We start from the raw sequence: 72,089 nt of genomic DNA, 5'->3' as shown, positions 1-72,089 counted from the left end.
AACATGTCCTATTCTTGTCCGCGCTTTGTGGACATGAATAGGCAGTTATATTAAAGGCTATCCGTGACGTTCTGCAAATTGCGGAATGCGCACGGACGACATCCGTGTTTTGCGGATCTGCGATTTGCGGACCGCAAAACACACAACGGTCGTGTGCATGTAGCCTAAGACCTTGTTCATATTTCCATGTGTGCTGTCCACATTTTCCATTAACAGCTCATTAACATGTGTGTCTGTTCACACATCAGTATTTTTTACTGACCTGGGCCATGCACTACTATGGTCCGTGGTGCAGACCAAACACACCCATTATAGTCTACGGGTCCGTGAAAAATCACTGACACAACATGGAAGCCATGTGTCAGTGTTTGCAATATATTTTAGGATAGCGGCTCACCCTCTGATTATGAAGGATATAATAGACACATTTCCACAAAATGAAGAATATATGTCAGGAGAGATTATGTAAAAGTTTAGATAGAACTGAATAGGAAATTATAAATAAATAGGTTAATAAAATCAGAAATAATACAAGAGGAGAACACAATAGAGAGGACATATAGAGTCACATGACGAGACAGAAGAGGGTGGACAAACACGAGAAAAATAAAATATTGATGTGAGATTTACGGTACCAGTTACGAATAGATTTGAGAAATTGTCAAATCACAATTTTTTAGACAAGACCCCTCTACATCACAATTCACGGAATCGACAAATGACACGACAGTCACCAGAACAAGATCACGGTCAACTGCCACCCATGAGACACCAGTACAATCTACCGGAAAACACGACACATCAACAATCATATACACGGAACACATATCAACACCCCACACCTTATCATATGCAGGACACATCACAGAGACATTAACCCAGGTACGAAACAGGACGAAAAAGACACCGAGAGGACAGAGAAAAAAGAGTCAATCACAGACGTTAGTTGAAGCAAAAATTGAGGACAACTCTATGGTTAATGCGAGCACAATCACGCTAACTGAAGCACAGGTGAAGTTATTAAACAAGGGATTGAAATCTGCACCCACAGCCACAGCCAGACCCACAGCCAGACTAAACACATTTGACACATATATAGGAGTGGAAAAATCCATCAGAAAACTTTGTCTAAAGAAATATTTTCAAAAAAATCTCAGTTTAACATGTAAACCGGAAAATCAACAATATAAACATACAACAGAGGACAAAAACGTACCCTCGACAGGAGATAGGGGAGGAAATAGCCACATTTCATAAATGTGTAGAAACTGACATTAGGAGAATGAAGGATGTATCAATAAGGAAGAATAATCTTACATCAAAAGAAATTCGAGCTATAAAACAACTACAGAAACAGGAAAACATAGCTATTCGGCCAGCTGATAAAGGGGGCGCTATTGTGATTCATGAGGCAGAACAATATGATTTGGAATGCAGGAGACAGTTATCCGATGAGTCCACATTTAGTTTCTTATAAGGGGACCCCACCAAAGAATTTAATGAAACACTTAAAATCTGGTATCTCCATGATAAATCTGCAGCGTGGGGGCCCCATGTGGCTTCTACACACTTTAAAAACAATCCTTCAGCGGGGCGAATAGATGCCGGATGACCGGGACGCTCCATGACCTTCCCAGGAGCTTCTGTCAGGAGCAGCAGTTCATTTCTGAGACGTCCGTATAGTGCGGGGGAATCCGAAGACCCTCCCCATCTCTGTGTACCACAGGATGTCCTCCTTCCTATCCATGAAATACATAGGCATGGGTCCACGCTAATTGTTTTCCCCTAGAGGAATGTTCACAAGCAGTGACTGGGAACTCGTGATGTTTTCCCTGACGAAGAGACCAGAGGCTGGTAGTTATGGTTTGAATCTTGATGAACTTCGCGACTCTTCCGGGCTCTAAGCAATCTTGAAGCTTTGTTTTCTCATTGTCTGTAGCTACTAGAGGTTCCCCCAGAAGTGTCTGGCTCGATGAGCAGCCAATACTGCACTTGTATCAATCTTAATAGGATTCGTCTCCAGGTGGAGAGAAAGTGTTTTTTGAAATGCTTTCTCCATCGCAACCACGTTTTCGAAAAACCAGAAGACTGGCCGATTCTCTCCTGTCTTAGGCAACACTTAATTTTTTAAATCAAATTCCTTAAATATTTATTATTAAATAGAACCAAAACTTGATTAAAATTATGAGAAACTAAACTTAAATTCGCCAATATATTAACCCAATCTTCGATGGAAATTCCCAGACAATCAATTTGCCAAGCCCTTATGTGCCAGAGAACGTGTATTATTAATTTGTGCAGAGCCGAAGTGGTCCTCCTTATGGTGCTGCCACCTCCACACTTTGTCATGGTGCCACTCTGTGGCCTCCTCATGCTGCTGCCACGCCCACAATCTCTTGTCGTTCTGATACTCTGTGGCCTCCTCATACTACTGACATCTCCCCAATCTCTTGTCGTCGTTCGACTTTATGGCCTCCTCATGCTGCTGCCACGTCCACAATCTCTCGTCATTGTGATACTCTGGCCTCCTCATGCCGCTGCCACCTCCACAATCTCTCGTTGTCTTGCGACTCTGTGGCCCCCTCATGCTGCTGCCACCTCCACAATCTCTCGTTGTCTTGCGACTCTGTGGTCCCCTCATGCTGCTGCCACCTCCACAATCTCTCATGCTGCTGTCATCTCCACAATGTCTTGTAGTCGTGCTAGTCTGTGGCCTCCTCATGCTGCTGCCACCTCCACAATCTCCTGTCGTCGTGCCACTCTGTAGCCTCCTCATGCTGCTGCCACGTCCACAATCTCTCGTCGTTCTGATACTCTGTGGCCTCCTCATACTGCTGACACCTCCACAATCTCTCGTCGTCATGCTACTCTGTGGCCTCCTCATGTTGCTGCCACCTCTACAATCTCTCGTCATTGTGCTACTCTGTGGCCTCCTCATGCTGCTGCCACCTCCACAATCTCTCGTAGTCGTGCCATTCTGTGGCCTCCTGATGCTGCTGATCTCCAGACTCTGTCATTGGGCTACTCTGTGGTCTCCTCATGTTGCTTCCACCTCACCACTATGTCATAGGTCCACTCTGTGGACTTCTAATGCTGTTTGCACCCTCCCCATTTGATGACTGGTCCACTATTTTGCTTTTCGGCCTGGCTGACATCATCATTTATTTGACCCTTCTTCTGATCTGTCAGAAGGAAGGAAAAATGAGACGCACAACGGATCCTGTCTGTGTAGCAGCTGTAAGGCCTGTACGGTCCCATCAGAATTGGCTTATGATTTGGTAGCCAAAAGCAGGAGTGGGAGCTAAACACAGAAGACATGCAAATATTCCATTCACGTGTCATCTCTGTTTTGGATCCACTCCTGTTTTTTTGGGCTTTAGCAATACTGATGGATTACTGACCAAATGCTGACCGAGTGAAGGCGGATGCTCCACAGACAGGATCCGTTTTTTGTGGGTTATTGTTCTGACGGATCAGAGGAAGGGCGAATTCATCTGTGACATCAACACAAACTTACTGCTGACCCCCTCTCCACTCTGTCGGGGGCTCTACTTGTATAAGCGTTTAATAGAACAGGTTCTGTAGACATCTATGTGGAGTCAGCTGACGATGGTGTAAAAGGAGTGCGCTTCTTCTTGGCGCTAACATCGACCTGTAAGACTGAGTTCACACTTGAGTTATTTGGTCAGTTTTGGCCCCGTGACTGCCCAAATAAGTGAAGTGTGCAGTGATTCTAGGAGCGACGCCTGTCATCTGCATGTCATACGGACTAACAGTATTATTTACTACCACAGCAGACTCCCTCTGAGTGTTACTGCAAGGCAAAGCGTTCTACACCACTATAAGGGCTCTCTGCAGCCAGGAAATAGCTGATTTGTAATGTAATTCGCCGCAAATAAATTCGGATCGAACCAAATTTTCCCCAAAAAATTCGGCGAACCGGCAAATCGAATTTTTTAAAAATTCACTCATCTCTAATCTCGGGCATAGGATCATTGACTTCCAATTGATCACAATACATTGACAGAATCTTACGACCAATAGTAAAAAATACCTTTGCATATATTAAAGACACCACACAGATCATAAAAACCATAGAACATTTAAAATATGAACCCCATTGGATTATGGGTACATTAGATGTTAACTCACTATATACGATAATAGATCATGATCAAGGGATAACTGCTATGAAAACCCAGCTAGAGGTGAGTGGTCAACTTCAAGTCGAACAGATTGATTATATTGCTGAGGGGGTACGGAATATTTTAACACATAATTATTTTTATTTTGGTGCAGAGTATTTCTTACAGATAAGAGGGACCGCTATGGGTACCAGATTTGCCCCCAGCTACGCAAATGTATTTATGGCACAGTGGGAACATTTATACATTGTGCCTAAGCTGGGGACAGATCTGGTACTATGGCGGAGATATATTGATGATATTATTTTCATATGGCAAGGATCAGAGATGGAGCTTGAATGTTTTTTGGAAGAAATAAATTAAAGTTCAAACAATTTGCCTTTTTCGGCAAATATTAGTAAACACCAGATTTAATTTTTAGACCTGCAAATTATGGTTCAGAATAGCAAATTAATTTGTAGTACTTACCATAAACCTGTGGCGAAGAACAGCTACATCCTATATTCAAGTTGCCACCAACCAAGATGGCTCTTGAAAATACCAATGGGACAGTTCCGTAGGATAAAACTGAACTGTACGAATAGCCAGAAATTTGAAGAATTAAGAGAACAATTTATAAACAAAGAATACCCACCTGAGGTTGTAAATGTATCTCTCGCTAAGGTGAGGAATATGGATAGACAGATTTTTTTTTTAAATGATACGGCTGATAAAGGAGAGGAAGTGAAGGATGAGGATATAAGAATCATCCTACCCTTCAATACACAGTACAAAAAATTAGAAAACAGTATAAAAAGACATTGGCATTATATTTTGAAGGATAAGGTCATTGGTTCGTGAATTAATAATACCCCCAAGATAACCTATACAAAAGCCCCAAATCTAGGCCTAAAAATCGCTCCATCTATCAAGGAGAATAAAGAAGGAGAACATTCTATACATAACCTGTTGAAAGGTTTTTACAAATGCAGGAAATGTAATAATTGCAAAAACGCTATCTTTAAAAAAAAAAAAACAATTAAAAGTTAGTTCCACACAGAATTCCTTCTCTTATGATATAAAATAATTTTTAACATGTAGTACAACTGATGTGATTTACATTATTGAATGCCCCTGTAAGAAACAATATATAGGGAGGACCAAAAGGATGTTGAAGAAAAGAATATCTGAACACATTACAAACATAAGAAATGGCTGAGAAACTATTTCACAATCAAGATCCGAGAGGTTTAACGTTTGCCGCCTTTGAGAAGGTTACTAAACATTGGAGGGGGGGAAATCACATCGTTAGGATGTCTCGGCGGGAATCAAGAAGAATTTTAGATTTTTGTACACTCTTACCTGGTGGGTTAAATGCAGAATTAGAACTGTAGAACGGGGGTGGGTGCCCTTCGCTGGCGGGAAATCGGAGTCAGGCTGTTTTACCAGCACTCCGATCTCCTCTTGGCGGGAGGCCCCCACCCCACACGCTTTGAATTTCTGATGAATATGTAAGAAGAAACCTTAAAAAATTCACAAAATACCTGTAGAAAAAAAATCTGTAAAATAAATATAGAGACATAAAGCAAAGAAGGTATAAATACTGTATATGAACAATAGAACTTTCATATAAATATAGAATTGAATGATATAGATAAAACTAAATATATGGATTAAGACCCGTATAGAAATATCCCATAGTTTTAGAATTTTTTTTATTTTTGACTATTTATACACATTTTTTTATTTTTTATTTAAATTTTTTATTTTATACATTTAACATATGTTATAACTATTGAATAAGAGAAATTTTAAATACATATTCAATGGGAGGCAATCATACTAAAAAAAACGCATCGACAGTTAAAAAACCGCATGGAAAATTCATCAAAATCGCTATGTGTTTTTCAGAATTGTAATATAACAGAGGACAACGCGTGAGAAATACCGTAGATGGCATAATGTGGAACTCTGAAGTCACTAAGGCTACTTTCACACTTGCGACAGAGGATTCCGGCAGGCAGTTCCGACAATCTGGACGCAAACTGATCCGCATTTTTGTGGACAGCATACGGCCTAAGGGTACATTCACGCGTCCGTAAGTGTTCTGCGGATCCGCAAATTGGAGATCTGCAAAACACTGACACTGGCAATGTGCATTGCGCAATTTGCGGACCGCACTTCGCCGGCACTATAATAGAAAATGCCTAATCTTGTCCGCAATTGCGCACAAGAATAGAACATGTTCTATTTTATTGCGTAAATGGAAGCACGGATGCGGAAGTGCAGATCCGCAAATGCGGATGCGGACAGCACATTCCGGCCCCATTGAAAATGAATGGGTCTGCACCCGTTCCGCAAAATTGCGGGACGGATGCGGGCCCATTTTGCGGACGTGTGAATGGACCCTAAAAGATATCCCTTAAAATGAAAATAAATAAAATTATTAAAGTTAAGCAAAAAGCATAGATGTGGTCGGCAATAACAAGTGCTCGGCGGCACTAAATCAGGTGCTCGGCGGCACCAAATCAGAACCCATATGTCCTACCACAATCCGGGGGTTCCAGTGCACATCGATGAATCCCGGAGGGAAAGCAAAAACCATCCATCCCTGGGCTAGATGATGATGATGTGGTATTGAAGGACAGGGGGGGGCAAAGAACTGTCCCTGATATTGCCCTACAGGGGGGGCTATTCTGGCCCTGATAGCCTTACCACAGACCACCCGCCCTGATAAGAGCGACCCCGTCCGGAACCTTACCCTATATAAAAATGGCCCTGGTAAGCCCCTAGCCCGAGGCCCCTGACTTCCAGGTGATCACTATATAGATCTATGTGTTTGTGACTCATTATAAAAGTATATTATAAGTATATCGCACCCCTCTGTGTATCACACCTATCGATAGCGCACCTATACCAGTCCTTAAAAGGACTTTTGTGGCCCTATTAGCCAGCGTTTGGTGTCCCTAACAGCCTGTCCCTGCTCCACACAGCAACCTCTCCCTAAACTGGCAAAACACTGAATGTAAAATGGCGGCCAGATCGGGTTTATTTATAAGGTAGGGGGTGTGTCCATGTGCTGAAACGTCTCCATTGGCTGTCCTGTACCACCTGATGGATGTGTCAGGGGTCAAAGTTCTTCACAATGTAAAAGAATATGGCGGGCGTGAATTTCTCCATATGTTCGCATGTTTGGCGAATCGCGAACACGCAAAGTTTGCCGCGAAACGACCTCCGGGCGAACCGCAAGGCCATCTCTAACTACTACCATTCGTTGTCTGTCATATATGTAGTAAACCAATTAACCAAGCCAAGTTCTTCTAGCTACCATACAATCCGTTATAATCAACAATATAACTGACAGACAACGTACCATTATTGCCCAATACCGTCTCAATTTTCTTTTAATATTTAGTTTTATTATTTTTGGGGTTTTATGCTCTTTTTGTTGGGGGTTTATATATATTTTAATGGAGCTGTATGTACTAGAGATGTGAATAACTTGGAGATCACATGTTCACAATCACAAGTACAGAAGAAGTCTCAGGATAATCCTAAGTGAAGTGTTATTTATAATGTGTCCGTGTTCGGTCTGTTTGTCACTGACCACTAATAGGAGATGCTTTGGAAATGAGTTTCCAGCTGTGATGTGTCCATGGAATACGGACGGCACACGGAGGACAAAAAGGAAACATGGACTCATTTTTTTCACAGACATTAAATGGACACAGAAATGTATAAAAGGCCTCGGACAGGACAGTAAGTGCAGCTCTGTATGTGATTGCAGAAACATAATATCACAGCAGAATTGGAATTCTATAAAACACAACAGAAGGCTAGGATTGTGAATGCTGATTTGGTAGTGACTGGAGTATAAAGCCTCATGCAGACGTCAGTGTTTCACGGACGTGTGCTTTACGTGTTCTCCACGGACGGCACACGTCCCTATTTATTTTAATGTGTGTATTCACACATCAGTGTTTCAGCCCGATCCGTGGGTCCGTTTTTTTTAACCACGGATGCATGCTCTATTTTGTCCGTGTTGACTGATCCATCACGCCCATTATAGTCTGTGGGTCCGTGAAAACCACGGATGCCATCCGTGTTGCATCCATGTTTCACGGATCATTAACAAGAGATTCTTTGAAAATTATTTTTCAGCTGTTAAGTGTTAGTGAAACACGGGTGCAACACGGACAGCAAAAAACGGACCCAAGGACCCAACACGGATCTGTCACGGGAGAAAACGCGGATTGAGCACGGTCCGTGTTACCACTGATCCAAAACTGACACGGACGTCTGCATGAGGCATAAGAGAGGATGGAAGAGCAGGATTGTAAATGCAGCTCTTTGGAATGTGTCCGGATCTGTTCAGGAAAAAACGGAAGGTTTTGCGCACAAGTTTTTTCTGCAATTGCATTTAGTGTTTCAGTTTTTTCCTCGCGGGTGCAATCAGTTATGATGCGTTTTTCACGACTTTCAAGACTTACAAACAACATCTCCTAGCAACCATCAGTGAAAAACGCTTTGCATCCAGGTTAGGCTACATGCACACGGGCGTTAGGGCTCCGTGCCCGTGCTGCGGACCACAGATTGCGGTCCGCAATTGACGGGCACAGACCGTGGGGCAAACCGCATGAGGATCGCGGACCAATTCACTTGAGTGGGGTCCGCGATCCGCATCCGACGGTGCATGCGCTACTTTTTTGCGGTGTGGAGGCTCGGCCAGAAACACCACGGAAGCACTCGGTCGGGTGCACGCAGCCTTACATCCAGGTTACACACGGATACAATGTGTTTTTCACTGAAGCATCATTAACTTCTATGGGACCAGAGCGGTGTGAAAAACTCAGAATATAGCCTCACGCACACGACCGTTGTGTGTTTTGCGGTCCGTAATTTGTGGAACGGCCCGGACAAACGGACAAGAATAGGTTATATTTTTTTTGCGGACCACGGAACGGAGCAACGCATCTTTCGTGGCCCCATTGAAGTGAATGGGTCCGTACCCGAGCCGCCAATACTGCGGCTCGGATGCGGACCCAAACAACGGCCGTGTGCATGAGGCCTATAGAACATGCTACAATTCTCACGTAACGCAGAACTGATGCGTGAAAACACCAATGCCGGCTCATTAACCCTCGCACTGCCGCGGTCAGAGCTGACCATGGCACGTGCGGGATCCTGACAGGTGCGGGGTGGTCATATTTGGTATTATCGCGTCCATAACAACCTTCTCTATAAAAATACCACATGATCTAACCTGTCAGATGAACACTGTAAATAACAAAAAATAAAAACTTTGCCAAAACAGCTATTTCTTGTTACCTTGCCTCAAAAATCATATGTACCCTAAAATAGTACCAACAAAACTGCCACCCTATCCCGTAGTTTCCAAAATGGGGTCATTTTTATGGAGTTTTTACTCTGGGGGTGCATCAGGGGGGCTTCAAATGGGACATGGCAGCTTAAAATTATCCCGTTGAAATCTGCCTTCCAAAAACCATACAGCGTTCCTTTCCTTCTGCGCCCTGCCGTGTGCCCGTACAGCAGTTTACGACCACATATGGGGTGTTTCTGTAAACTACAGAATCAGGGTAGTAAATATTGAGTTTTGTTTGGCTGTTAACCCTTGCTTTGTTAGCAGAAAAAAAATGGATTAAAATGGAAAATCTGCCAAAAAAGGGAAATTCTGAAATCTTATCTACATTTTCCTTTAATTCTTGTGGAACACCTAAAGGGTTAACCAAGTTTGTAAAATCAGTTTTGAATACCTTGAGGGGTGTAGTTTCTAGAATGTGGTCATTTTTGGTTGGTTTCTATTATGTAAGCCTCACAAAGTGACTTCAGACCTGAACTGGTCCTTAAAAAGTGGGTTTTGGAAATTTTCTGAAAAATTTCCAGATTTGCTTCTAAACTTCTAAGCCTTGTAACATCCCCAAAAAATTAAATGTAATTTACAAAATGATCCAAACATGAAGTAGACATATGGGGAATGTTTTAGGAGGTGTCACTATTTGCTTTAGAAGCAGAGAAATTGAAATTTGGAGATTTTCTAATTTTTCAAAATTTTTGGTAAATTTTGTATTTTTTTATAAATAAAAAAGAAATATTTTGACTCAAATTTACCAGTGTCATGAAGTACAATATGTGACGAGAAAACAATCTCAGAATGGCCTGGATAAGTTTTAAAGTTATCACCACATAAAGGGACACTGGTCAGATTTGCTAAAATATGGCCGGGTCCTTAAGGTGAAAAATGGTTGGGTCCTGAAGGGGTTAATGCAATTGCAATATAAAACATTACGAAACAGAAGAATTTGGAACTGCAGCTCTGGATGTGAATATTCTGTAAGGCATGACAGAAGGCTAGCATTGTGAATGCTGCTCTGGAAGGGACTGGGGTATAAGATGATGACATGATACGTAAGCTGAAGGGTTAACAGAATGCGCGTCCTGTTTCTAGTTTTAGAGCTAATTACTGGCTGCCAAGTGCTAATTATATTCTGCTGAGGACTCGCTGCTCTGGTGGTGACAGGAGAACTAAATATAAATGAACCGATTGCCACGTTTCATGCTGCGGTTTCTTCCCTGGAGATCTGGTATTTTTCGTGGTGTTATCCGGCGGCCACCGAGCGATGACTCCAGGAGGCAGATGAAGGGTCCTCAAGTGACCGCTCAGGAGGTGGCGCGATATGTCTTATTATAGACCTCATTATAACGCCCTCTTAACCCTTTAAAGGCCCAGTCTAAATAAAACTTAAAGGAGTTTTCCCATCTTATATCGCTGATGCTGACTGGTCTGGGGGTCTGACCTCTGGGACCCCCACAATCTATGTTTCTGCACAAAGTAGGGGACTTCCGCACAAGCCCGAGCGAGCGCCATTGTGCAGGGAAAAAGTAGAAGGGGACAGAGTTAAATCAGGGAAGCATCCGGTGGGGTCCCAGAGGTCGGCCATCACTAATCCTGGCAATATACTATCCTGATATAACATGGGAATGCCCCTTTAATGCTTATATAATGAGACGCTCTGAAACTTTCTATTTTCTGATATAATTTGTCTTTGAATTCCTGATTATTTTCAATATCTCTGCTTGCAGTGAGTAAATAAGAACATCCTTCATTACATCCAGACTGATCTAATACTTACTACAGCTGAGGGTTTGTTACAATTGTATCCAGTCTCAGCAGCCCGGACTCCAGACTGATACATTTTACCTGCAGTGACACATTGTAGCAAACGAAGTCATGCTTTGCTGAAGGATGAATTTCCTTGATTGCAGAGTTGATTTGCTGGAGACGGGTCCGCAGCCTCCATTATGTGCGATGTCCTAAAGCAATGAAGTTGTAGTAAGTGTGCATGCTGGGAGTTGTAGTTTTGTAACAGCCAGAGAGCCACGGGTTGGAGACCATTGTCCTCTGGTACACCAGCTGTTCTGGAACTACAACTCCCAGAATCCTCCATTCACTTCTAGGGGAGTTACAAGAATAGCTGAGTAAGTGTGCATGCTGGGAGTTGTAGTTTCACAAGCTGCTGGAGTGCCAAAGGTTGCTGATTCCTGTCCTAAGGTAAGGCTACATGCACACGACCGTATGTGTTTTGCAGTCCGCAAAAAAAAACAGATGACATCCGTATGCCATTTTTTTGCGGATTTATTGTAAAAATGCCTAAAACGGACAAGAATAGGACATGTTCTATTTTTTTTGCGGGACTACAGAACGGACATACTGATGGGGACAGCACACATTTTTTGCGGACCCATTGAATTGAATGGGTCCGCATCCTATCCGCAAAAGAACGGAACGGACACGGAAACAAACAACGTTGGTCTGCATGTAGCCTAATTCACACTACAGCAAAACATCAACAAAGCAAGAAAATCACAGATTCTCATACACAGGAACGTATTTTCTTTCCGTGTCTGTTCCATTTTTTTTGCGGACCGTATACGGAACCATTCACATCAATGGGTCCGCAAAAAAAAAACTAAAGTTACTCTGTGTGCATTCCGTTTCCATATCTCCGTTCCGCAAAAAAATAGAACATGTGCTATTTTTGTCCACATTACGGAGAAGGATAGGATGTTCTATTAGGGGCCGGCTGTTCTGTTCCGCAAAATACCTACGATCGTGTGCCTGAGGCCTCAAGATGAGGACGGGATTGAGAGGACTGTAGCGGCACCTCAGCTGTGTGAGCAGGACTACATAAGGATGGCATATGATATGTAGGTAAACAAACAAGGTTTCCATGCACAGGCAGCAAGCAGAGATCTTGAACCTGTAGGATACCGGGGTCGTACCTGTACGGCCTGCAGGATTTGACTTCAGTTTCAGCGCCGTACAGGTACGGCACGCTGATCGGGCGGATGCAGGAGCTGCGCCCTCCCAATCAGTGGCCGGGTCCTGGCTGTTCCTGACAGCTGAGCCCCTGCTGTATATGCTGGCATCAGTGAATGCGACAATTCCGGCATATTAACCCTTTGTATGCCACAGTCAGCGCTGACCGCAGCATGCACAGGGTACAGGCTTCCTCCCCGTCCCCATCGGGTCCCCGTGCTACGGTGACGGGCAGCCGATGGCTGAGGAGGCAGCCCAATACCTCCAATAGGCATCACGGCTAGCCTTCTATAGAAGCCTGTGAGATTCAGCCCCCTGACTGGGTCTCATAGGAGCTCAGTCAGTGTAAAAGCTGGCAGGCAATGCATTACAGGGCTCAGACCCCCAAAAGTTGAAGTCCCAGAGTGGGACAGAAATAAAAAGAAAAAAAAAAGTTTTTTTTTCATAATAAAAAGTATCATAAAGACATATAAAAGTGGAAAAAAATAAAAACAGACATATTATTAAGTATCACCGTATCCGTAAAGATCGCTGTATAGAAATATATCATGATCCACCCCGTCAGGTGAACGCCGCAAAGAAAGAAATGTGAAAAAACAGCCATTTTTTAGTTACCTTGCCTCACAAAAAGTGTAATACTGTACCAAGTGATCAAAAAGTCGTGTTTACCCCAAAATGGTACCAATCAAACCACCCCCTCATCCCGAAAAAAGCAAGCCACTTCATAAGACAATCGCCTGAAAAAGAAAAGTATTGTGTAAATACTGAAATAAATGTAAAGAAGAACATATTAGGTATCGCCACGTCTGTAACGACCTTCTCTATAAAAAAAATAGCACAACCTCTTTAACCTCTCAGGTGAATGATGTAAGAACAGCCATTTTTGGTTACTTTGTCTCACAAAAAATGTAATATAGAGCGGTCAAAAATCATATGTACTCCCAAATAGTATCAATAAAACTGTTACCTTATCCTGTAGTTTCCAAAATAGGTCACTTTTTGGGAGTTTCTACTGTAGGGGTGCATCAGGGGGTCTTCAAATGCAACATGGCAGCTTAAAATTATCCCAGCGAAATCCGCCCTCCAAAAACCATGTGGCGCTTTTTCCCTTCTGAGCCCTGCCGTGTGCCCGCACAGCAGTTTACCACCACATGTGGGGTGTTTCTGTAAACTGCAGAATCAGGGTAATAAATATTGAGTTTTGTTTGGCTGTTAACCCTTGCTTGGTTACAGGAAAAATGTTGCTTGCTTGGTACTGAAGTTTTTTTTTCAGAAGGCTGTAAAACTTTTCATTATGGAATGACTTAAAGGGGTTTTCCGAGATATTTCTACTGAAGACCTATCCTCTGGTTAGTTCATCAGTATCTGATCAGTGGGGGTCCACCACCCGGGACCCCCCGCCGATCAGCTGTTTGAGAAGGCACTGGCGCTCGCAGTAACCCTGCAGTCTTCTCCAGCTTTTCCTAAGCCGTGTGATGTCACCTTCATCTGTCACATTGCCTAGGAGCAGCTCAGGCCCATAGAAGTGAACAGGGCTGAGCTGCGTTACCAAGCACGGCCACTATACAATGCAGGGCGCTGTGCTTGGTGAGATGAGAGAAAGCCATGGCGCTCAAAGGAGCAGCGGTGCCTTCTCAAGCAGCTGATCGTCAGGGGTCCTGGGTGTCGGACCCCCACTGATCAGATACTGATGACCTTACTAGAGGATAGGTCATCAGTAAAAATATCTCAGAAAAAAACTTTAATCTAGGGCTTATTCACTAAAAGAAAAATCTACATTTTTAATAACTGTTTCATTGCTCATCATTTGCAAGATATCTGCTTGCTGTCAGTGAATGAGGGTGCCCTTGTTTCTATTCACAGGCAGCTGAGAAGTTGATACAATTGTATCCAGTGTAGACAATTCCCTGTGACCTGCACTCCAGACTGCTACACTGTAGCAAACTAGCAGAAAGGCCTGTGTTTAGCTCATGGAACATTGTATAGACTGGATACGATTGTAACAAATCCTCAGCTGAGAGCAGGACCAACTTTTTGCAGGTTTACTGGCTATGAATGAAAACAAGGTTGTTCTTATTCACTGAAAGCAAGCAAACTTGTCGAATACATTTTACTGGAAAGAGGAATCAAACCCAAACAAAGGTTCCATCTGGAAATCTATAAATTGTCATTGAGTTGTTACTGGGAATGTCATGTGACTTTGTGTCTCCTTGTACAGTGTTCATTGATGTCAGAGTCAAATATCAAAGTCAGGTGTCAGAGTCAGGGTCAGGTGTCAGGTCTCAGAGTCAGAGTCAGGTGTCAGAGTCAGAGTCAGGGTCAAGAGTCAGAGTCAGAGTCAGGGTCAAGAGTCAGAGTCAGAGTCAGGGTCAAGTGTCAGGGTCAGGTGTCAAGGTCAGGAGTCAGAGTCAGAGTCAGGGTCAAGAGTCAGAGTCAGGGTCAAGTGTCAGGGTCAGGTGTCAGAGTCAGTTGTTAGGGTCAGGTGTCAGAGTCAGGTGTCACACTGGCATTATTCTGATACTTGACTATGATATCTGACCATGTCCTAAAATGAACACTGTATCCTTGGAATCCATGACAACTTCTGGTCCCGGAGAGAACCTGAAACGCGGTGCAGCCTCAGTGCCTTCATATGAAGGGGAAAGTCACTTAACAGACCCAACCAAAGTCATCTGCCGTGCGATCAGCCAGAACTGTCCACCTATCAGCGCACCTTCCACTTTCATCCCACCAGCGGGGAAGGGGTGCTCCAGCGTCTGGGGTTTTGGGGGCTGTGACAGGATGACAGGCGGCTCAGGTCTCTGCAGTTTTTCTTTAGTAATTAGGTAATGAAACTTTCACAAGTTGTCTATGACGCCTTTATTACCAGCTGGTCGCTTTGTTCAGGTCTTTTTGCCTCAGAACTTTCCTTCCGATCTCTGTGTGAGAATCCTCCATTACCTATATTATTAATGTTCTAATTATTCCGGACAATCACTCGGCTCGGAGATCACCTGTCATCGTACATCGCCCAGCGACGCGCCTTCTGCTTCTTTGTTCGCTTGTGTAATAGTAAATTAATGATATGACTTTAAAATATCTTCATTAACTCTTTGGAGGTCATTTATTAAAGGGGTTATTCGACACTAAGAAATGCTCCCCCATATGCCGGGCCCCTCACACTGATTCTACTTACCTGGCTCCCCGCGCTGCCGCTGCTGCTTCTCCCCGTGCACAGATGAAAACATCCGGTGTCAGGGGGGGCAGCCAATGGCGGGGACTAGCCTCCCTAGTGTCCCCCGCAATACTAGAGAGGCTCATCCCCGTCACCGCCTGCCATTGGTGGTGTGGGGACCAGGAGCGGCGCGGGGAGTGGGGTGCCAGGTAGGTAGAATCAGTGCGAGGGGCCCGGCATATGGGGGAGCATTTCTTAGTGTCGGATAACCCCTCCAAGAAGCCTACGCCAGTTTTTCCGTAAAAAAAAAAGTTGCAAGACAAAATTCTGTTGCACCTGCATTTTTACGCCATTCTCGCCACTTGCAGAGCCGGGCCAGGACATCTGCCCCAGCACAATTATTAATATTTACACCTGAAAACAAGAGGAGTGAAAACTACTTCTGTAAAGGTCAGGGGGCTATCAGTCAGGGGGGCTATCAGTCAGGGGGCTATCAGTCGGGGGCTATCAGTCGGGGGCATCAGTTAGGGCGCTGTCAGAGGGCTATCAGGGGGGGCTATCAGCCAAGGGCTATACGTCAAGGGTAGTTTCAGTCGGGGGGGCTATCAGTCAGTGGGGTATCAGTCAGGGTGCTCTCAGGGGGCTATCAGTTGAGGGGTATTAGTTGAGGGCTGTCTGTCAGCCCCTGATTGATAGCTCCCCGACTGACAGCCAGCCCTCAACTAATATCCCTCACCTGATAGCCACCTGACTGATACCCCACTGACTGATAGCCCCCCCGACTGATACTACCCTTGACTTATAGCCCTCGGCTGAGAGCCCCCTAACTGATAGCCCCCTCCTGATATCCCCCCAACTGATAGCCCCCTGAATGATAGCCCCTAGTCAGGGCTATCAGTCGGGGAGCTGTCGGGGGCTATCAGTCAGAGGGCTAACTGTCAGGGGACTAAATGTCAGGGGCTAATAGTCGGAGGACTATCAGTCAGAGAGCTAACTGTCAGGGGACTAAATGTCGGAGGACTATCAGTCAGGGGGCTATTATTCGGGGCTATCAGTCGATTTCCCTCCAGGTGCACGGACTGCTGGAGGTGCGCCATAAAATAGATGCTTCCTCTGGGAGCGCAGGGGTTGTCAAACACTCTCTTTGATAAACATCTCTAGACTTTGATAAATGACCCCCTTTATGTCCTGACAAAGAAAACATGAAACTCCCACGCCCCAAAAATAGACCTTCCTCTGAAATTTCTTCTTAGTTGTGTCTGTTCCCAGAAAAGTTGAGTGACAGCAAATAAACCTATAGATGATACACAGGGAAAACAGCCAGTTTATTCCATAGCTCCAGAATATATATCCTCTAACCTCCTGCAATATAATTCAGAGCTGCACTCACTGGGGGTCATTTATCAAAACCGTCATTTTTTTGTACATTTTACACCAAAATTGTAGCCAGAAGATGCACCTAATTTATGACAGGGAGTGTGCCTACTGGAAAATCTACACCAGCCATAGTTTTTTGGCAACTTTTACCTTTTTCCTGGTGTAAAATTTATAAATTTGCACGGGCGGATAAAAGTCACTAAAAAGGGGTCGTGTGACAATCTGACGTCAAGAAGAAGTGTAACTGACCCCCACTGTGTACATACATTACATTACTTATCCTGTAGTGATCCTGAGTTACATCCTGTATTATACTCCAGAGCTGCACTCACTATTCTGCTGCTGCAGTCACTGTGTACATACATTACTTATCCTGTACTGATCCTGAGTTACATCCTGTATTTTACTCCAGAGCTGCACTCACTATTCTGCTGGTGGAGTCACTGTGTACATACATTACTTATCCTGTACTGATCCTGAGTTACATCCTGTATTATACTCCAGAGCTGCACTCACTATTCTGCTGGTGCAGTCACTGTGTACATACATTACTTATCCTGTACTGATCCTGAGTTACATCCTGTATTATACTCCAGAGCTGCACTCACTATTCTGCTGGTGCAGTCACTGTGTACATACATTACTTATCCTGTACTGATCCTGAGTTACATCCTGTATTATACTCCAGAGCTGTACTCACTATTCTGCTGGTACAGTCACTGTGTACATACATTACTTATCCTGTACTGATCCTGAGTTACATCCTGTATTATACTCCAGAGCTGTACTACTTATCCTGTACTGATCCTGGGTTACATCCTATATTATACTCCAGAGCTGCACTCACTATTCTGCTGGTGCAGTCACTGTGTACATACATTACTTATCCTGTACTGATCCTGAGTTACATCCTGTATTATACTCCAGAGCTGCACTCACTATTCTGCTGGTGCAGTCACCGTGTACATACATTACATTACTTATCCTGTACTGATCCTGAGTTACATCCTGTATTATACTCCAGAGCTGCACTCACTATTCTGCTGGTGCAGTCACTGTGTACATACATTACTTATCCTGTACTGATCCTGAGTTACATCCTGTATTATACTCCAGAGCTGCACTCACTATTCTGCTGGTGCAGTCACTGTGTACATACATTACTTATCCTGTACTGATCCTGAGTTACATCCTGTATTATACTCCAGAGCTGCACTCACTATTCTGCTGGTGCAGTCACTGTGTACATACATTACTTATCCTGTACTGATCCTGAGTTTTACATCAAGACACGGAGGCGAGTATTGCTTACTCCTTCTTTACTTCCACCAATAGCAGCAAAGGAGAAATTAACATAATCAAAACAACAATGGATCCTCCCCTAACAGATCCTATAATAAGCAGTGTCCTCTTTATATCTCCCTCTTTCTTTGCTGCTCCACCAAAGCTAATTGATCTATATGTTCAATTATGTGATTTTAGATTGGGAAGCAATTATGTATTTGCATGGTATTTTATTACTTGCCTAGTATATATAGACTTTTCTGCCTGTAACAGGGTCTCCCACTTGTTCCCTCATTTGTGGAGTTTTTATCGCTGTATTACTGTATTCCCATACACCTATTGCGGCCTTCATATGGGGGCCGTCCCCCCCCTCCCTCTCTTTCCCCTCTGCTTTGTTTCATCGGCGATTTATCCCCTGAATTGTTTCCTCTTTGGGGTGTTTTGCCTTGACCCCCCTCCTCTCCCACTACCTTAGTCGCCGCTCCGATTCCTTCCCTCTGGTCCCCGGCGGCAGAGGTTCTCGGCGGCATATTTCTGTAACTTCCCGCGGCTCCGAGATCTCGCGAGATCTCGGCGGCCATCTTGGGAGCTCCCGCCCGTCCTATCGCGGGATTTGGGAGCGCTCACCAGTGCCTTGCTACTCTCAAGCGGCTCCGGATCGGCTCCTGCTATAGTGCGGCGCTTGGGGTGATTAACCCCTGTTTAGGTTAGCTTCTGCCTCAATTTAGGCACCTTTAGATTAGGTTCCCCCATTGGTTACCCTGCATTTAGATTTTAGCTATATAATAAACTAAACCATGTCCTCAGACCGCTCTCCCTCTGGGCCTAATCCACCCCCACCCACAGGGGACCCCAGCCTGTCAGTCATGAGTTCACAGGCCCTGGAGCTACAACGCTCAGTGTCTAGTGCCATTGTAGAGGCCATGGGATCCATGTCCTCAATGATCTCTCAGACCATATCTCAGGCCTTATCGGCCCATGCTCCTGGCCCCTCTAATCTAATGCCTACACCCACTATCCCGCAGCCTACCATTGAACCTCCTGCCCAGGAGACTTTGACTGGTGTGATCCAAGCCACCCATGATAGCGCGCTTAGTTCGCGCAAAAGAGCCTTACCGCGCCAGGCAGAAAGGGCGCGAACGTGGAAATGTGCTAGAGCACAAACTGATGATATAGATTCTGATAATGAATCGGACATGGAGGCTTATGCGGAGGCAAGTGACCACTCTGAAGGAGTGTTAGAGATGGAACCTGAGTTTCCAAGCACCTCAGGCCCTAGGCCTTCCACATCTGGGTCCGTGGGCGCATCCACCTCTGCCCCTAACACGGCATCTGCCCTGGTGGATCCTTCTGGCAACCCACTATTTGACCCTGATGCCCTCCACCACCCTAGGTCGGCGGAGTGGATGCCGGTAGCTCATGTGAGCGACTACCTGGAGCATTGGGTGCGTCGTCCTCTCAGCAAAGAGGCGCGCAGCAAGCTCCGTGCAGAATGCCCTAGGCCATTGATCCCCAACAAGGTCTGTGAGACGCCATCTGTGGATCAAAAGATGACGCAGTTTTTGGCAAAAACCGGCTGGAATCCCCGTAAAGGGCTGGATTCCGCTATAAAGAGTTGTCAGGACAAGCTCCTCGACATTTTTGGCCCCCTCGCCAAAATCTTTGAAATGGCCGAATCGGCCAGAGTGGACGGCTCTCCGATTGATCCGGAGGAGCTTACTGGCTGGATACAAAGAGCCATTTGCATTGCGGGCAGCACCAATTCCTCCCTGTCCATTGAAAGGCGTAAAGCCATTCTTTTTAAGATTGACCCAAAATTGGCCAACCTGGCACTCACTGAGACAGGGAAGGATGCCCAGGGTCAGCTGTTCGGGGATTCCTTCATTAAGGACCTCAGCAGGTACGTTGGAGCATTTACCGCATTGGACAAGGCCCAGTCCTCCATGAAAAGGGTATTTCAGGGACGGGTCTCCACTAGGGCCGGCAGTAGTAGGGGCCGTCTGTCCGGCCGCTCCAGTTATCAAGCCCGCAGCTCGGGCAGAGGCTCCTTCAACCAGAGGCCTCCTTTCCAGGACCAAAGGAATCCTCCCTCGTTCTTCCCGGCCAGAGGCGGCCAATGGCGTTCCAGGTCGGTTAGAGGAAATCCGAACTACAGAAAATCTTTCGGTAAGTCTTTCCCCAGTGGGGACTTCTTTCACTCCTTGTGTAGGGGGCAGACTCCGTCTATGTTCCCACGTTTGGTCCAGCATCACATCAGATCCATGGGTGCTGAACACTGTGCAGGGGTTCCACATAGAACTTACGAGTTCGCCAGATCTCATCCCTTCTCCCCCTCCCCTGGCACTACCGGACAGGGAGCTAGTGGACGTAGAACTTTTTTTCCCTCTTGCACAAGGATGCAATAGAAAGGGCCCCTCCTACCCAAAGGGGCGTTCTCAGCCACATTTTTCTAGTTCAGAAAAAAGGGGGACAATTTCGTCCGGTCATAAATCTCCGGGCACTGAACTCTGTGGTGCGCTACCGCCACTTCAAGATGGAGGGGATTCACCTCCTTCGGGACTTGCTGATTCCGGGGGACTGGATGGTGAAGCTGGACCTCAAGGATGCCTATCTGACGGTCCCGTTTGCCTCCTCCTCCAGGGATCTTCTGCGCTTCCTGTGGAAGGGCGAAGTGTGGCGCTTCACTTGCCTACCGTTCGGTCTTTCCTCAGCGCCTTGGTGCTTCACCAAGTTACTGCGCCCAGTCATGGCCTGGCTTCGGAGCCGTGGGGTTCGTCTTGTCATTTACCTGGACGACATCCTCATTATGCACCAATGTCAGTCGTCTCTGCTGCAACATCTCCAGTGGACCTCGGATCTTCTGACGGGTCTGGGTTTTCTACTCAATCTCGAGAAATCCTGCCTCACACCGGCTCGACGTATGGAGTTTCTGGGCTTCACGGTGGACTCTGTCGCGGAATCTCTCAGCCTCCCTGCAGAGAAATTGAGGACGATACGCAAGGAGTTGAGACATGCTCTCTCAACTCCCTCTATATCCCTACGCCACCTGGCTCGCATCATTGGGTTACTTGCCTCCTCTATCCAGGCAGTCTTTCCCGCTCCGCTCCATTATCGGGCTTTACAGCGCCTGAAGATCGCCCACCTCCGTGCCGGGGCCTCGTTTGCAGACACTGTGATTCTGGATCGAGAAGCTCAGGAGGAACTTCGTTGGTGGTTGAGCAATTTGGAAGCCTGGAACGGCAGAGCAATCTTCGGATTCCAACCGGAATTCACGGTAGAGTCGGACGCGAGTCTCCAAGGATGGGGTGCCCACTGCGAGGGTATCTCCACTGGGGGTCGATGGTCGGAGTCAGAGACCCATCTGCACATCAACGCTCTGGAACTTCTAGCGGGTTCGTTTGCCATCAGGAGTTTCACCAAGGGCATAGCTCATGCATGCATCCGTCTACGCATGGACAATGTGTCGGCGGTCCGATACGTCAATCACCTAGGCGGCACTCAATCGGCCACCTTAGCCCGACTGGCGAAGGAGTTCTGGTCCTACTGTCTGTCCAGGGACATCATGATTCAAGCGGAGTACCTGCCGGGTCTTCACAACTACAAAGCGGATCGGAGTTCCCGATGCTTCACGGACGGCAGCGACTGGAGGCTGAATCTGGAAATGTTCTCCACAATCTCGGACATCTGGGGTCCTTGCTCCATAGACCTTTTTGCTTCCCGGCTCAATACTCACCTGTCCAGGTTCTTCAGCTGGCGGCCGGACCCGGAGGCAGAAGCGGTGGATGCGTTTCTACAGGACTGGTCCTCAGGCCTACATTACGCGTTTCCACCGTTTGCCATGATTCCGAGGATGTTGCTACAGACTCGGCGTCAGATGGCGGAACTGGTGGTGGTGATCCCCTTCTGGGGATCTCAAGCCTGGTACCCGATCCTCCTAGAACTCCTGGTCGATGTACCTCTCCTACTCCCGACGCGGACGGATCTCCTCCAGGACCCTCTGGGTGCCCCACATCCCCTGCTGGTCGAAGGCTCCCTTCAACTTCTTGCGTGCCGAATTTCAGGACTCCAGGAGAGGTCGAGGGAATTTCGGAGGCAACTAGACGCCTCCTGGACAACGCTTGGGCTCCCGGCACCCGAAAATCTTACCGGGCAGCTTGGGGATCTTGGGTTAGCTGGTGCATGGAACGGGACCTGGATCCCGTTTCGGCATCTGTAACCCATTTGTTGCAATTCCTGACTTCTCTCTTTGAGGCAGGGAAAGCTTATCGGACCATCAATTTGTTCCGTTCTGCGATTTCCTCGACTCATCAGGGATTTGATGGCGTTCCTGCTGGTCAACACCCTTTAGTGTCTCGACTTTTACGTGGCTCACGCTTGTCTCGGCCTCCTCGGCCACGTTTCACCACTACGTGGGATGTTTCCCTGGTCCTTTCTTTCCTCTCTTCCTGGCCCGACAACGCGGCTCTTTCCCTCCGTCAACTGTCAGCCAAGTTGCTGACCCTTTTTTGCCTGATTTCCTGTAAGAGGATTTCTGATGTCAGGGCTCTGGATCACGATGCCAGATCCTTTACTCCCGAGGGTGTTACTTTTAACATCACGCGGCGCACCAAGACCAATATTCGGTCTGTGTCCTATCCCAGTTTTCCGTCTTCCCCGGCACTCTGTCCTGTAGCTTGTCTACGGGAATATGAGTTGCGCACTCGTGCTCACCGGTCTGCGGACGCTCCGCAGCTTTTCCTCTCTATTCGCCATCCCTTTGGTCCGGTTACCAGTCCCACTTTGGCGCGTTGGATGAAGTGGGTCATGTCCCTTTCTGGGATTGATACGACGATCTTTACCGCTCACTCGGCCAGGGGCGCGGCTGCTACTGCCCTGGCGGTTTCGGGGGCTCGTTTGGAGGACATTCTGCGTCTGGCTGACTGGTCTAGGGCCACGACGTTCACAGAGTTTTATTTCCGTCCTCCCCCTCATGTGTTTTCATCTATTATTGAGCAGCTTTGAACTTGCAATACGAAGCCTCCGTGTCTTGATGTAAAACTTAATGATTTTCCTATTTCATGACGTAAAGTCATAGTTTTATTAAAGACACGGAGGCGAGTATTGCCCGCCCTAGGTTTCTCCTGCCCACCCTATTATTATTACTGTTATGGTATTATTATTGACTATTACGCTGTATCTGTTGTTATTTATGTTATTTTACCGTTGAGGTTTGTTATGGTTCTATTTCAGCGACCTTTTTAATGTACGACCGTTATAGGGTCGAGATTGCGTATTTTTACCCATGTGTTTACACTGGCTATATTATTTATTCTGTTTCAGGTTGAAAACTCCTTGGCAGATGGAATTCCAAGTTGTTCCAGGTTTCCTGAGATGTTAGCCATGTTGGCTTGAGTTCTTCAGTTGGAGGGACAAGAATGGTCGGTGTCGGAGCCAGTTCCAGTTCGGTTCGTTTTCAGTTAGGGTTTGACGGTTGGTGTCGTGGATTCAAAGAAAGAGGAAGATATAAAGAGGACACTGCTTATTATAGGATCTGTTAGGGGAGGATCCATTGTTGTTTTGATTATGTTAATTTCTCCTTTGCTGCTATTGGTGGAAGTAAAGAAGGAGTAAGCAATACTCGCCTCCGTGTCTTTAATAAAACTATGACTTTACGTCATGAAATAGGAAAATCATTAAGTTACATCCTGTATTATACTCCAGAGCTGCACTCACTATTCTGCTGGTGCAGTCACTGTGTACATTACATTACTTATCCTGTACTGATCCTGAGTTACATCCTGTATTATACTCCAGAGCTGCACTCACTATTCTGCTGGTGCAGTCACTGTGTACATACATTACTTATCCTGTACTGATCCTGAGTTACATCCATCCTGTATTATACTCAAGAGCTGCACTCACTATTCTGCTGGTGCAATCACTGTGTACATACATTACTTATCCTGTACTGATCCTGGATTACATCCTATATTATACTCCAGAGCTGCACTCACTATTCTGCTGGTGCAGTCACTGTGTACATACATTACTTATCCTGTACTGATCCTGGGTTACATCCTATATTATACTCCAGAGCTGCACTCACTATTCTGCTGGTGCAGTCACTGTGTACATACATTACTTATCCTGTACTGATCCTGAGTTACATCCTGTATTATACTCCAGAGCTGCACTCACTATTCTGCTGGTGCAGTCACCGTGTACATACATTACATTACTTATCCTGTACTGATCCTGAGTTACATCCTGTATTATACTCCAGAGCTGCACTCACTATTCTGCTGGTGCAGTCACTGTGTACATACATTACTTATCCTGTACTGATCCTGAGTTACATCCTGTATTATACTCCAGAGCTGCACTCACTATTCTGCTGGTGCAGTCACTGTGTACATACATTACTTATCCTGTACTGATCCTGAGTTACATCCTGTATTATACTCCAGAGCTGCACTCACTATTCTGCTGGTGAAGTCACTGTGTACATTACATTACTTATCCTGTACTGATCCTGAGTTACATCCTGTATTATACTCCAGAGCTGCACTCACTATTCTGCTGGTGCAGTCACCGTGTACATACATTACTTATCCTGTACTGATCCTGAGTTACATCCATCCTGTATTATACTCCAGAGCTGCACTCACTATTCTGCTGGTGCAGTCACTGTGTACATACATTACTTATCCTGTACTGATCCTGAGTTACATCCTGTATTATACTCCAGAGCTGCACTCACTATTCTGCTGGTGCAGTCACTGTGTACATACATTACTTATCCTGTACTGATCCTGAGTTACATCCTGTATAATACTCCAGAGCTGCACTCACTATTCTGCTGGAGCAGTCACTGTGTACATACATTACTTATCCTGTACTGATCCTGAGTTACATCCTGTATTATACTCCAGAGCTGCACTCACTATTCTGCTGGTGCAGTCACTGTGTACATACATTACTTATCCTGTACTGATCCTGAGTTACATCCTATATTATACTCCAGAGCTGCACTCACTATTCTGCTGGTGCAGTCACTGTGTACATACATTACTTATCCTATACTGATCCTGAGTTACATCCTGTATTATACTCCAGAGCTGCACTCACTATTCTGCTGGTGCAGTCACCGTGTACATACATTATTTATCCTGTACTGATCCTGAGTTTTACAGCAAGACACGGAGGCTCCTATTGCTATCTCCTTCTTTACTGTCCACCAATAGCAGCAAAGAAAAATTTACATAACATGACGTAACCATAGTAACATCACCCTCCCCTCACAGTCCATATAACAGACGGCTCCTCCTATAGATCCTCCTCTTTCTTTGCTGCTGCCACCAAGATAAGTACTCATTTTGGCAGCTCCTGTGTCTATATTTTGCATTATATTTTGTTTTGCTGTTATTTGTCACCTGCTGTTAGTTCACGCTTCTGCTAGCGTTTATCTTACTGCGCTTTGCTTGGGACTAGTTCCCTGCACCCATTACTTGGCTGTTTTCATTTTCCTTATGCTTTTAGGTCCTCTTTGCCTCCCCATAGGTTCTGCTTCTTGCGGTCTGTGTCTGTACCCCATTAGAGTGTTTATTGCAGGTTTTTTCCGTCTTACCCCATCGGCGCTGCGGTTTCCCGCGCTCACCTCAGTCTTCCCTATGGCCGCGTGATCTCGCGAGATCCTGGCGGCCATATTGGTACTCCTTAGGCCGTCTCCTGTTTGTTCTCGCGGGATTTCGGCGGCCATTTTTTTTTTTTTCTTCTGCGTTCTTCCCGCCGGGTCTCGCGGGACCTCGACGGCACTTCCTGTTTCTCCGCTTCTGTCCTGCGATCCAGTCGCCTGTATCGGCGCTCCTGCATATCGGGTGACTAACCCTGTTTTTCCTTCCCTACTCCGCTTGCCCTGGCATTATTGTAGCTACCCGATTTATTAGGCCTCATATATTCCTCACCTTAGCTCAGTGTAGCCATTATCTAGCATCCGGTATATATAGATATAGGGATAGTTTCTTATTACCTATCATGCCTCTATCCGATCCTACCCCTGAGGCCTCTGCACCTTTATCCCCTGTGAGGGATGCCCATATTGGAGTTGACACTCAGGCAGTAGCGCTGCAGCGCTCTGTCTCGGCCGCAATCACTGCTGCAATGGACTCCATATTTTACTCCAGAGCTGCACTCACTATTCTGCTGGTGGAGTCACTGTGTACATACATTACTTATCCTGTACTGATCCTGAGTTACATCCTGTATTATACTCCAGAGCTGCACTCACTATTCTGCTGGTGCAGTCACTGTGTACATACATTACTTATCCTGTACTGATCCTGAGTTACATCCTGTATTATACTCCAGAGCTGCACTCACTATTCTGCTGGTGCAGTCACTGTGTACATACATTACTTATCCTGTACTGATCCTGAGTTACATCCTGTATTATACTCCAGAGCTGTACTCACTATTCTGCTGGTACAGTCACTGTGTACATACATTACTTATCCTGTACTGATCCTGAGTTACATCCTGTAATTTACTCCAGAGCTGTACTCACTATTCTGCTGGTGCAGTCACTGTGTACATGCATTACTTATCCTGTACTGATCCTAAGTTACATCCTGTATTATACTCCAGAGCTGCACTCACTATTCTGCTGGTGCAGTCACTGTACATACATTACTTATCCTGTACTGATCCTGAGTTACATCCTGTATTATACTCCAGAGCTGCGCTCACTATTCTGCTGGTGCAGTCACTGTGTACATTACATTACTTATCCTGTACTGATCCTGAGTTACATCCTGTATTATTCTCCAGAGCTGCACTCACTATTCTGCTGGTGCAGTCACTGTGTACATACATTACTTATCCTGTACTGATCCTGAGTTACATCCTGTATTATACCCCACAGCTGCACTCACTATTCTGCTGGTGCAGTCACTGTACATACATTACTTATCCTGTACTGATCCTGAGTTACATCCTGTATTATACTCCAGAGCTGCGCTCACTATTCTGCTGGTGCAGTCACTGTGTACATTACATTACTTATCCTGTACTGATCCTGAGTTACATCCTGTATTATTCTCCAGAGCTGCACTCACTATTCTGCTGGTGCAGTCACTGTGTACATACATTACTTATCCTGTACTGATCCTGAGTTACATCCTGTATTATACTCCAGAGCTGCGCTCACTATTCTGCTGGTGCAGTCACTGTGTACATACATTACATTACTTATCCTGTACTGATCCTGAGTTACATCCTGTATTATACTCCAGAGCTGCACTCACTATTCTGCTGGTGCAGTCACTGTGTACATACATTACTTATCCTGTACTGATCCTGAGTTACATCCTGTATTATACCCCACAGCTGCACTCACTATTCTGCTGGTGCAGTCACCGTGTACATACATTACTTATCCTGTACTGCTCCTGAGTTACATCCTGTGTTATACTCCAGAGCTGCGCTCACTATTCTGCTGGTGCAGTCACTGTGTACATTACATTACTTATCCTGTACTGATCCTGAGTTACATCCTGTATTATACTCCAGAGCTGCACTCACTATTCTGCTGGTGCAGTCACTGTGTACATACATTACTTATCCTGTACTGATCCCGAGTTACATCCTGTGTTATACTCCAGAGCTGCGCTCACTATTCTGCTGGTGCAGTCACTGTGTACATACATTACATTACTTATCCTGTACTGATCCTGAGTTACATCCTGTATTATACTCCAGAGCTGCACTCACTATTCTGCTGGTGCAGTCACTGTGTACATACATTACTTATCCTGTACTGATCCTGAGTTACATCCTGTATTATACTCCAGAGCTGCACTCACTATTCTGCTGGTGCAGTCACTGTGTACATTACATTACTTAACCTGTACTGATCCCGAGTTACATCCTGTATTATACTCCAGAGCTGCAGTCACTATTCTGCTGGTGCAGTCACTGTGTACATACATTACTTATCCTGTACTGATCCTGAGTTACATCCTGTATTATACTCCAGAGCTGCACTCACTATTCTGCTGGTGCAGTCACTGTGTACATACATTACTTATCCTGTACTGATCCTGGGTTACATCCTATATTATACTCCAGAGCTGCACTCACTATTCTGCTGGTGCAGTCACTGTGTACATACATTACTTATCCTGTACTGATCCTGAGTTACATCCTGTATTATACTCCAGAGCTGCACTCACTATTCTGCTGGTGCAGTCACCGTGTACATACATTACATTACTTATCCTGTACTGATCCTGAGTTACATCCTGTATTATACTCCAGAGCTGCACTCACTATTCTGCTGGTGCAGTCACTGTGTACATACATTACTTATCCTGTACTGATCCTGAGTTACATCCTGTATTATACTCCAGAGCTGCACTCACTATTCTGCTGGTGCAGTCACTGTGTACATACATTACTTATCCTGTACTGATCCTGAGTTACATCCTGTATTATACTCCAGAGCTGCACTCACTATTCTGCTGGTGAAGTCACTGTGTACATTACATTACTTATCCTGTACTGATCCTGAGTTACATCCTGTATTATACTCCAGAGCTGCACTCACTATTCTGCTGGTGCAGTCACCGTGTACATACATTACTTATCCTGTACTGATCCTGAGTTACATCCATCCTGTATTATACTCCAGAGCTGCACTCACTATTCTGCTGGTGCAGTCACTGTGTACATACATTACTTATCCTGTACTGATCCTGAGTTACATCCTGTATTATACTCCAGAGCTGCACTCACTATTCTGCTGGTGCAGTCACTGTGTACATACATTACTTATCCTGTACTGATCCTGAGTTACATCCTGTATAATACTCCAGAGCTGCACTCACTATTCTGCTGGTGCAGTCACCGTGTACATACATTACATTACTTATCCTGTACTGATCCTGAGTTACATCCTGTATTATACTCCAGAGCTGCACTCACTATTCTGCTGGTGCAGTCACTGTGTACATACATTACTTATCCTGTACTGATCCTGAGTTACATCCTGTATTATACTCCAGAGCTGCACTCACTATTCTGCTGGTGCAGTCACTGTGTACATACATTACTTATCCTGTACTGATCCTGAGTTACATCCTGTATTATACTCCAGAGCTGCACTCACTATTCTGCTGGTGAAGTCACTGTGTACATTACATTACTTATCCTGTACTGATCCTGAGTTACATCCTGTATTATACTCCAGAGCTGCACTCACTATTCTGCTGGTGCAGTCACCGTGTACATACATTACTTATCCTGTACTGATCCTGAGTTACATCCATCCTGTATTATACTCCAGAGCTGCACTCACTATTCTGCTGGTGCAGTCACTGTGTACATACATTACTTATCCTGTACTGATCCTGAGTTACATCCTGTATTATACTCCAGAGCTGCACTCACTATTCTGCTGGTGCAGTCACTGTGTACATACATTACTTATCCTGTACTGATCCTGAGTTACATCCTGTATAATACTCCAGAGCTGCACTCACTATTCTGCTGGAGCAGTCACTGTGTACATACATTACTTATCCTGTACTGATCCTGAGTTACATCCTGTATTATACTCCAGAGCTGCACTCACTATTCTGCTTTTGCAGTCACTGTGTACATACATTACTTATCCTGTACTGATCCTGAGTTACATCCTATATTATACTCCAGAGCTGCACTCACTATTCTGCTGGTGCAGTCACTGTGTACATACATTACTTATCCTGTACTGATCCTGAGTTACATCCTGTATTATACTCCAGAGCTGCACTCACTATTCTGCTGGTGCAGTCACTGTGTACATACATTACTTATCCTGTACTGATCCTGAGTTACATCCTGTATTATACTCCAGAGCTGCACTCACTATTCTGCTGGTGAAGTCACTGTGTACATTACATTACTTATCCTGTACTGATCCTGAGTTACATCCTGTATTATACTCCAGAGCTGCACTCACTATTCTGCTGGTGCAGTCACCGTGTACATACATTACTTATCCTGTACTGATCCTGAGTTACATCCATCCTGTATTATACTCCAGAGCTGCACTCACTATTCTGCTGGTGCAGTCACTGTGTACATACATTACTTATCCTGTACTGATCCTGAGTTACATCCTGTATTATACTCCAGAGCTGCACTCACTATTCTGCTGGTGCAGTCACTGTGTACATACATTACTTATCCTGTACTGATCCTGAGTTACATCCTGTATAATACTCCAGAGCTGCACTCACTATTCTGCTGGAGCAGTCACTGTGTACATACATTACTTATCCTGTACTGATCCTGAGTTACATCCTGTATTATACTCCAGAGCTGCACTCACTATTCTGCTTTTGCAGTCACTGTGTACATACATTACTTATCCTGTACTGATCCTGAGTTACATCCTATATTATACTCCAGAGCTGCACTCACTATTCTGCTGGTGCAGTCACTGTGTACATACATTACTTATCCTGTACTGATCCTGAGTTACATCCTGTATTATACTCCAGAGCTGCACTCACTATTCTGCTGGTGCAGTCACCGTGTACATACATTACTTATCCTGTACTGATCCTGAGTTACATCCTGTATTATACTCCAGAGCTGCACTCACTATTCTGCTGGTGCAGTCACTGTGTACATACATTATTTATCCTGTACTGATCCTGAGTTTTACAGCAAGACACGGAGGCTCCTATTGCTATCTCCTTCTTTACTGTCCACCAATAGCAGCAAAGAAAAATTTACAAAACATGACGTAACCATAGTAACATCACCCTCCCCTCACAGTCCATATAACAGACGGCTCCTCCTATAGATCCTCCTCTTTCTTTGCTGCTGCCACCAAGATAAGTACTCATTTTGGCAGCTCCTGTGTCTATATTTTGCATTATATTTTGTTTTGCTGTTATTTGTCACCTGCTGTTAGTTCACGCTTCTGTTAGCGTTTATCTTACTGCGCTTTGCTTGGGACTAGTTCCCTGCACCCATTACTTGGCTGTTTTCATTTTCCTTATGCTTTTAGGTCCTCTTTGCCTCCCCATAGGTTCTGCTTCTTGCGGTCTGTGTCTGTACCCCATTAGAGTGTTTATTGCAGGTTTTTTCCGTCTTACCCCATCGGCGCTGCGGTTTCCCGCGCTCACCTCAGTCTTCCCTATGGCCTCGTGATCTCGTGAGATCCTGGCGGCCATATTGGTACTCCTTAGGCCGTCTCCTGTTTGTTCTCGCGGGATTTCGGCGGCCATTTTTTTTTTTTTTCTTCTGCGTTCTTCCCGCCGGGTCTCGCGGGACCTCGACGGCACTTCCTGTTTCTCCGCTTCTGTCCTGCGATCCAGTCGCCTGTATCGGCGCTCCTGCATATCGGGTGACTAACCCTGTTTTTCCTTCCCTACTCCGCTTGCCCTGGCATTATTGTAGCTACCCGATTTATTAGGCCTCATATATTCCTCACCTTAGCTCAGTGTAGCCATTATCTAGCATCCGGTATATATAGATATAGGGATAGTTTCTTATTACCTATCATGCCTCTATCCGATCCTACCCCTGAGGCCTCTGCACCTTTATCCCCTGTGAGGGATGCCCATATTGGAGTTGACACTCAGGCAGTAGCGCTGCAGCGCTCTGTCTCGGCCGCAATCACTGCTGCAATGGACTCCATGTCCTCTGTGCTGTCTCAGACGATAGCACAGGCACTGGCTGGCCACCCTGTTTCAGGGTCTGTGCAGCCTGCGGTCCCCACAGCTCAGCAACCTCCTATGAATAGTCCTGTGTGACAGGAACAATTGACTGGTGCGCCTCCGGCCACCCTTGAACACGCGCATAGATCGCGTAAGAGAGCCTTTCCGCGCCAGGCAGAACGGGCGCGGCCTTGGAAATGCGCTAGAGCGCAACAATTGAGCGATTCTGACGCCGAGATTGGGTCAGATGAGGAGGCCTTTGCTGATGTAAATGCTGATTCTGAGGAAGAAACGCATGCGGGGCCCAGTTCCCCCCTCTGCCCCACTCCTTAAGTGAAGGATTCCTCTGCTAGGGCCACTCCGGCTTCCTCCCTTGTTGACCATTTGGGAGAGCCCATGTTTGACCCTAACGCCCTCCACCATCCCAGATCGGCGGAGTGGCTGCCGACGGACCATGTTGGTAAATACCTGGAACATTGGGTCCGCCGCCCCCTTAGCAAGGAGGCGAGAAATAAGATGAAGGCGGAATGCCCTAGGCCCATTGTGCCTAATAAGGTATGTGACACCCCTGTGGTAGATCCCAAGGTCACACAATTCCTCGCCAAGTCCAGCTGGAATCCCCGTAAGGGGTTAGACTCAGCTCTGCGTAGCTGTCAGGACAAGCTCCTAGATGTCTTTGGTCCTCTGGCCAAGTTGTTTGAGATGGCTGAGAATGCCAGATCTGAGGGGTCCCCTATTGACCCAGAGGAAATGAGAGGCTGGATACAACGAGCAATTTGCATCGCTGGTAACGCAAATTCCTCTCTAGCAATTGAGAGAAGAAAGGCAATTCTATTCAAAATAGACCCGAAACTGGCCAACCTGGCCCTGACTGAATCAGGCGCAGATGCTCAGGGGCATCTCTTTGGCGACTCCTTTATTAAGGATTTGAGTCGGTTCGTAGGAGCATTCACTGCCCTAGATAAGGCCCAATCTTCTATTAGGAGAGTGTTCCATGGACGGGTCTCCACCAGGGCCGGCAGTATTAGGGGCCGTCTGTCCGGCCGTTCCAATTTTCAAGCCCGCAACGCGGGCAGAGGCTCCTTTCATCAACGCCCCGCATTCCAGGAACAGAGGTTTCCATCCCCGTTCTTCCCTGCCAGAGGTGGACAATGGCGTGGCAGACCCTACAGAGGAAATCAGTCCTCACGACGACATTTCGGTAAGTCCTCCCCCGATGGGGGCTTCTTTGGATCATTGCATAGGGGGCAGACTCCTGCATTTTTCCCCTGCTTGGGCGGCAATAACATCTGACCCTTGGATTTTATCCACTATAGAAGGCTTCCACGTGGAACTCGTGGGTTCACCAGACCAGATTCCACCCCCTCCCACCTCCCTGCTGTCTCGCCCCGACGCCTCGCTGGTAGACCTAGAACTCACTTCCCTCTACCACAAGCGGGCGATCGAGAGGGCACCACCAGGCATGACGGGTGTCATCAGCTCTATCTTTCTGGTCCAGAAGAAAGGGGGTCAGATGCGCCCTGTCATCAATTTGCGGGCTCTGAATGCGATTGTCCGCTATCGCCACTTCAAAATGAAGGGCATCCATCTAGTCCGAGATCTCCTTATGCCGAGCGATTGGTTTGTAAAACTAGACCTCAAGGACGCTTATTTAACAGTACCTGTGTCCGCCCCATCCAGGGACTTGCTGCGTTTCCTGTGGAGGGGAGAGATCTGGAGGTTCTCTTGCCTCCCTTTCGGTCTTTCCTCAGCACCGTGGTGCTTCACGAAACTAATGCGACCAGTGGTGGCCTGGCTCCGCAGTCGTGGAGTCCGCCTCATAATATACCTGGACGACATTCTTGTCATGCACCAGTCAGCCTCGACTCTGCTGATACATCTCCGCTGGACGACGAACCTTCTATCCCGTCTAGGTTTTCTCGTCAACCACGAGAAGTCGTGCTTGGAACCATCGCAGAGGATGGAGTTTTTGGGTTTTACCGTGGATTCGGTGTCCGAATCCCTCTCTCTACCCGCAAAGAAGCTGCGTTCCATACGCAAGGAACTCAGACATGCCCTGTCTATGCCTCTGCTCTCCCTACGCCATTTGGCCAGGATCATCGGTCTTCTCGCCTCGTCGATCCAAGCAGTGTTTCCAGCCCCATTACACTACAGGGCCCTTTAGCGCTTGAAGATAGCACATCTCCGCTCTGGCGCTGCGTTCGCAGACACTCTGACCCTGGACCCGGAATCTCGGGAAGAGATCGCTTGGTGGATCGACAACCTGGAAGCGTGGAACGACAAGGCGATATTCGGTTTACAACCCGATTTCACTGTCGAGTCGGACGCCAGTCTTCACGGTTGGGGTGCCCACTGCAACGGGATCTCCACGGGTGGCCGGTGGTCCACAGTAGAGGCACGACTGCATATCAACGCGTTGGAACTTCTTGCCGGTTCCTTTGCCATTCGGAGTTTCACCAACGGGATGGCTCGGGCGTGCATTCGTTTGAGGATGGACAATGTGTCTGCAGTGCGATACATCAACCGGTTGGGAGGTACGCGCTCGGCTACCTTGGCTCGGTTAGCGAAAGATTTCTGGTACTTTTGTCTCTCCAGGGACGTCATGGTTCAAGCGGAATACCTCCCGGGACTCCACAACAGTCGGGCGGATTGGGCTCTCGCTACCTTACGGACAGCAGCGATTGGATGCTAGCTCCAGAGACCTTTTCCGAGTTATCCAGGAATTGGGGTCCTTTTGCTATAGACCTATTTGCCTCACGTCTGAACACCCAGCTTCCACGGTTTTTCAGCTGGCGCCCGGATCCGGCGGCAGAGGCAGTGGACGCGTTCCTTCAACCCTGGTCCGGTCCGCTGATGTATGCATTCCCGCCATTTGCTATGATCCCGAGGATGATGTTACATGTTCGTCGTCATCTGGCCGAATTGGTAGTGGTGGTCCCTTTCTGGGGGACTCAGGCTTGGTTTCCGTCGCTACTGGGTCTCCTGATAGAGGTGCCGTTTCTTCTCCCGACTCGGATGGATCTCCTCCAGGACCCTCGAGGATTACACCACCCGCTCCTGTCGGGCGGATCCCTACGTCTGATAGCCTGCCGGATCTCAGGACGCCTGGAGAAATCGGCGATATTTCGGAGGCAACTAGACGCCTTTTGGACAACGCATGGGCTCCCGGCACCAGAAAATCTTATCAGGCAGCCTGGCGATCTTGGTCTGGTTGGTGCGTGGAACGGGACTTGGATCCAGTTTCGGCCCCTGTGACCCATCTTTTAAACTTTCTTACCTCCCTTTTCCAAGCGGGTAAGGCTTATCGGACAATTAATTTGTTCATATCCGCTATTTCGTCTACGCATCAGGGTTTTGATGGTGTCCCTGCGGGACAGCACCCTTCCGTATCTCGTTTGCTTCGCGGTTCCCGCATGTCTCTTCCTCCCCGGCCTTGCTTTACCACGACTTGGGACGTGTCTTTGGTTTTGTCCTTTTTATCCAACTGGCCAGGTAACCCGGATCTCACGTTACGGCAGTTGTCGGCCAAATTAGTGGTTCTATTTTGCCTAATATCCTGTAAGCGGGTCTCAGATGTTCGGGTGCTTGATCACGACGCCAGATCATTTACTCTGGAAGGGGTAACCTTCAATATATCTAGACGTACTAGACGTACGTTCTTTGCCCGGTGGCTTGTTTGAAGGAGTATGAGTCCCGGACGCGTACTTACCGGTCGTCTTCGGTTCCTCAGCTTTTCTTGTCCATTCGACATCCATTTGGTCCTGCGTCCAGCCCTACTTTGGCGCGCTGGATGAAGTGGATTATGTCGTTAGCAGGAATCGATACTTCCATATTTACAGCTCATTCCGCTAGAGGCGCATCAGCTACCGCCTTGGCTGTTTCGGGGGCACGATTGGAGGATATTCTGCGTCTTGCAGACTGGTCTTCGGCATCGACATTCAGGGAGTATTATTTTAGACCGCCTCCACATTTGTTTTCTGCTGTGATTGCTCAACTTTAAACTTAGCAATAGGAGCCTCCGTGTCTTGCTGTAAAACTAGGTGATTTTCCTAGTCTATGACGGAAAGTCATGGTTTTATTAAAGACACGGAGGCGAGTATTGCCCACCCTGGGATTCCCTCCCTTACAATGTATTTTTCTGTGGTTTTCACTCTGATTTGCATGCTATGTCTGCATGGTCGGCTTAAGATGTTTATTATGGCAGGATCGCGTATGACTGGCGATGTATTCTTCTGCCCATTGCTTAATTTGTTTATTACTTTCAGGAGGAAGTTGATTCGCTACGGGCTTCAGTTGCTCTGCTCCAGTTAAAGCCATGTTGGCTTTCAAGGAAGAAAGGTTCCAGTGATCTCAGCTGATGATGTTCGTTCGGATGTTCCGGTGATTCCATGCTGGTCGTTTTCCCGATTCAAGGTTCCGGTTTCGTGTTCGGTGGTGCCGATCATGGTGTCAGGCTCGTAAAGAAAGAGGAGGATCTATAGGAGGAGCCGTCTGTTATATGGACTGTGAGGGGAGGATGATGTTACTATGGTTACGTCATGTTATGTAAATTTTTCTTTGCTGCTATTGGTGGACAGTAAAGAAGGAGATAGCAATACTCGCCTCCGTGTCTTTAATAAAACCATGACTTTCCGTCATAGACTAGGAAAATCACCTAGTTACTTCCTGTATTATACTCCAGAGCTGCACTCACTATTCTGCTGGTGCAGTCACTGTGTACATACATTACTTATCCTGTACTGATCCTGAGTTACATCCTGTATTATACTCCAGAGCTGCACTCACTATTCTGCTGGTGCAGTCACTGTGTACATACATTACTTATTCTGTACTGATCCTGAGTTACATCCTGTATTATACTCCAGAGCTGCACTCACTATTCTGCTGGTGCAGTCACTGTATACATACATTACTTACCCTGTACTGATCCTGAGTTACATCCTGTATTATACTCCAGAGCTGCACTCACTATTCTGCTGGTACAGTCACTGTGTACATACATTACTTATTCTGTACTGATCCTGAGTTACATCCTGTATTATACTCCAGAGCTGCACTCACTATTCTGCTGGTGCAGTCACTGTGTACATACATTACATTACTTATCATATTTGTTCACCTTGCACAATGTCAGCCTGTTCTTCAGAATATTTGTGGTCACATGATTTGCCCTCAGAGCTTCGTTCCACCAGCAGTGGTTGTAATAAGGACTGTGCTCTAAACAGAATGTGCGCAGTGTGCAGAATTCTGTATTTAGAAGATCGGAGGTCACACAAGTTACAACAGGAAACTTTTGGAGCTAATATTAGGAGAACGGACTAAAACAGGAACTATCAACTGAAAATAACAGACCACCAGTGCGGTCAGAGGGAAGCTGAGCACAACGAAGAGTCTATTAAAGTTTCACATGGTGAGCAAAGGAATGCAGATGCTGAATTAGATGTTACCTGCAGTCCTATGTAACCCCACAGATAACACAGTGATAACTCTCTGAGTACAGATAATGTACAAACCGGATTCCAAAAAAGTTGGGACACTAAACAAATTGTGAATAAAAACTGAATGCAATGATGTGGAGATGGCAAATGTCAGTATTTTATTTGTAATAGAACGTAGATGACAGATCAAACGTTTAATCCGAGTAAATGTATCATTTTAAAGGAAAAATACGTTGATTCCAATTTTCACGGTGTCAACAAATCCCCAAAAAGTTGGGACAAGTAGCAATAAGAGGCTGGAAAAAGTAAATTTGAGGATAACGAAGAGCTGGAAGACCAATTAACACTAATTAGGTCAATTGGCAACATGATTGGGTATAAAAAGAGCTTCTTCTCAGAGTGGCAGTGTCTCTCAGAAGCCAAGATGGGTAGAGGATCACCAATTCCCACAATGTTGCGCAGAAAGATAGTGGAGCAATATCAGAAAGGTGTTACCCAGCGAAAAATTGCAAAGACTTTGCATCTATCATCATCAACTGTGCATAACATCATCCGAAGATTCAGAGAATCTGGAACAATCTCTGTGCGTAAGGGTCAAGGCGGTAAAACCATACTGGATGCCCGTGATCTCCGGGCCCTTAAACGACACCGCACCACAAACAGGAATGCTACTGTAAGGAGATCACAGAATGGGCTCAGGAATACTTCCAGAAACCATTGTCAGTGAACACAATCCACCGTGCCATCCGCCGCTGCCAGCTGAAACTCTACAGTGCAAAGAAGAAGCCATTTCTAAGCAAGATCCACAAGCTCAGGCGTCTTCACTGGGCCAGGGATCATTTAAGATGGAGTGTGGCAAAATGGAAGACTGTTCTGTGGTCAGACGAGTCACGATTCAAAGTTCTTTTTGGAAATCTGGGACGCCATGTCATCCGGACCAAAGAGGACAAGGACAACCCAAGTTGTTATCAACTCTCAGTTCAGAAGCCTGCATCTCTGATGGTATGGGGTTGCATGAGTGCGTGTGGCATGGGCAGCTTGCATGTCTGGAAAGGCACCATCAATGCAGAAAAATATATTCAGGTTCTAGAACAACATCTGCTCCCATCCAGACGTCATCTCTTTCAGGGAAGACACTGCATTTCTCAACAAGATAATGCCAGACCACATTCTGCATCAATCACAACATCATGGCTGCGTAGGAGAAGGATCCGGGTACTGAAATGGCCGGTCTGCCGTCCAGATCTTTCACCTAGAGAGAACATTTGGCGCATCATAAAGAGGAAGGTGCAACAAAGAAGGCCCAAGACGATTGAACAGTTAGAGGCCTGTATTAGACAAGAATGGGAGAGCATTCCCTTTTCTAAACTTGAGAAACTGGTCTCCTCGGTCCCCAGACGTCTGTTGAGTGTTGTAAGAAGAAGGGGAGATGCCACACAGTGGGGAAAATGGCCTTGTCCCAACTTTTTGGGGATTTGTTGACACCATGAAATTCTGATTCAACATATTTTTCCCTTAAAATGGTACATTTTCTCAGTTTAAGCTTTTGTTCCGTGATTTATGTTCTATTCTGAATAAAATATTAGAAGTTGGCACCTCCACATCATTGCATTCAGTTTTTATTCACAATTTGTATAGTGTCCCAACTTTTTTGGAAATTGGTTTGTAGTACATGTCACCTGCAGTCCTATGTAACACCACAGATAACACAGTGATAACAGTGTACAGATATGTAAGTTTCACATGGTGAGCAAAGGAATGCAGATGCGGAATTAGATGTTACCCGCAGTCCTATGTAACACCACAGATAACACAGTGATAACTCTCTGAGTACAGATAATGTAGTAGATGTCGCCTGCAGTCCTATGTAACACCACAGATAACACAGTGATAACTCTCTGAGTACAGATAATGTAGTAGATGTCACCTGCAGTCCTATGTAACAGCACAGATAACACAGTGATAACCCTCTGAGTACAGATAATGTAGTAGATGTCACCTGCAGTCCTATGTAACACCACAGATAACACAGTGATAGCTCTCTGAGTACAGATAATGTAGTAGATGTCACCTGCAGTCCTATGTAACAGCACAGATAACACAGTGATAACCCTCTGAGTACAGATAATGTAGTAGATGGCACCTGCAGTCCTATGTAACACCCCAGATAACACAGTGATAACCCTCTGAGTACAGATAATGTAGTAGATGTCACTTGCAGTCCTATGTAACAGCACAGATAACACAGTGATAACTCTCTGAGTACAGATAATGTACTTGATGCCCACCTTGTAACCCCTGACAGTAGTTATGCCCACCTTTGTTCCTGTCACAGTAGTTATGCCCAGATATGTGCCTCCCTCACAGTAGTAATGCCAGATTATGGGTGCCCTCACAATAGTAATGCCCAGTTATGTGCCCCCCCAGTTATGTGCCCCCTTATAGTAGTAATGCCCAGATTGTGTCCCCTCACAGTAGTAATGCCAGATTATGTGCCCCCTCACAGTAAAAATGCCAGATTATGTGCCCCTCACAGTAGTAATGCCCAGATTATCTGCCCCTTCACAGTATTTATGCCCAGTTATATGCCCCCTCAAAAGAGATATGCCCAGATATGTGCCCCCTCAGAGTGGTTATGCCAGATTATGTGCCCCTCACATTAGATATGCCCACATATGTGCCCCTCACAGTGGTTATGCCAGATTAAGGGCCCCCTCACAGTAGTTATGCCTTCATATGTGCCCCCTCATAGTTATGCCTTCATATGTGCCCCCTCACAGTAGTTATGCCAGATTAGGTGCCCCCTCAAATTAGTTCACACAAATCACTGCAGAAAATGCACCAAAATGATACGCAACTGACAATACCAGCTAATTCCTCAGGCCGATGTTAAAAGCTGAGAACTGTGCCAACATCGTCCAGTCAGGAACATATTGGGGCCCCTCATGCACCACGTCACGGTGTCTCAGCACGTATAGGGTCCTACCACTAAAACGCCTGTGGTGTGTGAACAGGGTCTGAACAGAGCTAGAAATGACCTCACAGCCAGACTCTCACAGGCCTCCATAGTGGTATCACCGATGCCCTGTGAGGTAGGATAACGCTGTGAGCTGCACCCACAACAGACCATGTGACACAGAAGCCACCAGGTGCAAAAGAACGTTACCAACAAAATAAAGTGGCACATTCCATACACATAAAGCAAACGGGTGGAAATGCTCCAAACCCAATCACTGTGGCGCGTCTATAACCGGGGGAGCAATTCCTCCGCATGCGGTCTGCAGACGACAGCAATCCCCAGCAAAAAATGCGTACAATGGAGGATGCCGGGGCGGACCGCATGCACCACAAGGACATCTTACACAAAATGATACATTGTGCAGATGAAAAAATATATACATTCACAAATCACTGCAGAAAATGCACCAAAATGATACGCAACTGCCCACTTTTGTGCCCCCTCACCTCACTCTAGTTGTGCCCATCAAACACCCTCCCTTCCCCTAGTCTGCAGCGTTAGAATAAAATAAAATAAAACACATACACATATAACATACTTACCTTCTTCCCTGATGACAGGAGGCAGATTCCCGGGCTTTCAGCTCTCCTCCCACAGCCAGCAGCGCGATGTGGGGCCAGCAGGGGGAGCTCCTGAGCTCTGAAGATCAGTGAAGCAGGGAGCTGAGAGGTTTCCCTGCTTCACTATGGAAACGGAACTGCCTGGCCGGGTGTGTGTGAGTGCGCGCTCCCCCCCCCCCCATATTATACATGTAATGGAGGCATGGAGCGCTCTGATGGGGCCCGAAATTGCCACTGTACTTCATGCCGGGCCCCATGAGAGCGCTCCATTACTTGTGAGTACAGAGGGGCCCCTGCCAGCGGCCTGGGGGGGGGGGGGGGGGCCACAGGCGGCCGGGCCCGGTCGCAACAGCGACCCCTGTATGTAGGCCAGTGAACAAGACGCCTCCACGGCCTGACACCAGGGAGAGGTCACTTGATTCTCCTCTGACCCCTGTGACAGTGGCACACAGCAGGTGGATGGCGCTGGTATTAGATCACTTCATGGCCGGGGCTCTTGTTTGGTTACTTGTTTCTGTCCTGTAAGCCCAGTGTCCGACCAGCGAGTCGTCAGTAGGAAACATTCTCCATGTCCGGGACTCTGCTCTTGTATTATAATGATTTATAACGCTGTGTCTCTCTGCCCGACCTCCGCTGTAACGATTTGTACTGATGGAATTAAGTCAGTACAGTTCATTACAGCGGATATCGGGCAGAGACACACAGCATTATAAATCATGGTGTCACAGGCTCCTTGTTATCAAACCAATTCAACAACCGATATCTTATTAAATAAGAACAACAACTTCATTCGATATTTAAATTATTTATTAATAATTGCATTTAATATTTGGTGGTATATGGCCGCGGTGCTGACATGTCACCGTAAGTGTTATCAACCAATATAACCAAATCAAATAATACCAAACAAATTATTAAACAGTCGCCTCATTTATGAGCAACTTAACCCCATTCAATAGCAACGCAACAATTATTTAGAAAGGGGGGGGGGATTTCAGCTGTGTTGTACTTACATGATCGCGCACATAACAGTATTTTCTTCTTTTAAAGGTGACATCCATTGAAGCCGTAGGACGACCTCCAATCAAGATGCTCCTCTTTGTCTCCAGCCCTTTCCAGAAGTTTCCTGGGATAGACCAAAGTCACCTTATACAGGTAGGTTAACTTTGTACATTCATGTGCCATGACACCATTCACAATTTGGTTCGCTCCATTATAATACAAGAGCAGCGTCCCGGACAGGAAATCCCACCCCCACACGGAGAATGCTTCCTACTGACGACTTGCTCATCTGAAACTGACCTATGGCGGTATTATTTCCTTACTTTGTGATGGTATTTTTTCAGCATAGTGCAGAGGCTTTCTTGAGTATGATATGGGAACATTATTTCAGAGATATATGGCGACATTATTTGAGAACAATATGGTTATATTATTTCCGTACTGTATTGCAGCATTAATTAAGCACCATAGGGCAGTTTTTAAGTAGAGTATGGCAATGTTATTTGAGTACTCTGTGGTGATTGTTTTGGCGGTTTTTATTTCAGCACTGTGTGGCATTAAGGCTGCATTCACACGTCCGTGGTGTGTTGCGGACCCGCAAATTGCGGGTCCGCAACACACGAGCCCGGCACCCCCATAGAAATGCCTATTCTTGTCCGCAAGCTGCGGACAAGAATAGGACATGCTCTATCTTTTTGCGGAGCTGCGGACCCAAAGATCGGGGCCGCGCACCGCAAATGCCGATGCGGACAGCACACTGTGAGAATGAATGGGTCCGCTGACCCATTTTGCGGACGTGTGAATGGAGCCTAAGCCTGAGTACTGTGTGCAGGCAATACTGCAGTCAAGGCAAGAGCAGCTTGGAAGCCCTGCTGATTAGGGCTCGATCCCACGAACGCTTTTTGCGTTCCATATACGGTCCGTATACGGAACCATATATTTCAATGGTTCCGCAAAAAAACGGAATGTACTCCGTATGCATTACGTTTCCGTATTTCCATTTTTTCATTCCGTTCAAAGATAGAACATGTCCTATTATTGCCTGCAAATCACGTTCCGTGGCTCCATTCAAGTCAATGGGTCCGCAAAAAATAACAGAACACATACGGAATGTACTCCGTATGTCTTCCTTATCCGTTCAGTTTTTGCGGAACTGAACATTGAAAATTTTATGCCCAGCCCAATTTTCTCTATGTAATTACTGTGTATTGTATATGCCATACGGAAAAACGGAACAGAAAAACAGAACGGAACCGTAAGCACTACTGAAAAAAAAAAAAAACGGAAAAACGGATCCTGGAAAAACAGCCCACAAAACACTGAAAAAGACATACGGTCGTGTGAACGAGCCCTTAGTGTTCACTTCAGTGCAGTGTGTGGCCCTTCACATCCACAGAGTTTGCAGTAGGGGCCCCTTCCCAACACAGAGACCTTTACCAAATAAATTGGAGCCCAGACGTTCTGCACAGTATTTCCCACTACACTACAGAGCCGCTCCGCTGTACGGACAGGATTTTCTGAGCCAATAGTATTACTGTTCTCTTCATAGGCGGGGTATTACTGGGTAGTAGATTTTTAGGCTTTTTTACCTTCCAGCTTTTCTGTTACAGCAAAAGTTACATTTTTCTGCAAAGATATTGTTGCAAAAAATGAAATAAATAAATAAATGAGAAAGCAAAAACCTTTACAATGAAGTTGCTTTTGTAAGATGCTATTAAAGGGATTGTCCCATCTGAGACAATGGGGGCGTATCGCTAGTGCAGTGGGTTCGTGATATAAATCGCTCCCATCACGAACCAATCGCGCTATTCGTAGAGGGGAATATTGGATGCGGTGGAATCTCAGCAGGAGTCAGTAAGAGACGGTTTATATTTGATAGTTTGCGCAGAAACAATACTGTTTTTCATATTGCAATTGTTTTAGTCGGTTGCGGTACCGACAGTTTCTTGCAGCACTATCAGTCCGCATTGCGGAATAGCGCCAGTGATCACAATTTTTGTTGATTTTGTCTTACAAATACTGATACAAAAATACTGACCAAATACTGACCATGTGAAAGAGGCGTTTAAGATAAGAAAAGCTGAGAGAAGTAAGAACAGCCTTGGAGGAGGCAGACGGTTTTCTATATGGAGCCCTGATGGTGTGACAGTATTATCTGACCACTGTGTTGCATTTTAGTACTATGTGGCAGTACAATTTCAATACTGCAGTATTTTTTTTTAGTAGCGTGTGGCTGTGTCATTTGACTACTTAAGGATGTATTATTTCCATACTTTTGGCTGTACAATTCTGAGTACTATATGGTGATTTTATTTGTATACTGTATGGCAGTATTATTTGAGTACATTGTGGCGATATTATTTGAGTACTGTATGGCAGTATTATTTGAGTACTTTGCGGTGGTATTATTTGAGCACTGTAGAGCAGTATTATTTGAGTAATGTATGGTGGTAATGACATAGCAAGCACTGTTACTGTACTGTGGAGGTGACGTTGTAAATTAGGCTGTATGCTCCTTGGCCATTATATGGAAGGGGCGCTAACAGAAGGTACAGTGCAGGGCAGCCTCCTATCTAAGGTCGACCTCAATCCATGTGACCCTAGCGGGAGGCCGCGATCCATCACATGTGACCTTCCTGATCCACTGTTATTTGCAGGTGACTCTTCAAGAGGACGTCCAGATCTGGACTCCACAGGTAAATCTGCAAAGTACTGGCCAAGGCCCGATAGCCAGTATCGATGTATTATGGCAGTATTATCCAGTACTCTGCAACAACAGATCACAGTATAATGAAACACCCTGTAACTGTCTAAATTACTTTCGATTTCCATTGAGAGTCCCTGCTTGCTGTCAGCGAATGAGAAAATGTTTGGGATTTGTTACAAATGTATCCAATGTAGACAATCCTGAGATAAACAGCCTGGGGCCCGGACTGATACAGTGTACCTGCACTGACACATTGTAGCAAACTATCAGGACAGGGGGAGATGCAAGCATTGTGTTTCCAGTTACCCCACGGAGGACACTCAGGTTAATGAAGGCGACTTCTCCTCTTTTGAGGCTTTTTCTTGCACCATATGAAACCAGGAAAAGTTTCTTTATACTTTATCGCCATCTGCTGGTGACTGGAGGGATAGGCTCAGACTTCACTAGAAGCAGTTGGTCTCTACTGGACAAACAGGCAGCTGAAAACTAACAGCACATCCCAATAGGTCATGTACTGAGCCCTGACATCCAGTTATTACATAGCACAAGTCAATAAGAATGGAATGGGGGCAATCCCTCCAGGCCAATGGATACCAAAGCACAAAAATGAGGCAGTGCCAAATAAGGTGAAAGGCATCATTGTGTTGGCCTGAAACATTGCGGTTGGGGTGAATAAAGAGGGTCCACCACCCTTTCACCTTACTTGGACTGCTGCCTCATTTTTGTGATTTGGCAATTATTACATAGAAGGTGGACTGAGGTCACCCGGTTCTTCCAGGTGGGTGCACCTCCGGACCCTAATGGGTTAGACGCCTACTGGAATTGGGTCCTTAGCTACTGGATACTCAGGAACTGGCCAAATGTAAAGCTGCCCAGTCCATCCCTAAATAGAAGAATATTTCTACTAGTAGCTTTGACTCTGGAAATAACCAGTGGCAAATTAACCAAAGAGGAAGTGGACACAGTGCTACAGGGACCAGCCCTGAACTACTACTACTCCTGCTTACCATGATACTGTCACAGCAGCCCCTGCACAGCAACTCCAAGAACTCAGTGATCTCACTTAGTTATGGCTGTATAATCTGTATGTAGTGAGCTCCCTCTAGTGGTGGCTGCATAATGTGTATGTAGTGAGCTCCCTCTAGTGGTAGCTGTATAATCTGTATGTAGTGAGCTCCCTCTAGTGGTGGCTGTATAATCTGTATGTAGTGAGCTCCCTCTAGTGGTGGCTGCATAATCTGTATGTAGTGAGCTCCCTCTAGTGGTGGCTGCATAATGTGTATGTAGTGAGCTCCCTCTAGTGGTGGCTGTATAATCTGTATGTAGTGATCTCACTTAGTTATGGCTGTATAATCTGTATGTAGTGAGCTCCCTCTAGTGGTAGCTGTATAATCTGTATGTAGTGAGCTCCCTCTAGTGGTGACTGTATAATCTGTATGTAGTGAGCTCCCTCTAGTGGTGGCTGCATAATCTGTATGTAGTGAGCTCCCTCTAGTGGTGGCTGTATAATCTGTATGTAGTGAGCTCCCTCTAGTGGTGGCTGTATAATCTGTATGTAGTGAGCTCCCTCTAGTGGTGGCTGTATGATCTGTATGTAGTGAGCTCCCTCTAGTGGTGGCTGTATAATCTGTATGTAGTGAGCTCCCTCTAGTGGTGGCTGTATGATCTGTATGTAGTGATCTCCCTCTAGTGGTGGCTGTATGATCTGTATGTAGTGATCTCCCTCTAGTGGTGGCTGTATAATCTGTATGTAGTGAGCTCCCTCTAGTGGTGGCTGTATGATCTGTATGTAGTGAGCTCCCTCTAGTGGTGGCTGTATAATCTGTATATAGTGAGCTCCCTCTAGTGGTGGCTGTATGATCTGTATGTAGTGATCTCCCTCTAGTGGTGGCTGTATGATCTGTATGTAGTGATCTCCCTCTAGTGGTGGCTGTATAATCTATATGTAGTGAGCTCCCTCTAGTGGTGGCTGTATATTCTATATGTAGTGAGCTCACTCTAGTGGTGGCTGTATGATCTGTATGTAGTGAGCTCCCTCTAGTGGTGGCTATGTAATCTGTATGTAGTGAGCTCCCTTTAGTGGTAGATGTATAATATGTATGTAGTGAGCTCCCTCTAGTGGTGGCTGTATAATCTGTATGTAGTGAGCTCCCTCTAGTGGTGGCTGTATAATCTGTATGTAGTGAGCTCCCTTTAGTGGTAGATGTATAATATGTATGTAGTGAGCTCCCTCTAGTGGTGGCTGTATAATCTGTATGTAGTGAGCTCCCTCTAGTGGTGGCTGTATGATCTGTATGTAGTGAGCTCCCTCTAGTGGTGGCTGTATAATCTGTATGTAGTGAGCTCCCTCTAGTCGTAGATGTATAATATGTATGTAGTGAGCTCCCTTTAGTGGTGGCTGTATAATCTGTATGTAGTAAGTTCCCTCTAGTGGTGGCTGTATAGTCTGTATGTAGTGAGCTCCCTCTAGTGGTAGCTGTGTAATCTGTATATACTGATCTCCCTCTAGTGGTGGCTGTATAATCTGTATGTAGTGAGCTCCCTCTAGTGGTGGCTGTATATTCTATATGTAGTGAGCTCCCTCTAGTGGTGGCTGTATGATCTGTATGTAGTGAGCTCACTCTAGTGGTGGCAGTATAATCTGTATGTAGTGAGCTCCCTCTAGTGGTAGATGTATAATATGTATGTAGTGAGCTCCCTCTAGTGGTGGCTGTATAATCTGTATGTAGTGAGCTCCCTCTAGTGGTGGCTGTATGATCTGTATGTAGTGAGCTCCCTCTAGTGGTGGCTGTATAATCTGTATGTAGTGAGCTCCCTCTACGGGTGGCTGTATAATCTGTATGTAGTGAGCTCCCTCTAGTGGTGGCTGTATAATCTGTATGTAGTGAGCTCCCTCTAGTGGTGGCTGTATAATCTGTATGTAGTGAGCTCCCTCTACGGGTGGCTGTATAATCTGTATGTAGTGAGCTCCCTCTAGTGGTGGCTGTATAGTCTGTATGTAGTGAGCTCCCTCTAGTGGTGGATGTATGATCTGTATGTAGTGAGCTTCCTCTAGTGGTGGCTGTATAACCTGTATTTAGTGAGCTCCCTCTAGTGGTGGCTGTATAATCTGTATGTAGTGAGCTCCCTCTAGTGGTGGCTGTATAATCTACAAGTAATGAACTCCTATTGGCCTTGCATTCAAGGACAACATAGATCATGTCCACACAGGGCATATATACTGAGGTTTTTCCATTGCATTTTTGTATTTGGCAAATCCACAACATTTTACAGTATCAGCAAATTGTATCTCATCTAACTACTATGAAAAAATGTGCAGCATAAACTGACCTGTAGTGATGATCTTAAAGTGACAGCATGTTAATAAATGCTGTGGATTTCAATCAAGGATTCACCCTCCGCGATGTAGATCGTGATTTTCCTGAAAGATCCACAACAGATCTGCAGAGATATCTCTGCTGCAGAATCATAGCGAAATCTCAGATGGAAATTCTGCTGTGAAAGATCCACCCCATGTGGCCGTACCCTTAGGCCTCATGCACCCGACAGTGTTTTTTCACTGTCAGTGATTTGGCTTCAGTGGTCCGTGTCCGATTTTGCTTCAGTTGTGTTTCCTTGTGTCTTTCTTTTTTTTTGTCTGACAGGGGAAAAAAAAGTAAGGTTAATGAAAAGAGTAATTTTATTGCACCAAGGTCTTGTAGAAAAAAACGGACACGGACACGGATGACATACCAGTTGTGCATCCGTTTTTTTTGACGGACCCATTGACTTGAATGGGTCCGTCCCCCGTTTTCCACTGACAAGAATAGGACAGGTTATATTTTTTTGACGGACAGGGATCACTGATCACGGACCCGGAGAAAAAACAGAGGACTATCAGGTTTTTTTCACAGCTCCATAGAAATGAATGGGACCTCCGCTAAACTGTGAAAAATGACGGAACGGACGCGGATGCACACAACGGTCGTGTGCATGAGGCCTTATAGAAAGGAGCAAGCACCTTAATATATGGGGTATATGACCAGTGTTACAATTTAATTTATCGTCTACAGAACTAGTGATACATTGTATGTGTGTGATATGTGAGCAATGATACAATGTAATATATGGTTTATGTAACCAGTGATACAATGTTTTATACACTGTTGTAAACTAGTAATATATGCGGATCCGCAAAACACAGATGGCGCCTGTGTGCCTTCCGCAATTTGCCGAACGGAACAGGAGGCCTATTATAGAAATGCCTATTCTTGTCCGCAATAGGACAGGACTCAAAATTTTTTGCGTGAGTGCTGTCCGCATCTTTTGCAGACCCATTGAAAGAAATGTTTCCACATACGGACCGTATGCGGAACGCAGAAAACGGCCCGTATACGGAACGAAAAATACGTTCATGTGAACGAGCCCTAACAGTGAGTCACAAATATTAGATGTAGTAATTTATTAATGAAATTGATCCAAAATCCCATGTCTTAGTGGTGAAAGTATGTGTGTGAACCTTTAGGATTAGCAGATAATATTGAGGGGAAATTAGAGTCAGATGTTTTCAGTCATTGAGATGACACGTGGACATTAGGTGTGAGGGGCGACCTGTTTGAAGTAAAGAACAGGGATAAATCGAAATCTGATCTTCACATCATGTTTGTGAAAATGTTTAATGGCTTGAACAAAGGAGATTTCTTAGGACCTTAGAGGAGGAGTTGTTGATGCTCGTCAGGCTAGAAAAGTCCAGATTCCACCAATCCATAGTTAGACAGTGTACAAATAGAGAAAATTCAAGAACATTAATAACCCCCCTCCCCCCCGGACTGGTCGACAAACAAAGATCACTCCAAGAGCAAGTAGTGGAATAGTCCATGAGGTCACAAAGGAACCCAAGGGAACCTCTAAGTAACTGAAGGCCTTTCTCACAGTAGCTAATGTTAATGAGTCCATAATCAGGAGGGACAACAAGGGCATGCAAGGCAGGACCGCAAGGAGAAAGACGCTAAATTGCTGCCCATCTGCAGTTTTTAAAGATCACCTGGACAATCCAATTGACTATTGGACAATGTTCTGTGGATGGATGAGAACAAAATCCTTTTGGCTTAACCCCTTCTGGACTTGCACCATATCTGCACCAATGCGAAGGTCTCGGGGGGCTGCCAGCTATGGAAGACTATGAAGAAAAGCTCCCAGGCTCAGTCTTAGGCCTCTTGCACAGAAACATTTTATTTCCGTTTTTGCGGTTTCCGTTTGCAGTCCGTATGCGGAACCAGGCATTTCAATGGTTCTGCAAGAAAAACGGAATGTACTCGCATGCATTCCATTTCCGTCTATCCGTTCCGCTAAAAGATAGCACTTGTCCTATTATTGTCCGCATAACGGACAAGGATAGGGCTGTTCTATAAGGAGCCAGCTGTTCCGTTCCGCAAAACACAGAATGCACACGGACATCATCCATATTTTTTGCGGATTCGTTTTTTGTGGACCGCAAAATACATACGGTTGTGTGCAAGAGGCCTTATAGGCAACTGTTGGTGTAATACTAACAGTCACAATGCAGCACAATACATGGATAGTATGGCATTGTAAAAAGGATCAGACCCCCAAAAGTTTAAGCCCCACAGTGGGGTAAAAATAAAAAGTAAGAAAAAATAGAAAAACGCTTTGTATAAAAATAAAAAAATAAATGTTTATAGTAAAAAACAAAGTGCCCTTTCCCCTCATCCATCCATTTACAATTAAAGAAATAACAAATATTAGGTATCGCCGCATCAGTATCGATCTGTTCTATAAAAATATCACATGATCGACCCCCTCAAGTGAATGTCATTAAAAAAAGTAAATAAAAATAGGGCCAGAACAGCCATTTATTGGTCACCTTGTCACACAAAAAGCGTAATAGTGAAAGATCAAAAGTAATATGTATCCCAAAATGGTACCAATCAAAACGTCACCTCATCCTGCAAAAAAAGAAACCCTCACACAAGACCATTGCCAGAAAAATTTTAAAAAAACATGGCCCTCAGAAAACAAACAAAAACATGTTTTTTTTTTTCAAAAATGCTTTTATAATGTAAATCTGAACATAAAATAAAAAATTTACATATTTGGTATCACTGCACCCATAATGACCTAATCTATAAAATATCACATGATCTATCCCGTCAGGTGAATCCTGTAAAAAATATAAATAAAAACTATGCCAGATCAGCCATTTTTGGTCACCTTGCTTCCAAAAAATTATAATATTAAGCGATTGACAGTTGTATGTACCCCAAAATGTACTGGCACAAGACCATCCCCAGAAAAAAATATGGTTCTTAGAAATTGGAGACATAAAAACCATTTTTTATTTCAAAAATGTTTTGTGTAAAAATGGTAAAAACTTTATATATATATATAATTGGTATCTCTGTAATCGCTCTGACCAGCAGAATAAAGAGAACGTGGCATTTTTCCCGCACAGGGTACGCTGCAATCTAAAAGCAAAAAAAAAAGTGATCAAAAAGCTGTATTTACCCCAAAATAGAACCAATGATAATGGCATCCGTAAACCGATCCATCAAAATCTGCGGAACAGCCAAAGGTGGGCTTTCCCTTCTGAACTGTGCAGCGTACCCGAGCAACAGTTTACATCCACAGTTATGGTATTTCCGTACCCAGTAGAACCCACCTAACAATTTAAAGGGTGTGGTGAGTCTCAGAAGGCACCAGCTGGGTGCAGCATATTGGGCACTGCCCACAGCCATATCTGTGGAAAACTTAGAATTTTCACTTCCGTGGTCCGCTGCGCATTCATGTCTGCAAATTACCGGTAGTGTCAAAATGCTCACTCCACCCCTTAATAAACACCTTGATGGCCAGAGTTTCCAAAATGGGGTTCAATTTATTTCACCCCAGAGCCTCTGCAAGATGCGTAAATCGCACATTGGACCTCAAAATGTGCACGGTGCTCTTATACTCCTAAGCCCTCTCATACATTCAGGCCAAAGATTAGGACCACATGTTGGGTGTTTCTAAAAGCAGGGAACACAGCATAATGATAAGAGGGCTGACCTTTTACACTGGCACACGCTGGGCACAACATAGTGGGCACTGACATGGCATATCTGGGGAAAAATTAAAAATTTCACTTTGCACTATGCATTAATTTTTGTGGTGTGAACGTGCACACTACATCCCTTGGGGAGCGTGTTTTCCAAAATGGGGTCACTTATTGGTTTCCTCTCCAGGGGTACCTCGGGGTCTTTTCAGAAATGATATGATGCCATAATCTGCCTTCTTAAGACCATATGGCGCTCCTTCTCTTCTGAGCCCTGCACTGTGCCCATACAGCAGTTTACCACCACACATGACGTGTTTCTGTAACCTGCAGAATCATAATAAATATTGAGGCCTGTTTTGCTGTTGACCCTTGCTGTGTTAAAATGGAAACTCTGCAAAAAAGTGAAATTTTTAAATTTTACCTCAATTTTTCTTTAATTTCTGTGGCATTTATAGTATTTCTAAAATCAGTTTTGAATAATTTGAGGGCTGTAGTTTTTAAAATGAGGTCGTTTTACTTGTGGTTTTTATTATGTAAGCCCCTCAAAGTGATTTCAGAACTGAACTGGTCCTTAAAAAAGTCATTTTTAGAAATGTTCTCGAAAATGTAAAACATTGCTTCTCAAATTCTAATCCCTCTAGCGTCCTAAAAAAATAAAATGACATTTTTAAAATGATGCCAAAATAAGGTAGACATGTTAATAACTATTTAATGAGGTATCACTATCTGTCTTAAAGGCAGAGAAATTCAAATTTAGGAAATAGTGAATTTTTAAAAAAAAAAAAAAAGGTAAAATATATCGAAGTTGCTTGAAGTCGTACATCAGATTTTGAAAATTTGTCAGGGTCCTTAAGGTGTACAAATCAAAAGACGTTACAAAATGACAGGGTAAGGCCTCATGCACACGACCGTATTTTTTTGCGGTCCGCAAAAACGGGTTCCGTTTTGCCGTGATCCGTGACCGTTTTTTCGTCCGTGGGTCTTCCTTGATTTTTGGAGGATCCACGGACATGAAAAAAAAGTCGTTTTGGTGTCCGCCTGGCCGTGCGGAGCCAAACGGATCCGTCCTGAATTACAATGCAAAGCAATGGGGACGGATCCGTTTGACGTTGACACAATATGGTGCAATTTCAAACGGATCCGTCCCCCATTGACTTTCAATGTAAAGTCAGGAGTTAATATACCATAGGATCGGAGTTTTCTCCAATCCGATGGTATATTTTAACTTGAAGCGTCCCCATCACCATGGGAACGCCTCTATGTTAGAATATACCTTCGGATTTGAGTTACATCGTGAAACTCAAATCCGACAGTATATTCTAACACAGAGGCGTTACCATGGTGATGGGGACGCTTCAGGTTAGAATATACTAAAAGAACTGTGTACATGACTGCCCCCTGCTGCCTGGCTGGTGCTGCCAGGCAGCAGGGGGCAGCCCCCCCTTGTAGTTAACACATTGGTGGCCAGTGCGGCCGCCCCCCCCCTCCCTCGTAGTTAACTCATTGGTGGCCAGTGGGCCCCCCTCCATCCCCTGTAGTTAACTCATTGGTGGCCAGTGCGGCCGGCCCCCCTCCCTCCCCTGTAGTTAACTCGTTGGTGGCCAGTGGGCCCCCCTCTCTCCCCTGTTGTTAACTCATTGGTGGCCAGTGCGGCCGGCCCCCCTCCCTCCCCTGTAGTTAACTCGTTGGTGGCCAGTGGCCCCCCCCTCCCTCCCCTGTAGTTAACTCGTTGGTGGCCAGTGGGCCTTCTCCCCTCCCTCCCCCTCCTAATTAAAATCTCCGCCATATCATTGGTGGCAGCGGAGTGTACCGATCAGAGTCCCAGTTTAATCGCTGGGGCTCCGATCTGTATAAATGGCAACCAGGACGCTACTGCAGTCCCGGTTGCCATGGTTACTTAGCAACGTCACTTACCAGTAGGAGGAGCTCCCGGCCAGACGCAGACATCGCAGCTTACAGGTAAGTATAATGGTTCTACAAATTGCTAAGTAACCATGGCAACCGGGACTGCAGTAGCGTCCTGGTTGCCATGGTTACCGATCGGAGCCCCAGCAATTAAACTGGGACTCTGATCGGTACACTCCGCTGCCACCAATGATAGGGGGGAGATTTAAATTAGGAGGGGGAGGGAGGGGAGAAGGCCCACTGGCCACCAACGAGTTAACTACAGGGGAGGGAGGGTGGCCGGCCGCACTGGCCACCAATGAGTTAACAACAGGGGAGGGAGGGGGGCCCACTGGCCACTAATGAGTTAACTACGAGGGAGGGAGGGGGGGGCTGGCCGCACTGGCCACCAATGTGTTAACTACAGGGGGGGGGAAACTGCCCCCTGCTGCCTGGCAGCACCTGCCAGGCAGCAGGGGGCAGTCATGTGCACAGTTCTTTTAGTATATTCTAACCTGAAGCGTCCCCATCACCATGGGAACGCCTCTGTGTTAGAATATACTGTCGGTTCTGAGTTTTCACGAAGTGAAAACTCAGCTATGAAAAAGCTTTTATGCAGACGGATCTTCGGATCTGTCTGTATAAAAACTAACCTACGGCCACGGATCACGGACACGGATGCCAATCTTGTGTGCATCCGTGTTCTTTCACGGACCCATTGACTTGAATGGGTCCGTGAACCGTTGTCCGTCAAAAAAATAGGACAGGTCATATTTTTTTGACGGACAGGATACACGGATCACGGTCTCGGCTGCAAAACGGTGCATTTTCCAATTTTTCCACGGACCCATTGAAAGTCAATGGGTTCGCGAAAAAAATACGGAAAACGGCACAACGGCCACGGGTGCACGCAACGGTCGTGTGCATGAGGCCTAATAAACAACTTAAACACTAGGAGTGAGGGCCCTGTTCACAAGAACTTGCAATCTATAAGAAATGACTTGGTCCTGAAGGGGTTAAATGAGAAGCGTTCTGTTTGGAGAAAGGAAAACGCTGCATCCAGCATAAACCCTCATCCCATCGGTGACACACGTGGTGGTAGGATCATGGTTTGGTCGGCTTGTCATTATTGATGGAGCAATGAATTCTGAATGAGTGATATCAGAGCATTCTCCTCTATAAATAAATAAACAAGTCTAATATTTGTGACTCATTTGTTTTATTTGGTTCTTTATCTACTTCTAGGACTTGAAAGTCTGATGCAGTTTTATTTCAAATTTATAAAGAAATATAGAAAATTCGGAAATGTTCACAAACTTTCAAACACCACTGTTTATATGGGCTATATATTAAGAATGATACAGTGTTACTTCTGGAGATTGTATCAGTGATGTCATTTTTATTTAGATTAAGGGGTAATTAGGCTAGGTCTAAACGACGACATTTGTTGCGCGACATTTTGTTGCACCAATGTCGCGCGACAATTTTTATATTTGAGATGGATTTTTCTGCGACTGTCGCGTTGCAGTCGCAGCATGTCGCATGTTGCAGTGCGACACCATAGACTACCATTATAAAAATTGTCGCGCAACATTGGTGCAACAAAATGTCGCGCGACAAATGTTGCAGTGTAGTTTTGCCCTATCTGTTGTGCGACTTTTTGTCGCGCGACAAATGTCGTAGTGTAGACCTAGCCTAAAGCAGAGATACAATGTTATATAAGGGGTATATGAGCAGAGATACAATGTTATATAAGGGGTATATGAGCAGAGATACAATGTTGTATAAGGGGTATATGAGCAGAGATACAATGTTATATAAGGGGTATATGAGCAGAGATACAATGTTGTATAAGGGGTATATGAGCAGAGATACAATGTTATATAAGGGGTATATGAGCAGAGATACAATGTTATATAAGGGGTATATGAGCAGAGATACAATGTTATATAAGGGGTATATGGGCAGAGATACAATGTTATATAAGGGGTATATGGGCAGAGATACAATGTTATATAAGGGGTATATGAGCAGAGATACAATGTTACTGTATATATTGGCTATATTGCAGTTTTGAGCCGGAGATAAGAGGAACATTCATCTTTTATTGCCCCCAAGGTGATGGGATATAAATGCTGTAGTAATGTGATACTCATGTCATCTCGTCCCTCTTGCCTTCATAATTACCTCTAGGATTTTGGCCAATTTTCTATATTTATAAAATGTATTTTGCATGTAGTGAAAATGTTTCAATATTACGGTTTCTGCAGATTTCACTTCTTTTGATCATGGATCAGTTGTCGTGTCAGGTGCAGCAATAGACATCGTTTACTGTCCTCTCCTGCACCAGTCACGACCATTGTCAGATCCATTGTCAATCTATGGCACAGTGTGACAGATGTCACAGACTGATGGGACCACATGAGCCTCATTAGTATCCTGGTTGTTGTTCATATGTTCCATTACAAATAATCATTTACAAACCCTAATTGTATGTACAATGGCCCATTCCCTCGTTTTGTGTAATCAGATTACTTATGGGAGCCCACAGTGTTGAGTAATCCTCTGAGAGGCCGCAATATTAAGTATTCTGAAAGACCACAATGATGCACAGTCCTCCAATATACCAGCATAATTAAGTAATATTCCAGGAGACCACAATGTTAACCCTCTGAGATACCAGAATGTTGAATAGTCCTCCAAGAGGCTGCAATGTGGAATAGCCTGAGATACCACAATGCTGCACAGTACTTCTTAAAGAGTCCAGACATTTGAGTAGTCCACCAAGATACCACAATGTTGACATCCTCTGTGGTACCCCAGTGTTCAGTAGTCTTTAAAAATACCACAATATTGAGTATTCCTCAAGGGGACCAGAATGTTCAGCAGACTTCTGAGATACCACAATAGCCTTCCAACTGCAATATTAAAGTTGAGTATTCCTATGTGATCCCACAATGTTGTGTAGTCCTATTAAAAACCTCAGCAGTCCTCAGTAGCCTTTCAGTAGTCTTTCATTAGTCTTCCAAAAGGCTACAATGTTGAGTAGTCCTCCAAGAGACAATGGTGTTGAGTAGTCCTCTATGATATCACAATGTTAAGTTGTCCTCTGATATACCACAATGTTTAGTCCTGTAAAACTCCTCCCAAAAAAACTAAGAGCTGAGTAGTCCACTAAGAAATTAGCGTTGAGTAGTCCTCCAAAAAATCCACAAAGTTAAGTACTCCTCTAAGAAGCCACAATGTTAAATAGTCCTTTAAAAGACCACAATTTTAAGTTGACTTCTGAGATGCCACATTGTTAAGTAGTCCTCCAAGAGACCACAATGATGAGTATTCCTCTACGATTCCCACTAGTTATGTAGTCCTTTGAGATATCACTATGTTTAGTCCTCTGAGACACTACAATGCTGAGTATTCCTCAAAAAAAAAAAAAAATGTTGATTAGTCCTCCGAGATATAACAAAGTTGAGTAGTCCTTCAAGAGATCACAATGTTAAGTAGTCCTCTGAGATACCATAAAGTTGAAATAGCCTTCTGAAACACTGCAACATTAAAGGGGTTTTCCAGGACTTACCTACTGATGACCTAACCTTTGGATCACATTGGCAGGGGTCCGACACCCAGCACTCCTGCTGATCATTACTAGATGTGGCGCTGGAACCAGTCACTGGAATTACACATCCTTGTACACAACCAGCCAACCAGATGCTGATCATGTGTCCTAAGGTCAAGGAAAGTAGTTGTTTGAGCTCTCAGCTTCTTTAGTCACGTAAGCTGTAGTCTGGCCACAAGAGCCGTCCTTGGGCAGCACACCACTGCTGGACTATATGCTGGGGTGCAGGCCCTATATATGATATGTCCTTAAAGTTACCCCCACTTTAATTGGTTTAGTGCCAAATTGAGCTGGGTCCCCATTCTTCTTAAACACCTAGCCGCCATAGCCATGCAGCCCCTTGGATGGATGATTTTCACATCTCAAAATGCCGTCCATGACAATTTTCACATACCTGGAGGAATAAAGGCCATATTGATGCTTCCTGGATTTGCCCCCTTTTAAAATCTGCTGACTCCATTAGTCTTTATGGGTTAAATATCGCAATATTATGGTAAATATGGCGTCTAATTTGTCATATTAGCGCTGCTTGTTTCTGCTCTACAACACTTGAACCTAATTTTCGTCCACTTTGTGGCTTCAATGGTGCAGGAGGCGCAGTGGACGAAGCCGTCACTCAGAGTCTAGGACTCCTCCGCATCATGATTAAGAGCTGGGGCTGAGCCGTGCCGATTGAGTTAACGCGTCAGCCATCAGCTGCTATCGGCAGAGCACAGGGCGTATTTAACACCAATTTAATGAGAGTAATTAGGAGCCGGCCGCCGAGTCTCTGTCTCCAGCTGTGAACTGTAATTTGTTTAGCGGCTTCCATGGCATGGATGTTATTTCTACGGATAAACAGCGGCTCTCCCTTCACGTGTAGAACCTTCCAATTATATCTAGATACAAGTCATGAAGAGGTTTAATATTAGCTGCGGATTTGATCAGCGCAAATTATCACAATTATTCTTACTCTTCACATAATGAGATTTGCCAGATAATGTCCGACTTAAAGGGATCATTTAATGAAGTGCGATTTCTCCATCTCTGGTGTAAATTTACATGTAATTGAACTTTGGTAATTATTTTATTACAATATCGCGCTTCATCTTTGTGCAGGTCCTCATTCTCCAAAGTGAATATATTGGGGTTTATTCCAGTAATATTTAGGTCCACTGCCGCAACAATGCCAAGGTGATGCCTCCGATGATGACCCCTGCCATGATAACCTGGTGTAGACCGTCCACACCATATGCAGTCAGGCTCACACTAGGCTTCACGCTAATCCGGAAAAGAGGAATTTACAAAGCATTGGTATCTGGATTATAGAATATATATATATATTGTGGGGTTTCGCTCTGGTACATAGTGTAGGCTGGCGCAGTACAGAGGCAAAAGTTCTTAACTCAAAACATCAGTGTTTATTCACACTTGAGGCGATTGCACAGAACAGCACGTAACTTTGCAGTCTTGGTGTTAATTCACACTCAATGGAAAGTTCATATAACACAAGTCACCTTCCTGGCAGTTCTGCCTCCAGCAGTCCACAGCAGGCTTTAAGGCTTTAAGGGGGCCTGTTTCCCCAGCGTGCGGCTCTCAACCCTCCAGCACGGCACAAAACCTCAGATCCCAAAAACAGAGACATCTCTGCTGAACCCAGCTGCCTATTTAAGGACAGCCAGATGCTGCCAAAACTGGGACCGGCACTTAAACTCCGGTCCAGTATTTGACCTCACATGGCTGGAAACCAGCCCAGCCGCACATGCTGGGAGGAAAATACCTGCCTTGCCAGACACAACCGCTCACTGTGTCACATACATCCCCCCTTTGTTCAACCCTGAGGGAGTGAACACACGCCAGACAATGCACTCGGGACAGGGCATCCGTGTTTCCCTGTAACCGACCTCCTGCTCTGTGTTCTACCGAGAACTTAAAGTTCTGCAGAGACAAAAAACACCTGGTGACCCGGGCATTCCTGTCTTTGGCCTGGCTCATCCACTTGAGAGGGGAGTGGTCGGTCACCAGGCGGAACTTTCTCCCCAACAAATAGGAGTAGCGGAGAGACTCAAGTGCCCACTTGATTGCCAGGCACTCTCTCTCTCCACTATACTGTACCTGGTCTCGACTGGGGTGAGCTTATGGCGGAGGAAGACAACGGGATGCTCCTCCCCATTGACTTCCTGACACAGTACAGCACCGAGGCCTACTTCGGAGGCATCTGTCTGTACTATAAACTCCTTCTTGAAGTCGGGCGTCACCAAAACCAGTGACCAACACAGGGATGACTTCAAAGCGGAAAAAGCCTCTTCCGCCCGATCATCCCAGCGAAGCATCATTAACTTGCGACCCTTCAAGAATCCTGTCAAGGGCGCGGCTAGAGTAGCAAAGTGGGGAACAAACCTCATGTAATAGCCCACCATTCCCAGGAATTACTTTATTTGCCTCGTGGTGACAGGTCGGGGCCAATTTCGTATCGCCTCTATTTTGTTCACTTGGGGTTTGATGACTCCGCGCCCAATGACATACCCCAGGTACTTAGTCTCCTCTAACCCTATCACACATTTTTTCGGGTTAGCGGTTAGTCAAGCTTTCTGAAAGGAGTCCACTACAGCCTGCACTTTGGGTAGGTGACTTTCCCAGTCGGTACTGTGGATGAAAATATCGTCCAGGCAAGCCGAAGCGTACCAACGATGTGGACGAAGCAAGATGTTCATTAGTCGCTGAAAAGTGGTGGGGGCGCCATGTAGACCAAAGGGTAAGACCTTATACTGATACAGCCCCTCCAGTGTAATGAAGGCAGTTTTCTCTTTGGCAGCCTCCATTAAGGGCACCTGCCAGTACCCTTTGGTGAGGTCCAAAACAGAAAAATACCGGGCTTCTCCTAACCTCTCGATGAACTCATTCACCCGGGGCATGGGATACGCATCGAATTTGGAAACCTCGTTAAGTTTTCGAAAGTCGTTACAAAACCGCAACGTCCAGTCCGGCTTGGGTATCAATACTATAGGACTGGCCCACTCACTTTTTGACTCCTCAGTGACGTCTAGCTGCAACATTAGCTGCACCTCCTCCGATATGGCTTGTCACCGAGCCTCAGGCACCTGGTATGGTTTTAATCAGACTTTTCCCTGAGGCTCAGTGACAATATCATGCTGAATTATGGACGTGCGTCCAGGGAGGTCCGAGAACACATCCGTGTTACGACTAACGAACTCCCTGGCCTCCTGAGTCTGTTTAGAGGAGGGACTGTCAGCAATTGTTACTGTGGCAGCCGCCTCTCTTGCATCAGACAGAGGGGCCGATACTTCTTCTCCTAGAAAACCCGGCCACGGCTGTCTTCTGTACAGGTTACCCTATCTTTCCACGGTTTGAGTAATTCACATGGTAAACCTGCTCCGACTTTCACCGCCCTGGCTGGTGTACCTTGTAGTTTACATCTTTAATTTTCTCCTACCTCATAGGGCCCCTGCCACCTAGCCAGGAACTTACTGTCCACGGTCGGCACTAGAACCAAAACCCGATCAACCGGGTTAAAGTTCCTGACCTGAGCCTGGCGATTATAAACCCGACTCTGGGCTCGCTGAGCGGCCTCCATATGCTTCCTGACAAGAGGCAACACTGTCTCGATCCGATCTTGCATCTGGATAACGTACTCAATGACACTTTTATGTGGAGTGGGTTGTTGTTCCCACGCCTCTTTGGCCGCATCCAAGATACCGTGCGGGTGTTGTCCATATAGCAGTTCGAAGGGCGAGAACCCAGTAGAGGCCTGGGGTAATTCTCGCACTGCGAACATGAGATAGGGCAGAAGGAGGTCCCAGTCCTTCCTATCTTTAGACACTACCTTTTTTAACATATTTTTTAATGTTTGGTTATAAACCGTTCTACCAGACCGTCCGTTTGCGGATGGTAAACGGACGTCCATAGTTGTTTTATGTGCAGCAACTTACAGAGTTCCCTCATCACCTCGGACATAAAAGGGGTCCCTTGGTCGGGTCAGAACCTCTTTAGGCAGTCCTACTCTGGAAAACATCTCCATTAATTCCTTAGCTATGAGTTTGGCGCTATAGGTATGTCGCAGTGGCACCGTCTCCGGGTACCGAGTGGCGTAGTCTAAGATGACCAGGATGTGTTGGTGTCCTCTAGCGGACTTCGGTGCTGGGCCTATGAGGTCCATCGCTATTCAGTCAAACGGTACTACGATAATCAGGAGAGGTACTAGTTCTGCCTCCAGTAGTTCACAGCAAGCTTTAGGGGGCCTGTTTCCACAGCGTGCGGCTCTCAGCCCTCCAGCTCGGCACAAAGCCTCAGATCCCAAAAACAGAGACATCTCTGCTGAGCCCAGCTGCCTATTTAAGGACAGCCAGGTGCTGTCAAAACCCGGACCGGCACTTAAACTCCGGTCCGTTATTTGAACTCACATGGCTGGAAACCAGCCCAGCCACATATGCTGGGAGGAAAATACCTGCCTTGCCAGACACAACCCCTCACTGTGTCACAATATATATAAACAGTCCATTATTCTGAGCAGCACCTAATCTCCAGAGTAACCGCCATGGGCAGCACGGACAGCAGCTAGACCAGCCTGGAGTGACTCCATGAGGTCCTGGTAGGTTGTCACAGGTTGTCACAGGTATCTGGAGCCATGCTGACTACAGAACATCCCACAGCTGCTGGAGGGGGAGCGGGGGTGATCTATCAAGCAAACACGACCATCGAGGTGGTCTCACAGATACTCACTTGGGGTAGTACTTGAAAGTCTTGGTCACACTCTTCCCACCAATGTCGGACATTTCTAGCCGTGTGACATTGTTGCATTGTCTATCTGGAAGTCTCCCTTGGGAGACAATCAGCATGTATGGTGAGACGAATATAGAAATATTGTTTAATGTCAGCCATGATCTCATTCCAGCTATCTGCTGTCAGATAGCAGAGGTAGTGAACTCCACAGGAGTTCTGGCTACAAGGAGGCCGCATGTGTACAAATTCACACCTCAACCAGCCAGAACGGAGGCCAGCTAATCCTACAGGAAAACCTCCCTGCAGAGGGTCTAAGTTATTCCTCAGAACAAAAGCAACTATCAGACATCATGGAACCGGTGATTCATAAGGAATTATGAATCGCCCATCAATCGCAGGCATAAACCAGATATATATTTGCGACCCTGTGGCCAAGATGGAGAGGCTCCTGCTCGTAGTTGGGTGGTAGGATGCCAGGGAGGGGAGGTACGAAGATCTCCCCACAGAAACCTAATAACGGTACCATGTGTGGACTCTACCTGTAGCCGGAACCCAGGCGGACCCGTTGGTCCCAGAACCATCTCCCTGTGACCTTCTGGTCTGGAGCTATGGGCCCTAATTTGTTTTGTGGGTCGTTTGGCTGCCAGGACCAGGAGGGAGGGGGGACCCCTCTCAGAGGCAGGGAGAGGCGTGCCCAACTACACATGAAAAGACCCATTCAGGCAGAGTCCAGAGTCTTATCTCTGAAGGGGGGTCACGCTGAGCATCGTGTTTGGAGGGACCTTTAAAACTGCTGACATCACTGCCTCCCATGTGACGACAGCCAAGGATTACAGGAACCATTATTCATCAACCCAAAGGACTCATCCATCTGGTAAACTGACTTTTTGCTCTGTTTAATCCTGTTTGTACCATACCACCTGTATTCTGCACATCGGACCACTGTATATATTCTCTGTTATATTGTGTTATCTAGTGAGCCCTTAAGGCGATTAAATATATAATTTAATCTTGTGCTATCTTGTATCTCGATCACGAATCCCCACGTCCGTGCTTCGGCATAGTTATACGCTACTGCGGGTTGGTTTCTCACCCTATATAATCCCGTTAGCGGACCGGGCTTATATCAAATGAGAAACTGGTGGCAGTATACCCGGGCTGAGGGAGCGCTGTTTCACTGGGGCAGTGACCAGGCTCCCTCAGCTTGTTGCCTCTCTGTGCCCGTGTGGACAGGAGGAGTCTGTGAAAACTACCAAGACTGACCTCACCTGCTCCTCAGGGACGGCGTAATGTCACATCTTGGTAACCAGTGACTATACCGTATCTCGCTGGCCCTACGTATTTGACGTCAGTCAGGGTACGGTATTCGTCACATATGGGTGCACGTGATCTGCAAAGATGGGTTCAAATTGGTTGAGAGTGCCTTCCACATGGATAAGTGGGCTCACACAGGGCCGTCTTTAATATTGATTGGACCCTGGGCAAGAATTGACTTGGGCCCCCTGGATCCCGCCTTCCCACACCCTTGCATGCAATCACTGCCTCCACCACAACACGCACACAAAAAAATCCACACACCTCGTAGAGTAGTAAACTTTAATAATGATGAGTGGCCAGTAGAGGTGTTCCTTGGCAGTAATGTAAATACAGGTTTTTTTTCTGAAAAGGCAGTGTTTACATTAAGAAGCTTGCAGAGACGCGCTATAGACACCGGAACTACGACGTTTAGCTGTTGTGGTTCTGGTGACTATAGTGTCCCTTAATATAGAGAAAAAAAAAAAAGAATCAGCACAAAAGTATCAAATAAAATGGCTGTATCATTATTCTAAAAATAAAAAAACACAACTTCTGACACAAATATATATAGTATTTTGCAGATTACTGCAGATAGTACTGTACTACTAACCCCTCCATCCACCCCTTTCTCCCCTCCCCCCCATTCTCCAACCACCCAGCACCCTTACTCACGTCAAGTTTGATATTCCAGTAACATCCAGAGCTGCATTCATAATTCTGCACAAAGCGGACACTCACTCTTTAAAAAGGATCCATATTGTTCCTGACCAGGACCAGTTTGAGGACCCCCCCACTTCCTCCCATCCCCTCTTCCAGTTTGCAATTTTTTTATTTTTGACAATCCTGGACATTTCAAAAGTTTTCTATACACTTTTTTCACTTTTCACTGAATATTTATAATTTTAGATAATGCCCAATCATACTTCTATTATTCCTCACATAATGCCTACATTCAGTGCCCAAATAATGCTCCCATACAATGCCCAAATAATGCCTACATATATTATCCAAATAATACTCAGAACTGCCATATATTTCCCTACAAATTCTGCGATTAAGTGCCCGAGTAAAACCTCCATTTGCTGTACAATACCTCAAAACTTCCATTCAGTGCCTCACTAACATATGGCATACTCGGCCCATACTCTCCATCACATACTGCCCAAATAATGCTCCCTTAATGAGAAGATATAATACAGCCCTATAGTTCCTACATACAACTGCAATCCAAATGCCAAAATAGTATTGTACATGATAAATTATGTTATAACTTTCTGTAAATTGTGCTGCTTCCTAGGAAATTGGGGTTCTGGGCATTTGCTCAGTTTGGAACTTCCCAGAATTGTCCCTGTCTCCAGTGCATTACCCCATGGGAGATGTAATCTTTCTGCTCAGAATCTCTGCACTCACTGAAAAACAATATCAACTATGAGGATTAGAAGTCTTTAGAGCAGACCTGGTCAAACTACGGCCCGCGGGCCGTATACGGCCCGGCGGACCTTTTAATCCGGCCCCCGGGCGGAGCCAGAGGCGTGCCAAGCAACGATACCCCTCCTCCGCGAATGAAGAGGACTTCCGACTCGGCGTGCTGCGTGTGGCATGGCGCGGTGGCAGGGAGGCAGCGTCAGCGGCAGTACTGTCTAGGTAAGACACAGCAGGGGGGGGGGGTGCCTCGTGCGAGCCGTACCCGGGACCCGGCCGGCCGCAATTATTCCCTTCTCTGTAACAGCGCAGCGCCCGCGGCTCTCATAGTATCGGCTGTGACTGTCTGACACTGACAGTCACAGAGCCGACAAGCATGAAGCTGCGGCCGCCTCCCCCTGTGCTGTGTGTAGTCAGTGTGACTAACACATGGCTGATCATCTCTGAGCATTACGTTTCTAAAGGCAAGGGGGGGGGGGGGGGGGGTGTGTACTATTGTAAGGGGGGGGGGGTGTTCTGTATATGATGGGGGGGGCCGGGGGGTGTTCTGTACACAAGGGGACAATGGCTGGATTCACAGGGGACAATGGCTGGATTCACAGGGGACAATGGCTGGATTCACATTGGACAATGGCTGGATTCACAGGAGGACAATGACTGGATTCACAGGGGACAATGGCTGGATTCACAGGGGACAATGGCTGGATTCACAGGGGGACAATGGCTGGATTCACAGGGGACAATGGCTGGATTCACAGGGGACAATGGCTGGATTCACAGGGGGACAATGGCTGGATTCACAGGGGGACAATGGCTGGATTCACAGGGGGACAATGGCTGGATTCACAGGGGGACAATGGCTGGATTCACAGGGGACAATGGCTGGATTCACAGGGAACAATGGCTGGATTCACAGGGGACAATGGCTGGATTCACAGGGGACAATGGCTGGATTCACAGGGGACAATGGCTGGATTCACAGGGGGACAATGGCTGGATTCACAGGGGGACAATGGCTGGATTCACAGGGGGACAATGGCTGGATTCACAGGGGGACAATGGCTGGATTCACAGGGGACAATGGCTGGATTCACAGGGGACAATGGCTGGATTCACAGGGGGACAATGGCTTTCACTAATATGAGTCACAAATAGTGAAAAATGTTCATTGTTTTGGGAAATTTTGTTTAATAAATTTAAATTTTTTTCTTGTAAGGCAACCTCACTTTTTCATTGTTTAACTATAACAAGTACTCGTACCAGTTGTCCAACAATGATATTTACTGCTTTTTATAAAGGAATACAATTGATTTTATGCAGTATTGAGTATAGCCTTTTGACCCGGCCCTCCAAAATATTTTCAGTTTCTCATGTGGCCCCATCGAAAAAATAATTGCCCACCCCTGCTTTAGAGGGATCATATAACATGGAGCGGAGCTGCAGAGAAACTGTGAGAGGGACAGGGAGAGGGAGCTGCAGAGAAACTGTGAGAGGGGCAGGGAGAGGGAGCTGCAGAGAAACTGTGAGAGGGACAGGGAGAGGGAGCTGCAAAGAAACTGTGAGAGGGACAGGGAGAGGGAGCTGCAGAGAAACTGTGAGAGGGACAGGGAGAGGGAGCTGCAAAGAAACTGTGAGAGGGGCAGGGAGAGGGAGCTGCAGAGAAACTGTGAGAGGGGCAGGGAGAGGGAGCTGCAGAGAAACTGTGAGAGGGGCAGGGAGAGGGAGCTGCAAAGAAACTGTGAGAGGGAGAGGGAGCTGCAGAGAAACTGTGAGAGGGGCAGGGAGAGGGAGTTGCAAAGAAACTGTGAGAGGGACAGGGAGAGGGAGCTGCAGAGAAACTGTGAGAGGGACAGGGAGAGGGAGCTGCAAAGAAACTGTGAGAGGGACAGGGAGAGGGAGCTGCAGAGAAACTGTGAGAGGGGCAGGGAGAGGGAGCTGCAGAGAAACTGTGAGAGGGGCAGGGAGAGGGAGCTGCAAAGAAACTGTGAGAGGGAGAGGGAGAGGGAGCTGCAGAGAAACTGTGAGAGGGGCAGGGAGAGGGAGCTGCAAAGAAACTGTGAGAAGGACAGGGAGAGGGAGCTGCAGAGAAACTGTGAGAGGGGCAGGGAGAGGGAGCTGCAGAGAAACTGTGAGAGGGACAGGGAGAGGGAGCTGCAGAGAAACTGTGAGAGGGGCAGGGAGAGGGAGCTGCAGAGAAACTGTGAGAGGGACAGGGAGAGGGAGCTGCAAAGAAACTGTGAGAGGGACAGGGAGAGGGAGCTGCAGAGAAACTGTGAGAGGGGCAGGGAGAGGGAGCTGCAGAGAAACTGTGAGAGGGACAGGGAGAGGGAGCTGCAGAGAAACTGTGAGAGGGACAGGGAGAGGGAGCTGCAAAGAAACTGTGAGAGGGAGAGGGAGCTGCAGAGAAACTGTGAGAGGGGCAGGGAGAGGGAGCTGCAAAGAAACTGTGAGAGGGAGAGGGAGCTGCAGAGAAACTGTGAGAGGGGCAGGGAGAGGGAGCTGCAAAGAAACTGTGAGAGGGACAGGGAGAGGGAGCTGCAGAGAAACTGTGAGAGGGGCAGGGAGAGGGAGCTGCAGAGAAACTGTGAGAGGGACAGGGAGAGGGAGCTGCAAAGAAACTGTGAGAGGGACAGGGAGAGGGAGCTGCAAAGAAACTGTGAGAGGGAGAGGGAGCTACAGAGAAACTGTGAGAGGGGCAGGGAGAGGGAGCTGCAGAGAAACTGTGAGAGGGACAGGGAGAGGGAGCTGCAGAGAAACTGTGAGAGGGACAGGGAGAGGGAGCTGCAAAGAAACTGTGAGAGGGACAGGGAGAGGGAGCTGCAAAGAAACTGTGAGAGGGACAGGGAGAGGGAGCTGCAGAGAAACTGTGAGAGGGACAGGGAGAGGGAGCTGCAGAGAAACTGTGAGAGGGACAGGGAGAGGGAGCTGCAAAGAAACTGTGAGAGGGACAGGGAGAGGGAGCTGCAGAGAAACTGTGAGAGGGGCAGGGAGAGGGAGCTGCAAAGAAACTGTGAGAGGGACAGGGAGAGGGAGCTGCAAAGAAACTGTGAGAGGGACAGGGAGAGGGAGCTGCAAAGAAACTGTGAGAGGGACAGGGAGAGGGAGCTGCAGAGAAACTGTGAGAGGGGCAGGGAGAGGGAGAGGGAGCTGCAGAGAAACTGTGAGAGGGACAGGGAGAGGGGGCTGCAAAGAAACTGTGAGAGGGACAGGGAGAGGGGGCTGCACAAACATACAGGACTCTTCTAGAGGCGAGCTAACAAATACTCTTGCACCAAAGAGTCGTTCTTTTCAGCTGTGTCTGTGAGGGTGGCTGGAGGTGCGAGGCAGTGTCGAAAGGCTGCTAGTTCACTTGTCCCATAAAGCAGCAGATGACTGATCATAGTATTGATGGAGGGGGACTTGGGTTGCTTCTCCAGGACCCTGATCTTTGGCCTATACGAGTTCATTACAAGCTGGCACAGAAGAGTTGGCTGGGAGTGCAGTGCTCCTGAGAACATCATGGCAGACGGTGCCACCACTACTGGAGCTGAGCTCAGGGAAAACTGACAACAAGCAGAAATGGAAAACGCAGATGGGAAAGCTACTGAATACTACATCGTCAAGGTGACATTGTGGTCAGGAATGATGAGATTACTTCAGTGCATGGAATGATAGGTGCACTTGACATCCCCGCTGCAGGAATCATACCTATGCCACATAGTAAAAGCCATAATACAGGTTCTATGTATGAAAAAGGAGGAGAACTGTGCAGCACCTCATCCTCAGATTCAAGCAGGACTGCATCAATGATACCCACAGGTGAGGGATAGGGAATCCTGAAGAAGGTGCTTTATAATAAGCAGCTGGGGGCTCCATACTGTTCCTGCACAGGGGCCCCTGCTGTCTATTTCAGCACCTGCCCCAAAACTAGAAAACGCACTGATCTTGTGTATTTCATCTTCAGTCTCTTCGCTGCTGATGTTTGCAGATTTGTTACATTGTTTTAGTAAATTGCTGCTCCACGTTGGAGCCGCTCGGCTACAATGTATGTATTTTCTAGAACGCGTTGTTCACTCCCAAATTCTGCAGGTTTTGAATGGAGGTGAAAAGGGGGAAGATTTTAGAGCGTAACCTATTTTCAACGCCACATATCCTGTAGGTGTGCGAATGGCGCGAGGCGGCGGACCTTTGGTGTTCCACCTCTTGTTAGAACACGGCTCCTATTCAGTGCGTGACATTTATCAATCACAGGGAAGGCGAGCCGACGGCCACCGGGATCTTCTCACGTCTTCCTTTTTGTTTCATTTGTGCTAAAGAGCAATTTTGTCCGTTTGAACGGAACCAGATTCTTCTCTCTCTTTTTTCTAAGTCTCAGATCATATATAAAAAAAAAGAAAGTACTCAACTCTTTATAAGAAAAAAGCGTCTGTAACAATGCCGGCTTTGATAGAGAACAGAGGAGCTCAGACTGTGTTCCGATACGGGGCAGGCAGACTGCCTTCACAGAGCTTAAGAAGCGCCGAGCCCTGTGGCAGCTACTACCCGACTTGAAGCTCTTGTCAACCTCGTGTGATACAAAAGTGCTCACTCAAAGCCAAGAAAAGCGATCAGCAAAGTTTCCGAGCAAGTGGAGAGATGGAAAAGCAAGATTAAATGGAGAACATGAAGGAACATGTGCATCGCTATCCCCTGGAGGGGGGATTTGGAATTTATAGCAATCACTATTCATCTGCCCTTTTAGTGATTGTCAAGATGGCCAAGCACCATAGACATATGGCCAAGCATGCATGTGTATTCAGTAGCAACAAACCCATCTGCTGCCAGGGGAGAAATGACTGGGACACCCAATAAGCATTAAATGGTTTCCCAGTTCCACCAAAATCTTTGGGATTTTGCCAGTCCAGAACTCATGTAATGAGTATGGTGCAGGCTTGGCATTGGGTTCACTGTAAGCGGTGACAGCAGGGAACGCATGAACAGCAAGAGCAATTGTATTATGCCTTGTGATCCCCGGTGTGGATACCAGTGGAAGGACCCTTCATGATCAGCTTCTGGGGATGGGAGAGGAGTCCGAACACTTAAATGGTCTCTAACATTTCAACAAACCTTGAGTGAATCAATTGTACAGGCAAATATAAGAAACTTTGTAACATACCTTATAAGATAAACAGGGCTGGGAAGTCAAAGTGGCCCTGGAAAAAAGCTAAAAGTGGCCCCATGTGGTTGGTGAGTCCAAATTGATAGAAAGGGGGTCAACACAAGCCACAAGTAGGCAGGGACAACAGAAGAAGGCAGGGCCAGCAATACTGTAATACCACAGTGCAGCATAAAATACCACAGTGCAGCATAAAATACTGCCCAATCACCACATTAAGGACTGTGATGCAGTTGATTCAGGAGGGCACCTGTGGCCACTACCTGATACAGATTGTTATGTACCCAGCCAGCGGCAGTGAGGAGGGATCAGCAGCCCCCTGGGTATCGGCCCACCGGGGAATTCCCCTGTAGTGTCTATGGCCAGTGCGCCTCTGAAGATAAAAATGTGTAATGCTTCACTTATCAGCCACTTCTTCCCATATACTATATACATTCACTCTCAATTCTTTGCGAAATTTTTGAACAGAGAATGAGACTGGACTCTGATCTCACTGAGGGATCACATTACAGTGTTACGGACAAGGGACTAGACCTTAGGGCATAATCCTGGCGGACCACTGGAATTCACAGTTTATCCTCTATACAGGGATCTGGACTTCACTGCAGGGGAGTCACCAGGCTACTACCTCTTGGAATAGTCCTGATGTAGTTTACAGCTGAAATAACAGTTCAGGAAGGATCATCAGGCATGGCACCAGAAGTAAAAACAAGACCATAGATAGAAAAGACCGAGGCCAAACAGGCAAAGAACATACAAAATACATAAAACAGACATCAGAGCACAGTTCAGACATAGCAGATACATGAACAGAACCTTAGCAAAACAGAACAGAACAGAAACTCTGCAGAACAGTTCAGACATAGCAGGTCCAGATACAAAAACCTGGCAAGGCAGATCAAACAAGAACTAGAGACTTCATTGACAAACAGAACTAGGACAGAATTCCGAACATTCGTGGAACAGACTCAAGGGCATGGCAAACAGAACTTGTACAGAATTCAGACCAGGTGCAGGCCAAATCCAAGGAACAGACTCAGGGACAAGGCCACAGGAATTTGGACAGAATTCAGACCACAAACAGGCAAATGAACAGATCAGGAACAGGTCAGACGGACAAATAGACAACGGATCAGAAGCTTCTTCACAGAATCCAAATACAGACAAAACGGGCAAAGATCCAACAGAATCAATGTTGCTAAGCCAGGAGCAGGACGCAAGCTCAGGAACTAGCAGGAACCCTGAATGAACTCATTAGTCAATCAGAGACAGACACAAGACCAAGAAACATTAACTCATGCAATACCGAAGAGAGGAGAGATACAAAGCACACTGGCACCAATTCACACCCACAAGTAACCAAGGCCAGGACCCATGGGACAGCGGCAACATGAACCACCATAGAAACAATGGCACAAATTCATACCCACAAGAAGCTGATGCCTGAGCGCACGTTACAATGGTACTAGGGGGAGAGAGGAGTGAGCTGCTGGATGGTGACAGAGGCATAGGCAGAGGCTGCAGGAATTAATAGTAACCATTATATTACACTCTGCATATGTACGAGTTAAATTTAAAGATTTGCATTCCTACAGACTTGTCGGCCCCCTATGTTGCTAGTCAAGGCGTGTGGAAATGGATCTAGTGAGGTATATGTAAAGAATGAGTGCTGAAGGGACTCACGTGAATATAGCCCCTCTGATCTACACTATGAGAGTTGCCTACTGGACGCTCATGTGCACTTGCCCATTTCTCTATTAGGTCACATCCGTCGGTCCATGGAGTGCTGTGTCGGGCCAACAGCTCTGTTTGACAACTATGTGTTATATTGGTTCTATGAAGTAAAATGGATTTAAAGCATCTACCTGACTCTGAGATCTTAAATTCATTGCTTTCAGGGACCAGTGCTCAGTTTGAAGTGGGTGACTATGAGACCTGCATGCTCCGTCATATTCAGTCCACTAGCACACTCAGATTTTCTTTGGGTTTTAGTAAATTTTCTGCTAAATTAGTGAACATTTCGGGATGCAATATTTCAGAACTCTATGATGTCTAGAATAGGATTAGTTGATACAAACTTGTAAATTTTAATGCTTCAGCACTATTATCAGTGTATATTCAAGTTTATATTTGTTATGTAAATTCTTACCCCTATGTGTCATAGGAGAGATGTTTATGTTTTATTGAACCTTTGGTTCTTGTAATTGAAAAATTCAAAAATAAAATATTGCATAGAATAGGATTAGTTTCAGAATTAGGCGCACCTTGACTGTCCGGCAAAAAGGGTTGGTCAGAGT

Source organism: Bufo bufo, chromosome 6, assembly GCF_905171765.1.
Source record: "Bufo bufo chromosome 6, aBufBuf1.1, whole genome shotgun sequence".
Lineage (NCBI taxonomy): Eukaryota > Metazoa > Chordata > Amphibia > Anura > Bufonidae > Bufo > Bufo bufo.
Note: the sequence above shows the minus strand (reverse complement) of the source record.